This window comes from Taudactylus pleione, unplaced genomic scaffold (genome assembly GCF_031769625.1).
Source record: "Taudactylus pleione unplaced genomic scaffold, aTauple2 ptg000085l, whole genome shotgun sequence".
In the NCBI taxonomy this organism is placed as follows: Eukaryota; Metazoa; Chordata; class Amphibia; order Anura; family Myobatrachidae; genus Taudactylus; species Taudactylus pleione.
In genome coordinates, this window is record NW_028284487.1 from 17,186,825 (window position 1) to 17,258,602 (window position 71,778).

General features: G+C 45.2%; 1 long non-coding RNA gene and 12 other non-coding genes across 13 annotated transcripts; all 13 read left to right on the forward strand.

Moving 5' to 3' along the window:
* The first annotated feature begins 8,224 nt into the window (after window positions 1-8,224).
* On the forward strand, window positions 8,225-21,211 carry LOC148532094 (uncharacterized). Its single transcript, XR_015877780.1, has 17 exons — window positions 8,225-8,268; window positions 8,721-8,745; window positions 12,118-12,167; window positions 13,589-13,634; window positions 14,148-14,177; window positions 14,348-14,384; window positions 14,552-14,629; window positions 14,815-14,854; window positions 15,111-15,141; window positions 16,607-16,631; window positions 19,194-19,231; window positions 19,615-19,643; window positions 19,816-19,850; window positions 20,020-20,090; window positions 20,276-20,316; window positions 20,605-20,637; window positions 20,988-21,211. It is a non-coding gene; the product is annotated as an uncharacterized LOC148532094 (long non-coding RNA).
* LOC148532095 (small nucleolar RNA SNORD26) lies at window positions 9,651-9,722 on the forward strand. The gene has a single exon (XR_015877800.1). It is a non-coding gene; the product is annotated as a small nucleolar RNA SNORD26 (small nucleolar RNA).
* On the forward strand, window positions 12,206-12,275 carry LOC148532096 (small nucleolar RNA SNORD27). The gene has a single exon (XR_015877795.1). It is a non-coding gene; the product is annotated as a small nucleolar RNA SNORD27 (small nucleolar RNA).
* Window positions 13,844-13,971, forward strand: LOC148532097 (small nucleolar RNA SNORD22). The gene has a single exon (XR_015877797.1). It is a non-coding gene; the product is annotated as a small nucleolar RNA SNORD22 (small nucleolar RNA).
* LOC148532098 (small nucleolar RNA SNORD31) lies at window positions 14,214-14,281 on the forward strand. Its single transcript, XR_015877793.1, has one exon. It is a non-coding gene; the product is annotated as a small nucleolar RNA SNORD31 (small nucleolar RNA).
* LOC148532099 (small nucleolar RNA SNORD29) lies at window positions 14,424-14,489 on the forward strand. The gene has a single exon (XR_015877801.1). It is a non-coding gene; the product is annotated as a small nucleolar RNA SNORD29 (small nucleolar RNA).
* LOC148532100 (small nucleolar RNA SNORD30) lies at window positions 14,669-14,740 on the forward strand. The gene has a single exon (XR_015877798.1). It is a non-coding gene; the product is annotated as a small nucleolar RNA SNORD30 (small nucleolar RNA).
* Window positions 16,353-16,420, forward strand: LOC148532101 (small nucleolar RNA U25). Its single transcript, XR_015877804.1, has one exon. It is a non-coding gene; the product is annotated as a small nucleolar RNA U25 (small nucleolar RNA).
* Window positions 19,281-19,408, forward strand: LOC148532102 (small nucleolar RNA SNORD22). Its single transcript, XR_015877796.1, has one exon. It is a non-coding gene; the product is annotated as a small nucleolar RNA SNORD22 (small nucleolar RNA).
* On the forward strand, window positions 19,681-19,749 carry LOC148532103 (small nucleolar RNA SNORD31). Its single transcript, XR_015877794.1, has one exon. It is a non-coding gene; the product is annotated as a small nucleolar RNA SNORD31 (small nucleolar RNA).
* On the forward strand, window positions 19,892-19,957 carry LOC148532104 (small nucleolar RNA SNORD29). The gene has a single exon (XR_015877802.1). It is a non-coding gene; the product is annotated as a small nucleolar RNA SNORD29 (small nucleolar RNA).
* LOC148532105 (small nucleolar RNA SNORD30) lies at window positions 20,133-20,204 on the forward strand. The gene has a single exon (XR_015877799.1). It is a non-coding gene; the product is annotated as a small nucleolar RNA SNORD30 (small nucleolar RNA).
* Window positions 20,742-20,810, forward strand: LOC148532106 (small nucleolar RNA SNORD31). The gene has a single exon (XR_015877792.1). It is a non-coding gene; the product is annotated as a small nucleolar RNA SNORD31 (small nucleolar RNA).
* Window positions 21,212-71,778: the final 50,567 nt, after the last annotated feature.

A 71,778-nucleotide genomic window follows, 5' to 3' on the forward strand; every position in this document is an offset into this window, starting at 1 on the left:
CAACATCGACAGCTCGCCCCATCTGCTACCAGACCCCTAGTGACAAAGCACCCATCGTTAGCCGGGTCTCGCGCATGCGCACGACGGAGCCGGCTCCATCATGCGCATGTGCTGTGGGGCAACATCGAGTCAGTTGTGAGCGCTCAGCGCTCACGACCGACTCTGAATGAGCTCCTTAGTCTCTTCCTCAAAGCCCGATCGTGTCATACACACAGAGGAAACAGAGCAGGCTTTCCTTAATCTTAAGGATAGTCTGACAAGAGCACCTGCATTGGGAATACCTGATTATGAAAAACCTTTTGATTTGTACTGTACGGAAGCTAATGGTTGTGCAGCAGGTGTTCTCACACAAAAACATGGTGATGCCAGTAGGCCCATAGCATACTACAGTGCACAATTGGACACTGTGGCAAGATCACTCCCAACGTGTTTAAGAAGTGTAGCAGCAACTGCTCTATTGGTCAGTTAGAGTGAGGATGTAGTATTAGGCCATGATATGATTGTCTATACTCTCCATGCTGTATCTGCTTTGCAGAATTCTGCCCAAATCAGACATGTCTCCTCAGCTAGGTTCACGAAATGGGAACTAGCCCTAATAGCACCTGCAAACATCACCATCAAATGGTGCAGTACGTTAAATCCAGCAATGTATTTACCATATGTGCAACAGGATGCACAAAAGGTGGAGAGAGGTGAGTCACTGGCAGAAGGTGAGTTCTGCAGGTATATTGATGCACATGATTGAATGGAATATCTGAATCAGACCTTTACTGCAAGACCTGACATACGGGATACACCTTTAGAAAATGTAGATGTGACATTTTACATGGATGGGAGTTGTCATAGACAAACTGACACTGGAGAGTTATGTACAGGTTATGCTGTGGTAAATGACGAAGACATCATAGAGGCCGAACCTCTAGGTCCACCTCACTCGGCCCAAGTGGCGGAGCTGGTGGCACTAAAAAGAGCTTGTGAATTAGCAGAAGGTAAATCTGCTAATATCTACACTGACTCTAGGTACACCTTTGGGGTGGTACATGATTTCAGTGCTCTATGGCGCCTGAGAAATTTTATGACAGCAGCAGGCACACCAATCGCACATTCCAGACATATAAAAGGACTACTGACAGCGATCCAATTGTCTAAGGCAGTGGCGGTAATTAAGTGTAAAGTCCATACATGTGAGGATGATCCGGTGTCATTGGGCAACAACCGGGCAGACAAAGCTGCCTAATAGGCAGCAGGGTTAAAAGTAAATTTGCCAATTAACCAAATGGCGTTTGAAACGATTGACGTGCAGAAATTAATTGCGATGCAAAATTTGTGTTCCATTCAGGAAAAGGCTGGAGGTCTAAGGGATGTGGGCAGGAGTCCTCTGGACTCTGGAGAGATGGACAAGGTAAGCCAGTGGCCCCCAAGGCGTACTACCCAAGCCAGGCTGAGGCAGCGCACGGTCTGACTCACTTGGGAAAGCAAGGTATGTGCAAATTGGTGAGAGCCTACTGGTGTGCACCGGGTTTTTCTTCCCAAGCGGAAAAGAGAGCAATATCCTGTTTGACCTGCTTGAGGAAAAACATTGGGAAAACAGTCCCTACTGAACCATTCCACATTCCCCCGACCGATGGACCTTTTCAGGTAATACAAATTGATTCCACCCTGCAGGAATCTCAAAAATCTATTCGTGTGCACTGATGTGTTTTCTAATTGGGCTGAGACATACCCAGCTGTCACTAATACTGCTGCGTTTACTGCTAAGAAAATAGTGCAGAAGTTTGTATGCAGATACGGTATCCCTAGAATTATTGAAAGTGATAGGGGTACTCATTTCACAGGTGATGTCTTCCAAAACATGTGTAAGTTGATGGGTATTAATAGTAGACTTCATACCCCCTACCGACCGCAAGTCAGTGCCAAGGTGGAGAGGATGAACGGGACTATTAAAAACAAATTAAGTAAAATCATGGCGGAAACTGGACTGGGGCGGCCAGAAGCACTACCACTTGTCCTTCATAGTATCAGGACAACTCCTAGACCCCCTGTCTCCCTTTGAAATACTGTTTGGTAGACAACCTCATTTGATTATAAGCCCACAGGAAGATTTGAAAAGTAACAACGAGGTAACTGTAAGGTATCTTATAACAATGAGTAAACAGTTAAAACAGCAACAGCAGAAACTGAAATTATTGTCACATGATATGCCAGAAACAAACTGTCATGATGTTGAATCTGTAGAATTTGTTATGATCAGAAATTTCTTGCGTTCAGGTTGTTTGACAGATCGGTGGGAAGGTCCTTATCAGATGTTGCTGACGAGTACAACTTCATTAAAAGTGACGGAGAGAGATACCTGGCTCCATTCCACTCACTGTAAGAAGGTCAACCAACCAGTGGAGAGACAAGGTGGAGTCGAGGCAGATAACGTAGACCTGTCAATTGCGAGTCTGTTCCGGGAAGGTTAAAAGATTACAGTGAGACACCTGAGCTAAAGAAATTTGTAGAATCATTGTTTTCAGCAATGGATTGGTCTGCTGTGGTTATCTTTGTGCTTTCTCCCAGAGTTCTCATTATCTTGGGTTGTTTCGGGATCTCTGGTTTCTGTGACGGAGGACAGAGGAAGGAGAGGGGAGCTGATGGTGATATCAATGGAGTGGAGTTGGGAGAAGGAGTGCTAAACCAATCGGGGGAGTATCTGACCAAACCCAGTACAGTAATTGTTAAGAGATCTGCTATGTTGGAAACTGGGAGACAGTGTGAAGGTCTATCATCTGCGGATTATTGTATTTGTGAGTTTTGTGGTTCCTTAGTTGATGAGAATTGCATCCAGCAGTGCCAACCTAAGTATAACCAGTATTGGGGTGGGTATCCTTTAGAGGCTTATCATACTATGGTGGGCAAAGTTTTAAACCAGACTGACTGTTGGGTGTGTTCTCATGTGCCCCAAGGACAGCATAATGTAGGGTCAGTGCCATTTCCATTGAATGTCTCTGAAGTTTTAGAATTGCAACTAGGGAAGACGCTGGATGGAAAATTTCTAAACACCAAACCACCTCATTTTAAACTCCACCAGTACCAAGTAGATAAATCACTTTTATGTTTGAACATCATCAACTCCAATATACCAGGAAGTTGGGAGGTGACTGGGAATAACCAGACGATGACCTTCTCACTAAGAGCTGATTATGAGCCTATAAATTTTGAACTGTTATGCACAATTAGGCTAAATGGGAGACACTTCCGGTATCATTATACATTAAGTAACATCAAAGAAATGGTTGGAAGAGTACCAGAAGGGTACTGTGCCAGGGTTATACAACCAGAAACGTGTGTTAACCAGATGGGAGAACCTGACATAGGATCATTTGTTAGGGAAATGTGTTGGATGATCATGATGCACTCTATCCCTTATGTTCTCCCCGATGATTTATATTTTATATGTGGAAGGAAAGCGTATAAGTGGCTCTCCCTGAGTTCCGAAGGTTTGTGTTATCTGGGAAGAGTACTCCCAGAGGTTATGACCCTTACACATGGTGAAATGCTTGGTATTCATAAAAACACATCATCACCATACACAGTATGAACATAGAGACAAAAGAAATATGATACCTGGTGATGTACATAAAGCCACACAGTTAGTGAAACAACTGGCTTTCAAGTTTTGGTAGCATTGGATCCCACCAGGATCGCTCAGGGTACACTAAATTTTAGATATATCCAAGATCTTGCTAAATTAATAGATAATATCACTGAGCTGTATGATGATACATTTAGGTACACAGGTAAGGAGTTGCAGGCCTACAAGAAAGAACTTGTGCAACACAGATTAGTATTAAATTATTTAACAGCTGTCGCCGGAGGTATTGTGTAACTTTGGCCACCCAATTTGGTGTAAAGTGTTGCACATATATTACAAATAATACTAGTGACCCCAAGGAGGTGATAAACTGGAAGATGGATGAAATTCTGCAGCTGAAATGGGAATTTCGGAAGAACCATAATGCTTCATTGGCTGAAGTAAAGGAATGGGTTTCATTGTTGAACCCAGTGAAATGGTTCTCCGGTGTAGGAGAGTGGGTCCAGGAAATGGTTGCTAGTATAGGTAAACTCCTGATCCTCATATTGGTTGTCATCATAGTAATTGGCTTATGTGTCAGGTGTGTTCCTACTGTGTTGAAATATGGAAAATGTAAAGATAAGGTAAACCGAAAGAATGAAATTTTGATGGTGGTTAGAAGTAACAATATGAATACTGAGGTAAATGTAGGACTGCATTACAACCCTGAACTAGAATGTACCATCAGATGATGTATAAATTTAGCCATGCATGAAATATGTTATTAAAATGTTATTTTAAAACATCTTAAATAATGTAAGTCCCTATCCCCTTCAAGACTTCATTTATAGGTTAGGTGCATCCCCACATCTTTCCCATGATCTCCCAAGATCCGCAGTGTGCGTATAAGGGTAGTTTTATGTCCTTCCCAGAGACACATTATTGATGGTTTAAGAACCATCTTGTGCCATCCCATAATATAACATTAAATAATATGTCATAATGTAAGCCTAACTTAGATTAATTGTAAAATCAGAGTGTGATAGCATGTTGTTTGCTATCAAAGGGTGGACTGTCGAAGCTGGATAATTGGCTGAGACAGAATCTGTTGAAAATAAAATCTGCACGACTCCTTTTTGCGAATGGCCACAAGACGCCATTTTGAAATGGCCGCTCAGCGCCATTTTAGCGAATCTCACACATTATAAGTACATACGACGATGATATTATTTAGCGTCGTGCGATTCCCACGCAATAGAACAATGTTAAAAGTCCTCATTATATAAATACATACATTTACTAAAACATATAATGTGACCAACCCTGCAAAACACGTACCACGGTGTACTTCACAAACACGTAGTCGCACAACGCTAATTAGCGTCTTTTCTTTCCCAATACTTACACACTGCACACTTACATAAAAAGGTTCCCTAGCATTAAGGTTAATATTTAAGGTTTTATTCATTATCAGCAATGTTGTGGAATACATGTTATGTGATATCTGAGGTTTAGTACATGATAAGCAGACCGTGTTTGGTGTCATTCTAAACTACTGTGTATTGCAGATTTCCGGTTCCATCTGTGAGGAAATCTCAACATGTGTCTGCAAATTATGGATCATAGAGAGTTAGGCATTAAAATGCACTCTGTAATGCAGCCAGTTTAGATTTGTTATTCAGCGGGAAAATGGACACAAAGAGCTGTTGGAGGCTGGACTGTGATCATACGAACTGACCTATGAACTGTACTGTAACAGAAGAACCAGGAAGAAGAAACAATGGAATCATGCCAACCTGTTCTATTGTATTGCATATCTCTGTAAGGGTATATATGCAAGCTCTCTGAAACTAGATGCCAGTCATCTTTTCTTTGCTTTTGACGGAGGTTTCATCTTTGATGCCAGGATCTGGATCCAGAGCGCATGCGTATGTAACGACTGTACCTTGTGATTGTATAATTTGTTTGCGCTAATTGTATTTAGATCACAGCGTGTAACTATCTGCTTTTTGGTGAATAATATATTTTTGTGCTTTGGAAACACAATCAAAGTCTGAAGAGTAACTATTTCTTGTGCGACTTACAACGTTAAATAGCGTCATTTTAGTGTGTATAGATAGGAAGGAATCGATAAAACAGAAGCCAGCAGAGCCTTGTCAGTGTGCAGGCAGAGACGAGAGTTGTTCTCTCTTGCTTCAGCTACAGCTTCTTCCGACCCCCTGCCCCTCCCCCCAAATAAGCAATTAATGCTGTAGGTAGCAGTGTTTAGTGCTCGTGGTGTGGGGGAAGGGAGTGTCCTGTGATGGGAGCTGCGCTGCGGGCAGAGATAACCGGGAGGGGCAGAGATGGGGAGGAGGCAGGAGAGCAGTAGTGTGGTAATAACAGGAGTCCAGAGCCAGATTAAGGGGGGTGTAGGGGAGCACAGGGGATAAGTGCCCCGGACCCCCCTCTATCAGGACCCCTTGACTTTTACAGCTGTGTAGTGCAAAAGTGCACTGCGTGCTGTAGGAACTAGGGAGAAGTCCGTGCAGGGGTAGGGGGCGGAGCTACATGGATCCGTGTACAGCAGGATGCAATCAGCATGAGGGAGAGGAGAACTGCAGAGGTAGTAACAAGGAGGGGGGACACTGTATAATTATGACTATATGTATGTGACAGTACAGTACATATGTATGTGTATTTGTGTGCAACAGTATGTATGTGTGTGAATGTGTGTATAAGTGTGAGACTGTATTTATGTGCATATGTGTATGACTGTATATATCTATGTGTATAAGTGTGTGACAGTGTATATGTGTGCTATTGTATGTATGTATGTATATGACTGTGGGTGTGGGACTGTATGTATGTGTATATGTGTGGGACTGTATGTATGTGTATATGTTTGGGACTGTATGTATGTGTATATGTGTGGGACTGTATATATGTGTATATGTGTGGACTGTATGTGTGTGACTGCATCCCCTATTTTCCCTTCCCACCAAGCATTATCCTGCCCCTTCATACCCCTCTACCCTGCCCGTGCTGCTATTAGTACTACAGTTTTCACCTGCCACTGCAGGATACACCTTGAGTGAAAAGATATGCCCATAGATGGAGCTAGATACTCCTTTTTGGTGGAGCATGACACGCCCCCTCAATGGCGCAGCATATTCTACTATCAAATATAATCTCCCTGAAACTAGTTTTCAAAAGTTGGCAAGTATGCTCTAGTCCAGCGGTGGCCAACCTGTGGCTTTTGAGCCACACGCGGCTCTTCCATTGTCCTGATGCGGCTCCCCTAACTGACACTGACTGCTGGAGTGACACATGGGGAGGCTGCTGTTGTGACACATGAGGGGTTGCTGAGTGACACATGGAGGGGGTGGAGTGACACATGGGGGGTCTGGATTGCATATCTACCAACTTTTTCCCCCGGGGAGTCAGGACTTACGCGCGTCCAAAAAGATGGCATGGCCAGATCATGCGCACAGCATCTATTCTCGCTCTGCATACCCGCTGCTCTGCTGTGCAGAGCAGAGGTGTATGCTTCCCCCAACTTCCCCCCCAACCGCGGGACACTGTAGCCCGCAAATGGGACAGTCCCAACAAAACGGGACTGTCCCGCTGAATGCGGGACAGTTGGGAGGTATAGGATTGTATTATGTGTATCTGTTGTGGATGTGGCTTTTTCAGTGTATTTTATGTGGATCTGGCTTGTTTCAGTGTATTTTATGTGCATGTTTATTTCAATGTTTTATTATATTGTTCTGGCTTTCTCTTTCTCTTTAATAGTTGCCTTCACAGTGATCGTGCGCATGCGCTTTTACATGCTCCTACAAAAATCATACCAGGGGTGTGGCCTAGCTGGCACAAGGCCGCATCCCTTTTTGCATGTGCGCCTTCGGAGCGTGCATGATCTCGGCTCTTTGACATACATACAGATATTTTGGGGCTCTTTGACGCTGACTGGTTGGCCACCCCTGCTCTAGTCCCTCTCTCCAATGAATAGACGCAGCAAGCATGCACACTGCATTGATTTACTGCTTGCTCTGCTAAGTAGAGCAGCAAGTGAGAATGGGTCTCCCAACCATCCCACCCACAGACACTGTGGGAGGGATGTTTGCACAATGCTACATGGCCCCAAGAGCAGGACTGTCCCGCAAAAACGGGGTAGGCTGTGAGGTATACAAGCACCATACTAATTTGCAACATTATTTTTATTACAAGCAGTGCTCTCTACCAGTGGCGTAACTAGGGCAGGGTTGCTGGAGCAATTTCGTGCAGTGCCAAAGTAAGACCCTTTGCTCTGACCAAGTTCACTGTACACTTATTAAAAATAAATACCATTTCCAACAATAAAAGCTGCTAAATGCAGATAGCAATGAGTTATTCGGGAGCAGAGAAGTGTGAAGGCAGATCATGTGAGAGTATCAGAGTTTGTTTCCTCTTTTTCCATGTTAACAGCTAAAAGACTATTTGATGTACTATTTAGTAGTTAATTTGGCTTGACGAGTAGTTTAGCTTAACGAACAAAATATCAGTTCTAGTCTTTTTTTTACGGAGAGATTTGTAACAATAAAGCTTGTTCAGAAAAAAAAAAGTAAAGTATTGGCGCGAGAAGTCGGGAGCGCTTGCGCAGTTTAATTCCCAACATGCCTTGCGATATCATGCTCTATAAAAGCCTGTGGTAGGCTGAGAACCGGCCATTTTTCTGTTGTACGGTTACTGTAGAGGTGAGTGCGAATCCGCTGCCATCCTTGCACGGGTGTGTGCAGGCGCGCTGTAAGACATATGCTGTCTGTTTGCGACAGGCCTGCTACTGCACTGGTGTGGCTGGGTTCTGCTTGCTGCGGTGCCTGGTTTGCGTGTCCTGCATGCTCTCCCTCCCGGTAGCCACCCCCTGTATAGCCGCCTCGTGTCTATTGTATCCTGTCTTATTACCTGTGTCTGTACTCTGTACCACCGTACCGTCTATGATGAGACTAATCACAGACCTGTTCTGAGAAACGTGATGTCAGCTGATGTCTCTGAGCTGCTGCTCCCTGTAACCCCTCAATTACACGCGTGTGTGGTCTCTGTCCCTGGTCATACATTATACAGGTTTCCTAAATACTAGTGCATAGCGTGTCTTTTATAATACAATTGTATTGGTGTTATACTGATGTATTGTAATGCTTATTCCTAGGTGCAAATCATGTCTGGCCAAGCTGGTAAGTGTTTATTAAAACTATGACTCAAGGATTTTAAGTATTTTTGGAGTAGGCTAGCATCTTTTATTTACTCTGCGTAACTCATAATAAGCTTCTAATGGTGTGTACACATGGTTAGATTCTGGTTGACATAAACAATATTTATTGACTGGAATATTACCCCTTTCAATGATCAAATGATTGATACGTGGGCATGAATGTACGATATAGATATTGATCAGCACTTGTGTGCTGGATGTTAGATCCAGCACATGCAGGACAATCACAACTATTATCTGATCTGTCTGTTTACCCTCCACAAGTCAAGCTGTTTTGCATGATCCAGTTAATGACATGCTATCTGCAAGTTTTTAATATGCTGGCACCTTAGCCCCCCCCCCCCCCCAAACTTCATAGTGCTGCATGGGATTGCACATTGCACCTCCAGATCTTGCTGCATGTTCACTTGATCTGGGATTGTGATGTACGATCCCATACAGTGCTATGAGTTTGGGGAGAGGGGTGCCGGCATATCGGGCGGTCGGCCACACAATCTCTCCATGTGGGACTGCCTGATATGTTGGATAGCAGGTTGAGCCCAAGGTACATATTGCAGCTTAAGTGTGTAAACTTGTCACCTTTAATGCTAGCTCTATGCCAATTAAGTCAACACTAAGGAATTCAAGTCAGTGTGATGGATGCAGTTTGCCATTTGCAACAGCGTATTGCCTATCTATGGCACACATTTTGCCTCACCCCTTCGAGATGAGTAGAAAATCTTGCAATGCTGGTGCATCATACTAGGCTTGTACATGTGCAGCAGGGTGTTGTGATGCCTGGTGGCACACTGTACTGTGTTGAATTGCCCTTAAAGACTACCTGTCTACTGATGACCAGTTAAAACTGAGGTCTAAATTGTACATGTGCCACAAAGATGATACATTTGGAACTCTCTCTTCCTGATTTCTCAGTGGAGATGACCTCACTGGCTGAGTGGCAAGTGTACTTTAAAGTCTCTAACTTTAATATTGGCATTTAATCAAACCTTGTCTAGGTCTGCCATCTAGGAAACAAACCATGTCCTTTCAGTTGCTTTATACCATGGTCTGCACTGTGGTAGCATACCTGTAGCACAGGGTGGGCAATAAGCAACCCTCCAGCTGTTAACTACAAATCCCAGCATGCATCGCAACATTTTTAGCATGGCAAAATGGTGATGGCATGCTGGGATGTGTAGTTTTAAAACATCTGGAGGGGCTTCCTATTGGTCACCTGTACTCTATCAACGGCTAAATCTTGTGTTAATAGTGGCTGTAACCTGAAGCTGCAGCTTCAAGGGTTTTGGTAGTCTAGAGATGGCCATTGAATAGTACCTTGCAATGGTATGTAACCATTTGATGGTGTAACCATTGATGGTGCATGAGCAGTGGACCCAGTATGTTCAAACATGTGCAAAGCTCTGCTGCACTCCTAATGCTGGGCATACACTCTACAATTATCTGTCTGGTGGGAAGGAAAATCTGGTCTGTTTTCTAGTGTTTGGGAGCAAATTTATATGGTTTGCTCCCATACATTACCAGATTTTCATTCTAACCAGCCAGATTGCAATTATCTGTCCATAGTGTCTGCTGTAGCCATTGGAAAGAAGCATGCAATATTAAGCACATACCAGTAGATGGCTCTCTAGTACATTCTGTAGGTGACTTGTTCTAAGCTTGAGCATCTCTGCTGTGATAGGTCTTTAAGAAATGCAATGAGTTTTTTAATCGAGCATGATTGGCAGAACGTCTTCCTGCTTATTTTAACACATTTTGTAAACTAGCTTTGAAGCAGCTGATCATCTTCATAGAAGTCTTGAGTGGTTAAACACTGCTAAGCAGTGGACAGTGTTTAATATAATTTGAAAGAATAAAGTCGTTTTTCCGCACTAGTCACTCTCTTATTCTATTTATTTATAAGAGGTGTGTGGAGGATAATAGTCCTTATACAATATGGGTTATAGATTATTGTACCCTTTAATCAAATCCTACCAAATGTAGGAGTGCTACCAATACCCCTCCAATAATAGCTTTAATAAAAAAAAAGTAGAAAGGAGAGGGGATTATTACTCGGTGCACTTATCCTCCACTCACAAACAAGTGGTTACTGCAAAAAAAGAAGTCGCCAAAAGCCACTATAGGAATTATTTGCAGACCTCAGGGCAGACACATGAATAGTCAGATTGATTCTACATTATAGACTATTACCTACGAAGGCTGTGTTATACAATAAGTGGCCAAGATTAAGATTAGCATTGCCGTCTGCGCATAGCAGATAATAAGTTTACACGGCTGGAAGCCTTTTACTAGGTTTACAGCAGATTGATAACATCAAGTGCTGACCAAAAGACTACTAATATTCCTAATTTATACATAAGAGCAGATGACTGAACTTTATGTGGCATTGGAATAATGAAAATATGAAAATAATTATTAGTATGATTTCATATAATAATTGCTATACTATTCAACTAAACTTTCACAGTGAACTGGCTACCATATAAGGAATATGATAGTGTGTTGCATTAATGGCAATTAAGTAATGTTTATATACATATATCATCTGAGGTAATTTAAAACACTGTATTAATAGATACAAACACATTCACAAACAGATACAGTGTTGTATAAATGGCAATTCAGTAAAAGTTATATACATAAACCATCTGAGGTAATTCAAAACACTGTATTAAAAGATACAAACACATCCATAAAGAGGTATTAATAATCACTTTATTATACAATTAAGAATATTTATTCAATATATGAACAGCTTAATAATTATAATACCAATAACTTGCTGATTACGTGAGGGCACATTTTTTCCATTCTGGAAAAATTTTAATAACACTTACACTGTTTGTTTATTCAATTTTAATATTTTGCTAATTTTTTATAGATTTCTAATAAAAGTTATATTTTATTTTCTATTTAACATTTTTTGCAGTAACCACTTGTTTGTGAGTGGAGGATAAGTGCACTGAGTAATAATCCCCTCTCCTTTCTACTTTTTGTTTAAGTTTAATATAACACAACTACTTGCTGTATTAGAGACCTCCACTGAAACCTACAGATGAGTAGATATAAATAGGAATACTCTGCTTCAAAGTAGATGGCATAATGATAGAATCTAGTATGATCTGTTGCCACAAGTTTTGGTAACAGATGCTACCTTGTGACAGTTTCATCATTGTACCTCCCACAGAATCAGGGTATGCTGTTCAACCTCTTAAAAAATTGTAATCTTGTAAAGACAGACTAGGAAGCAAATTAGCCCAATCTGTATACAACTTAAATGTAAACTGATAGACTTCTGTGGTTTGTAGCAATCTTTAATTTTTAAATGTTGTTCTAGGATTTCTGTATGTGGGTTCCAAATATTATGGCCAAGTGCTTAACATGCAGGTGAGTAGTAAAACATGTATTCTCTAATCTTTGTATGCCATCAGTGATGATTAATTATAGACAAGCATATGTCTGACTTTATATTGATGTCTTTTATAATCTGAGATGGCAGGCTGCACTTTCTAAGACTGTTAGAGTTGTGATCCACATCTGGTGTCCTACTCTGAAAAGGGCCACAAGTTGCTCTTAATAACATAGTAAGTTGATGCATTTAGTTTATCAGCAGGCCTTTTTAAATCTTAAATATAACAAGAGCAGTAAAGAGTTAAGGGCTGCAAGTGAAGTCTTATTCTAGATACACACCTGAGCGATGGGCTGACAATCCACTGTGGCAAGTATTCTGCACAATTTGTGCATCTACTTGCCAATCCGCAGCTAGAAATGCCTGGCAACTGGTAATGGAGGTGACTTCATTGTCCACTGTTCCTGCAGCCAGCATATGGGTTGATCAGCATCCATCTGTATGTAGATGCACAAATATATCCATGGTATTGGCTGTACTGTAAACCCAACCTGAGGTCCAGTCCTATCGTTGTACACTACTTGTGTATAATTTATAGTTTGAACAGACAATATATCAAATGTGTATCCAATATTTGAGGGCAGCAGGCTGCATTTTGCCTGTCCTAGGGCAGTCCTGCAACCTCTGGTGCTTCAGCTGGTGTGACCCAGAAGTCCCAGCATACCCTCCCATTTTTTGTCTGGTAAAGCATACTGGGACTTGTAGTTTCAGCCTGTTCTAGTCTCTGCAATAAAGCATATTGGAAACCAGATCTGAGACTCTAAAGGTGCATACACACTGGGCGATTAAAGTGGACGACTGAACGATATCTTTATCGTTCAGTCGTCCACTTCATCCATTGTTAAAAATGGATGATAAACAATGACTACATGCGTTCCCATGGGTCGTTCGTCATCGTTCATCCGGTTAACATGCATGCCACTGCATGTTGGGAATGGGGGAGAGCCCGGCGCTGAACGATATAGTTAATATCATTCAGCAGGTGTGCTCAATGTCATGAACGACATTGAGCACACTCTGCCTGGGACGCACTATCGCTCAGGGAGCAAATAGTCTAGTGTGTACGCACCATAAATGGCAAAGCAATAGAAGGCTTTTTCTGGGTGTCCCCAGCTTGGGGCCACTGGTGTAGCATGGAGTTGGGAGCTCCTGGGTCTTCCCACTGTGCTCGGGCTGGGTTATGGCCAAATGCCTGCACCCAGTCCTTTGCTCCACTGTTTTCCTGTTGCTATTTGCTACAGAGAAGGGCTGTGCACAATTCTTAAATTACAAAATTAGCAGGGCACAGATTCCTGCCAAGTGCTTAGCAAGAATCTTTGAACATCCATAGCATGGTGGTCTGAGCTTAGAATATCCTATTCAGTATCTTCCAAAACTAATTGCAATGTCTGTCCTACAGGTGGAAGATGGTAAAGGCTGAGAAGGTATTCGGCTAATAGAGCATGGTAAGAAGGCATTATGACTAAATGTTGCTAACTGGTGTAGTCACTTCTGTGGTTATTCTTACTATGGAAAGTTAAATAGTTTGAATTCTATGGCATAAAGTCAAAGGCCTGTTGAGACTAACATTAACTTGTCACTGCTACTAATTTACACATGCTGTGACAACTGCCTTAGAGATGAGCTTTTCTATATTCACCTCTGTAGCTGCTTGCCCTTATGATGACTATCCCACATGTCTTACCTACTGTGTGGTGCCAGAGCCTGAAAAGGCTGAACCCACTGGTACCTTCAGTAGGATGAGAAAGAGGAAGTGTTCCAGCAGGAACAGTCTGACAGGGCATCTTGTAGTAGGTCTGCACTACTTGTCAACTCATTGCGCAATTTAGTATGGTGGAACAAGTTCACTTTTCGCAGTATATTTGCCTGTGCCAGTCATGAAAATTGGCTTATAACCTGACAATCACTCTGCAAACCTTTGCTAAATTGTCATTCATTTAATTGTCATTTATTCATAGGTACATGTGGAAATGTGGACCATATACCAGGTAAAGTGTTGTATTTAAAAGAATGTGTTGCTATATAGAGCCAATGATTATCTTTACCGCCCCAGTCTGATGGTTGGTGACTGACTGGTATCTTCTGAGGTTCTGCCAGTGCTGTCTAGAAGTAGCTTCAGAAGTGTCCTGCATAGTCCTAAATCTGTCTTCCTTTATAGGTGACTGAATGATATGCAACACCACTGCTTCATCCAGGTAGGTACCATAATTTGCTGGGCTCTACACTGCATTCCTCTGCAATGACGAATCAAACTAGCTCACTATGACATAATAATGAAAAGCTTTGAACTACTGAGCAGCATCTGTTTTTCAAGTCTATGGCTTGTTCTTTTCTCTCTTCTAACTACAGTATTTATTTGCAGCACATATATAATGGAAGCTGTGGTCTTTAAACAACCACTAAATTCAAGTGGCTTTATCTGAACTATACAGTGTAAAAGGTAGGTTGTCTGAAGCCTTCGTGTCTGTCTTCCCTAAACTAACATGATGATTTATCTCATGGAATCTCGTTCGTCTGAATTTTTTCTGATGAGAATTTATTACTGATGGTTTGGAGGGTGGAATATGGATGGTAATAAGGGAATTGCCTCAATAATGTCTGTAGTGATGTGTCTATTTCTTTTAGTGTTGAGTCCTGTTGCTAGAAGACCAGGATTGCAAAATAGGTATGATCTATTCAGACTTGCTGTTCTTTCTAAAACCAGCACTAGATTAAAATCCTAATATTGGTAGCCATTATCTGCATGAAAAGATAGTTTGGAAGATTTAAAGGGGTCTCTGTGATGAGTCATCCACTATACCCTGAGCTGGCACTTGTGTTGGCTGTGACAAGGATCGTCGCTATACTGATGAGACCCCGGCAGTGCAGTTCACAAGTTCTTTCAGTAGTGTACTACAGTTCTAAGTTTTTGTTTCTTACAGGTTTGATCCTTAACTCCACTGCTACATTCAGGTGGGTACCAAATATGGAGTATTCATGTAAACTAGTTGGTGTGACCTTGACAGCATCTGTTTTGTTAGAAATAAAATCAGGAAAGAGGGAAGGAAAATGGTGTCCATGGAAGTAAAGAATGAGCTAGTTTCTAACTTGAGACTCGAATCTGCTTGACTTGTATACAAAGTGTGGGATATTCCTAATAAAAGGCAGTAATGGATAATCCGTTTATGCTATGTAGTTTTGTAAAGCATTTCTAGTTGGTGGTGCCTAATTTCTCTATCAATTTAGACTGATTTGCCCAGCATCACTGTAAAATGATTGATTCTACAGACAATTGAAAAAGTTGCTTATTAGACCCTATAGTTGGTAATGAGCAATTATTTGGATCAACACCAAATATGTAGGAATGACCCCATGCCTCCACATTTCCTACAGCATAGACGGGTTGGAGACCTTTGAAAGGGACCAAATACACATACTTGTGGAGAGGCAGGTTAATTTAGGCAATTCATGTTCTTTCCTCTCTCCCTGAACAAAGAATAGTTATTTCTGAGAAACTTGGATTCAAGCTTGTATAAATTGCAGATTCCACACTGTAGAATAAAAGTGTAAATTTTTTAATTTTTTTGTCTGATGAATATTCCAGCTTTGAGGAGAATTTTTTTTTTTTCTTTTTTTCTGAAATTTATGCTGCCCATCCACTAGGCGATTGAATTGAGCAATATAACAATATCATCATCGCTCATTAAGTATTTGTAAATCATTCACTAAAAGTCTAAAGCGACTAGCGATGCGCACTCCCACTGGTTGTTAGACATTTATCTGGCAAACATTCTGGACAACCTGACAGGTTGAGCATGTTTGCATATCGTGCCTACACTGAACGACTGCTTGTTCAGTGTAGGCACATCAGACTGACAAACGACTGCATGATTACAATGTTGTAATCATGCAGTCTTTTGCCTGTCTTCTAGTGGATGGGCAACAATAGAATGCCTGGCAGTATCTTGGACTAGATGAGCATTAATTTGGTTTACAATTGTCTGATCATCCAACTTTGGCCTGGTGAGAAGTAAATGTTACATCCCAGGTCTCAACTCTCAATCCCTTTCTGGTGTGCTAAGAATAACTCATCTCTATAGTACAGTAATCCATGTGATATTGTGAGGATGTGCTCTGTGTAGCTTTGGAAGAGTCCTTGTGAAATCAATGTATACATTACATTGTGTCTATGATGAGACTTATCACAGACCTGTTCTGAAACATGTGAGGACAACTGATGTCTCTGAGCCACTTACCTATCCTCACACCCTGTAATGTCTGTACTCATCCCTTAACCCATATAGCACAGAACTGGTGTATCAGGAAGGTGTCTCCCCTATGAAGAGGCTTTAGCCCTGTTAGTGTGCATAAATATATTCACTAGTTTTCATATCTGCTTCATAAAATATCTATAAACTAATGAAATGTGTATCCCTAGGTGCAAGTTGTTCCTCACCAATCTGGTAAGTGTCTGCTTTAATTTGTTATACTATGGCTTCTAGCCGATTATTTCTCATACAGATTTGCATTAACCAGTTGAGCCATGTAGTGTGGAACAGATGTTACCACTGAAATCCAGTTGGGGGCAGCAGCTTCACCTAGCTGTCCTGTCTAAAGGTGCCTACACAATAGATGTACTTGTGATGCGATAGGCTGGCTACCCTGAAAAGACTTTCAGCGCTGCAGTCTCACATTGCTCACACTTTGTGCTACAAGTCACATTAGAGGATTGATGGATGTGGACATCTATACTTGTGGGGGTTTTTTTTGGTGGTGTAACCTTTATCACTAGATACATTGTATACAGTAAAATCTAGACATTATCAATGGTACCTTTAAACCTATGATCAGCCAGCTAAACACATGTTGAATTTGTCACAGGCAATTTGTACAAAATAACTGAAATATAGTGCTGATATCTGGTTTGCAGCAAACTTAACTCAATGTTCTTCTAGGATTTCAATATCTGGCTTTCAAAGACTACGGCTAACTATTAAAGATGCGGGTATTTGATATAGGATGGCTACACCAGCTTAATAGTGAGCCATCAATGATGACAAATAGACAAGCATATGTCTGACTTTGTAGTGATGCCTACTATAGTCTGAGGTGGCAGCTGCACTCTAGTTCTGTTTTTCATACCTCTGCAATAACCAGTTTCTCTCTACTTGGTGTCTTTCAACACCCACCAGAGTGTGTTGGACACTGATTTGGTTCTGTTTTGGCATCTGCAATGTCTGTAGGTACATAATCTTGGGCTGTAATTGATTATTTTAAAAGCATTCTAAAAGGTGAAGCTGTTGCAAAGCATATGCGAACTATAGAGTTGCAGTTACTGTTCCTGACTAATGATGCCCACACATGCAGACTTGTTCCCAATCAGCCAATGTACACTATTTCCCCTGAACTCTCCTCAGGCAGTCGTGGTCACGATTTGGAGTTAAAAATGTCCAATCTGACTAAAGATCTATCTTGCAGCCAATGCATTGTATCCCAGATTGGCTAATCTGCCCTACAGCACGGCATATCTGAAGATGCGAGGTACGAGTAGCAGGGACACACATCGGCATCGTGATCAAGAGTAGAAACTCACTATTTGGCAATTTTTTTACATGATCTGTCACAATTTGTCGAAATCGGCCAAATTGGATGAAAAGTCGGTGTGTGTGGGCACAATTGGCTTACTTTGGTCTAAAGGGGTTCCGGACTATAGACAATGTCTAGATAGACACCAGATATTGGACTAATAGTTAGACAAGGATAAAAGTTCGACACTGACAAGTCAGACACACTAACGTTAGACGTGTAAAGATCAACATGAAGACATTTTTTTTTTTTTTTTGTTAGGCACTTACTGGATGGTTAGACACCAGCAGGGAGGGTTAGGGTAAAGATTAGATCTAAAAAACAAAAATTGTTGAACTTTTCACCCTATCTAACTTTTTACATGTAACTTTTAATGTGTGAGTTTTGTGTCTAACTTTTTTCCCTGTCTAACTACTGACTGTCTAACATCTGGTGTCTAGACATTGTGTAACTAATTACTGACTTAAACTCCACCCGCTCTAAAGCTTTTTTTCCTGCCGTGGGCCATTTTGATATGATCATTTGTGGGCCTGGTGCAGGCCACTACCCTCCATGTGATATCACACGGGGGCAGGGCCACAATCACCAGTAACTACAGCAATGCCTGGAGCATTCTGAGGATGCTCTGAGCTGTAAGGGCCTGTGGGACCATCTGAAGCATCCTAAGGATAGATAGATTCTGGCTGCAGGGTGCTATTCTAGGCACCCTGCTAGCCAGATGAGGCTAGCGGGGGGAAAAAAAGCTGAGGGCCTGAGGTTCCCCATCCCTGGTCTAAAGCATTTATGTACAGTTAATACTGCATGTTAAATGGTCTTTGACCATGTTTTATTTCACATTAGTACTTGGAAGTGACACTTACACTTTGTTCCTTACTATATGAACTTCATGTAAACTGCATATTCTCCTGGTCTGTTACCACACACTAAACTCAATACATGTTAACACAAAGGACACCAGCTTTGTGGTGGCAGCAATGCTCCAATCTGATGGAGTCTACTATATAACCTATAGCTGTGACACTTTCCTGCAGGTGGCACATGGGAGAGACTGAGGGGTAAATTTACTAAAGTCAGTTATTAGAAGTGGAGATGTTGCCCATAGCAACCAGATTCTAGCCACTATCTTCTAGAAGGTGCTAGTTAAATGTTAACTAGAAACTGATTAGAAATGTTGCCCATAGCAACCAGTTTCTTAACATTTAACTAGCACCTTCTAGAAGATAATGGCTAGAATCTGGTTGCTATAGGCAACATCTTCTAAAAGCTCTAGTAAATGTACCCCTGTGGATGCAATTGGTTAATATACCATGATGGATGAATGAGCATTTCATACATGTTGCTTAGTTGGCATCTACCATGGTGTTGTGGGTGTCTTTAGTTTGCCGTGGAAGACCAGTCTCTTCCCTCTGCATTACTCGCTAACTCTAATCTTGTTACAGATGCTGATGTGAGATGTGGAATGACAACTGTTCCCCAGGTAAAGTTTTACCATGTAACACCTATCACTACTACTATTCACTTTGTAGCTCTTATGATGACTACCCCATATGTCTTAACTACTGCATGGTGCCAGAGCCTGTAAAGGTTGAACCCACTGGTACCTACAGTAGGAGAGGAAAGACTAAATGTTCCAGCAGGAACAGTCTGACAGGGCTTGTGTAATATAAATGTGTGGGTGTTTTGGACACATTGTTCCATCATATTAAACTATGCGAAGAGTGGATAAGTCACCTTATGAATGCAGTATATTTGCCTCTGTGCCAGTGATGGCTTATGTTTTAGATGTAAAGCCAATAAAGTTGTGACCTTTATACTGCAAACCTGGGCTAAGGTGTCTTGTTTTTCTTGCATCATTCACAGGTACAATGGAAATGTGGACCATATACCAGGTAAAGTGTTGTATTTAAAGAAAATGTGTTTCTATATAGAGCCAATGATTATCTTTTACCGCCCCAGTCTGATGGTTGGTGACTGACTGGTATCTTCTGAGGTTCTGCCAGTGCTGTCTAGAAGTAGCTTTAGAAGTATCCTGCATAGTCCTAAATCTGTCTTCCTTTATAGGTGACTGAATTATATATAACCACTGCTTCATCCAGGTAGGTACCATAATGTGCTGGTCTCTGTACACTGGATTAATCTGCAATGAGGAATCAAACTAGCTCACTTTGACATAATAATGAAAAGCTTTGAACTACTGAGCAGCATCTGTTTTCAGGTCTCTGGCTTGTTCTTCTTTCAAGTTCTAACTACAGTATTTATTTGCAGCACCTATATGGATGGAAGCACTGATCCTTAAAGCCACTTTAATTTAGTTTATCAGAACTACAGAGTAAAAGGTAGGTTGCCTGAAACATTAATCTCCTTAGTCTGCCCTAAACTAACATGATGATTTATCTCATGGAATCTCGTTCGTCTGAATTTGTTCTGATGAGAATTTATTACTGATGTGGAGGGTAGAAAGCAAGGTCTTGTCATTCACATTCTAGTCTATTGATGTCTGTATTGTCTTCATGTCTTTTAGGATCAAAACACGTGACTAACGAAGTGGATTGCAAATTAATGGTGGGTATGATATGTCCTTTAGAAAATTTTTTAAAGTGGTGATACTGAAGGCTTGAATTGTTACTGCATAGTTGCATGAAATCCTAATGTAATGGGCTTTGCCATCCTGAAATGGAAAGGTAGATTAAGGAATTGGGGCTCCAGTGATGAATCATCCACTATACCCTGAGCTGGCACTTGTTGGCTATGACAAGGATTGTCGCTATACTGATGAGATCCTCTTTAGGCAAAGTAATAAACATGCTGTATCTGGGACAACATTAATGGTTATTTTTCTTATTCCCCAAGCTTGCATGAAGGATCAAATTCCAAGATATACAGGTAAGACTTGACACATCTTAAATGGAACACTTTAACATTGACCAATACAGTATTAGAAGCTTGTGTACTGACTGACCACTAATTTGGTTGGTGGTAATGTCGTCCTGAGCCCTGATGAGGTTACTACCGCCCCAGTCTGAATTCTGTGACTGAGTGGTATCTTCTGAGCTTGTATAGCTTTTCAGCAAAAATGTCTATACTTAATCCTTAATATTTAGTTTCATAAGTCTCTAAAGCAAAGTGGAATGTATGCACTATGTATAACTGATCATAAGTCTTCGTAGGGCCCTTTAATACATGTATCTTAAATCTGTTAACTTTTTTTTTCAACGACTCTTGTTTCCCTTTAGATTCCATGAAGATATTTACTTGCAGCCTTGTCTTAATACTGAAGATGTGATTTAAATTTTATCCCTGCATATGGACCAGATCTGTACATATGACTGACAATTGGCACACCAGGGTCTCAAGTTAATTATCTGAATATTGCTAATTCTTTACATGTGAAATGAGCAATGTGGGAATCTGAATTGGAACATGTATATTAACCCAATAAAACTATTGTGCAGAATTATGGCCAACTTATTTTTGTACTGAACACCTAATACACCAATTGCTTGTTCCATGCCAAATCACAACCTTCTTCAGGGTCCATAGCGCTCCACAGGGAGACCTTTGTCTGTAGGTGGTGGATGAAGACACTGGGCACCACAGTGTTAAAGCTTTAGCTCCCAGGATGCACCAGTTTATACCCCGAGCCAGAGGCACCTCAGTTTTGTCTGTGCCCATCCAGTCTGGTCACCATTATGCAATGGGCTGCTTAGGCAGCCCAAATAGCTTCTTTTTAGGATTTGTTTATATATTTTTCCTCTGAGCGCACAGCAGCAGACTCTCCACAGGATGTCTGCACTGCTGCTCAATCACCCCTCCGGGCACCACCGCCAGTTTTGGTGGACAACACAGGGTCTTCGCTAGCTGGCACTGCAGACATAACCAGACTAAAGGTGACTGGGAAGGTGGGTCATCGCTAGCGGTGACCTGCCAATTGGCAGTCATACCTCTGGTCAAACCAGAGGAGCTGAGCATGGACACAGGCTCTGCACATGATCCACTAGACCACCAGGGTACATATGGAGCAGGAATCTGTGTATCCACCAGGATGCTAATCTGCATGGGGAGGTCAGCTTTCTCCATTAAAGCAGCCCCTCAGCAGAGGGTGCATTTCCTCAGGTCTCTTCACTGAGCTGCTCTCCAATGACTACGCCCCCTCTGAGGTCTCTGCAGCAATTTTCCACTTGCACAGCCACAGCTCTCTGGGATACACTGGGGGCCCCCTACATACCTCTCTGGAGTCAGCGTATGTAGCACTATAGCCTACCAGACACTGTAGTTGAGTTCCTGGTTGCATTGTACTTAAGCTAGCACTGCCTGTCTGTTTCTATCTACTGTTGGCATATATATTTTTTTACTTTGCCCTAACAAACAGGTGTTCAGGGTTTTTCCTGTGCCTCACATCTATAAAACAAAGTATGAGGTTTGTTGTACTGTGCCATATTTGGGCTGTGCTCCTGCAGCTTACCCAAGCATAAGACAGTATATTGCTTTCCTACCAGTATCCTACATATAGTGGTTGCATTATACACCATGCCATATTACTCTGCAGCTATTTATAAGGCACCACAAGTGTTCCACAGTGCCTTAGGTATGTCTGGCAAACGCTAGGGTAACAAGCAGGCATCTGCACCCATACAGCAATCATGCAAAATATGTGTCGCAGGCTTAAGTGAGGAGGGTTTGAGTTATGTATTAAGTGTTACACTCCACCAGGCCCATCAGATCACCCAGTGCCTGTACAAGAGCCCCCCCTGGGCTTTCTTTTCTCAGCTACTGACCACTTTGCAGACCGCCTAGCAGTTCCAGCTATAATGCCTCCTATGGAGTTATTGCAGCAGGCTGTAATTCCTCCTTGGGGTTGCCGCAACAGGTTCAGGCAATAAAAGTACTTCCTGTACCCCTATTATGGGTAGATTTACTCTCTTAGTTGGTGCAGACTATTTGGCTACATTTAATGCCTTTCAAACCATGTTGCAAGGTGAGAAGCACATACCCAGTAAGCCTTTTAAGTGTCCTATGTTATCACAGTCCACGTAATTCTCATTCTGAAGAGGCTGATCTCCCCTATGGAGGAGAATGAGTCGGTCAAAGATTAATTTCTACCTTAGGGGTTGCACAGGGTTGACCTTGGAGGTATAGCTGGTTATGGATCCACAGGCACCATACAGTTAAGCTTTTGCTGCTCCCAGGATGCACTGGGTCCATCCTTTATACCCCGCCCCTGAGCCACGGGCACCTCAGTTTTAGTTGGTGCCGGAGTCGGGTCACCCTCTGCAGCCCCTAAGCTTATTTTATTTAAAGGTTATCTTTTTAACTACTCTTCAGCTCGGCAGCATCACTGTTCATTGGACATCCAAGATGCTGCTCCTACACCCTGCTGGCGACGCCAGTACAGATCTGGGGATCGCAGCAGTACCCCTAAAGTGTCTACTAGCACGGGTTCTGGGTACTCCCATGACTGCTGCCGGGGATCAGTTAAGATGCGGGTATATGCAGTTGGCTGTCTCTGGGGACAGACCGGAGGTGCTAGCGGCAGCGGGCTCCCCCTCTGCAGAGGTTTACCCCATGCGACCACTAGACCACCAGGGAGTTGTGCCGGAAGCAGGAACTGGCGTCCCGGGGTTTAATTGTTAGCCAGGGGAGGCAGTCTTCCCTGTCCAGCAGCTCCTCAGCTCAGCACGCCTTTCCGCTCGGGTCTGGTGACGCTGAGCTGCTTCCTCCTGCGGCCACTCCTGAGGTCTCCGGTGGCTATCTCTCCAGTGGCAGCGCAGATCTCGCAGGCAACGTGCGGTCGGTACCACTGTACTTCTCCCCTGCTAGGACAGCACTATAGCCCTTCCAGACACTGCACCTTGTTACTACAATCAACTGCCCAGATTCAGTGAGTATTAACTTTCTGCATTGTATGTCACTTGGTAGTGCTGACTATGCTTTTTCTACTTCAGGGTCCATAGGGGGTCCACAGGGTTGACCTTGGGGGATATAGCTGGATCAGGATCCATGGGCACCACACAGTTAAACTTTTAGCTCCCAGGATGCACTTGGGTCCTCCTATACCCCGCCCCCGAGCCACAGGCACCTCAGTGTAAGTTGGTGCCCGGCCGGAGTCTCACCGCGCAGGGGGGCTGCAGGAGCAGCCCCCAGAAGCTTATTTTATTTTTATTACAGACGGCAGTGAAGGGCTGTCTATACAGACGCCCACGCTGCCGCTCTGATCCCCGACTGGCGCCGCGACGCCAGTACTGATCTGGGGATCGCGGCGGGAGGACAGAGTCCGTACTAGCCGGACTCTACCTCCCAGGACTGCTGCCGGGGATTCAGGTAAGCCGCGCGGCGCGCGGAATGCCTTAAGATGTAGTCTTTTAGTCTCCGGTCCTGGGGACAGACCGGAGGCTGCTGGCCCCCCATAACCCGTGGGACCACTAGACCACCAGGGATAACCGGGAAGCCAGCATCCCTGGGGTTATGGGCAGCCAGGGGAGGAAGCCTTCCCTGTTCAGCAGCTCCTCCCCTCAGCTCAGTGCGCCTTTCAGCACGCAGTCTGGCATCGCTGAACTGCAGACTCTTCGGCCACTCCTCTGAGGTCTCTGGGGGCCATTTTCTTTGTGGCAACGCAGATGCTCTCGGAGCACGCGGACCGGTCCCCCTGTGTACTTCTCCCCCGACAAGGACAGTGTATACCGCACTATAGCCCTCCCAGACACTGAATCTGGGCAGGTTGATTGTAGTGGAAAGGTGCAGTGAGTATATCTTCTCTGCATGGTACGTGACTTTTGCTAGTGCTGCCTGTCTGTTCTTATTTTCCGCTTACTGTCAGCTTATACCTGTCCCTTTACTTCTCCTAAAAGTCCTACAGGTGTGTGGGGGAGGGGAGTTTCTTCAGACCTCACCTATATAAATCTCGTATTTGTGAGGTTCGTCACATACAGTGGTGTGCGACACTGCCATATTGTGGGCTGTTGTTCAACACACCGGTGAGTGCGTTTACTTCTGCCCTGTTGCCAGATATATAATATATTCTGTCATGTCAGACGAGGAGGTTGAGCGCTCAGTGGCTCCGGTGTTGGCCTCCTGCGGACGCTGTTCTGCAGGAGTGGATAGGGAGGATTTGTCACAGGATGGCCTGTGTAGTCGGTGCCAGGTGGCTCCTGGCCCATCCAGACCTTCTCTGACGCAGGAATCACCGTGGGCGATGTTTTCTCAAGTGCTGGTGTCTATTGCGGACCGTCTGTCAGTCCCGACTGCTCTCCCTACTAGGGCGTTACCCCAGCCGACCATCCCCCATTCCCCGGGTGTCCCGCAGTTATTGCGGCGTCCTCCTGGGTCTCAGTCTGTGGGTCCATATGCGGGGTTGCCTATGTATATACAGGCTTCCTCTGTGCCGCAGCAGCCTGTGGTACCTTTTTAGGCCCCTATGGCGACTCCTCCACCCTGGGTGGATGTGCTCTCCAACTCCGTGCAAAATTTGGCGGCCGCATCCTCGGCTTTTCAGTCAATGTTGCAGACTGGCATGCCTTCTAGGGTTTCAAAACGCCCACTCATGGCGCGGGCGGCTCAGGTATCGGACGCCCAGTAAGAGATTCCTTCCTCAGAAGCGGTTGACTTCTAATTATCCCTTCCCTGAGGCACATTGTAAGAAATGGGAAACTCCACCGGCGGTGGATTCCCATGTCACCCGTTTAACTCGGGGCGCTACCTTACCATTACCGTCGATATCCTCGCTGAAGGATCCCACGGACAGGAAAGTTGAGACTTGCTTAAAGTCTATTTACTCCCTCTCCGGGGCGGTGGCCCCAACCGTGCAGAAACCCAATGGTTCTCATCGCCCTATCCTCAACTTGAAGTCTCTGAACAAATTCCTCAGGGTTCCCAAGTTCAGGATGGAAACGTTACGCTCCATCATTCTGGCGATGGAACCGGGGGATTACATGGTGTCCCTGGATATCCAGGACGCCTACCTTCATGTTCCGATAGCACCTTCGCACCAGCGGTATCTGAGGTTCGCTATCCTTCAACACCACTATCAGTTCCGAGCGCTACCCTTTGGTCTCTCCACTGCACCGAGGGTGTTCGCGAAGATTATGGCTGTCATGGCCGCACATCTTCGGAACCAGAATGTACGGCTGCTGCTGTATCTGGACAACCTCCTGTTGCGATCGCTTGCCTGCAAGCACACGGGTGGTTGATAAATTGGAAAAAGTCCTCCCTGATTCCATCACAGCGGATGGTTCATTTGGGAGCCCTGCTGGATTCGCGTCAGCAAAGGATTTTCCTGACTCCGGAGAAGGTCGCCTCCCTACAGCTGCGAATACGCAGTTGCCTGAGCAGTCGCCGCCTGTCGGTCCATTCGGCTATGTGAGTTCTGGGGTCCATGGTGTCGACATTCGACATGGTGGAATTTACCCAGTTCCATTCCCGGCACCTGCAGGGGCTGATTCTATCGGAATGGAATAGGTTACCTCACCGGGTCCAATCTCAGGTGCTGGTGTTGTCTCCGGAGGTTCGGCAATCTTTGGCTTGGTGGCTTCAGACTGCTCATCTGGTCGAGGGGAGCCCCTTTTGGATCCCGGACTGGGTCCTGCTCACGACTGATGCCAGTCTCGGGTTGAGGGGCAGTGACCGGCTCATTGTCTCTCCAGGGTCGTTGGTCTGCGGAAAAAGCACTTCTCCCCATCAACATCCTGGAACTGCGGGCAGTATACAGGTCCCTGCAGTCGTCCGGTCCCGCTCTTCACGGAAGGGCGGTACAGGTGCAGTCCGACAACGCCACCACGGTGGCGTATATCAACCACCAAGGAGGAACTCGCAGTCGGGCAGCAATGTCGGAGGTGTCTCGCATCCTGACTTGGGCGGAGTGTCACATTCCAGTGATCTCGGCGGTCTTCATCCCCGGAGTCCTCAATTGGGAAGCGGACTTCGTGCATCCCGGGGAATGGTCGCTTCACCCAGAGGTGTTTCAGCTACTCGTGGACAGGTGGGGACTGCCGGAGCTGGACTTGATGGCCTCCCGTCACAATCACAAGTTGCCCGTTTATGGGTCAAGGACAAGAGACGCAGGCGCAAGTCTGGTGGACGCGCTGTCGGTGAAATGGACGTTTCACCTGGCGTATCTGTTTCCTCCGATATCCCTACTTCCTCGGGTTCTGCGGAAATTCAAGCAGGACGGCGGCACGCTCGTGCTGGTGGCTCCGGCGTGGCCCAGACGGCCTTGGTACTCCGATCTCAGGAGCCTCTCCATCGACGCGCCGTATCTTCCTCAGCGTCTGGACCTGTTGTTTCAAGGGCCCTGCCTTTACCCGGATCTGGGTCGGCAGTCTTTGAGACAGCCGTCTTGAGGTCTCGGGGCTTCTCCAGTTCGATTATTGGTACCATGCTCAGGGCACGCAAGCCTTCTTCAGCACGGATTTATCACAGGGTGTGGCACACTTACTTTCAGTGGTGTGAGTCCAGAAATTATGATCCTCAGGTGTTCCGAGTTTCTAGGATCTTGGAATTTCTTCAATCAGGATTGGACCTCGGCTTACGCCTTGCATCTCTGAAGGTTCATGTGTCCGCCTTGTCCGTGTGGTTTCAACGGCGGATTGCAATACTGCCGGATGTTCACACCTTTTTCCAAGGTGTTCTCAGGATCCAGCCTCCCTTTGTGCCTCCTGTGGCTCCTTGGGACTTGGCGGTGGTTCTACGGGTCCTGCAGGGTCCTCCGTTTGAGCCTCTTGAGTCGGTGGAGCTCAAGTGGCTGACATTTAAGACTTTTTTTTTCCTGGCAATTGCTTCGGCCAGGAGGGTGTCTGAATTGGGGGCGCTTTCCTGTCGCCCTCCTTTTCTGATTTTTCACCAGGACAGAGCGGTGCTCCGCACTCGTCCTGAGTTTTTGCCCAAAGTGGTCTCGAAGTTCCACATTAATCAGGAACTTGTTGTGCCAGCTTTTCAGTACCCTGATCTTTCAGCTGGTGAGACTTCCTTAGATGTTGTCCGGGCGCTTAGAATCTATTTGGACCGGACGGTTAGGAAGTCTGATTCCTTGTTTATCCTCTTTAGTTTTCACAAGAGGGGTTGGCCTGCCAACAAACAAACGTTAGCCCGTTGGCTTCGTTCCGTTATTTGTGAGGCTTATGCACAGGAGGGTTTACCTGTGCCAACCTCTGTTAAGGCTCATTCCACTCGTTCTGTGGGTCCTTCTTGGGCTGCTAGACGTGGCGCTTCTGCTGTTCAGCTGTGTGAGGCGGCCACTTGGTCTTCTATTCAAACGTTTTTGAGGTTCTATGCATTTGACACCTTCACCTCTCAGGATGCATCCTTTGGGCGCCGGGTGCTCCTTTCAGCACAGGAGCGTCCCCGCCCTTAGTTGTACTGCTTTGGGACATCCCCAAGGTCAGCCCTGTGGACCCCCTATGGACCCTGAAGTAGAAAACAAGAGATATGGTAAGAACTTACCTTTGTTATCTGTTTCTACGAAGTCCATAGGGTCCACAGGGCGCCCGCCCTGACGCACATGGCTTCAAATGGGCTGTGTGGCTGGTCACCGGTTTTCCGTCTCCCATTTCTGTGAGTATGGTTTCTTGTGTGCCAGTCTTCCTTCTCTCTGTTCCATATTCTCCTCCCGCCTAGGCTGCTTACCAACTGAGGTGCCTGTGGCTCGGGGGTGGGGTATAGAGGAGGACCCAAGTGCATCCTGGGAGCTAAAAGCTTAACTGGTGCCCTTGGATCCTGATCCAGCTATATCCCTAAGGTCAACCCTGTGGACCCTATGGACTTCGTAGAAACAGATAACAATGGTAAGTTCTTACCATATCTCTTGTTATTTCTACTTACTGTCAGTCTATACCTACCCTTTACATCTCCTGTGACAGGAGATATATATTTAACCATGTCTGACGAGGAAATTAAGCGCTCCGCGGCTCCTGCTCTAACACCTACGACGCAGCGTCTGCAGGTGAACAACCAGGAGGATTTCTACATCAGGGTCCATAGGGTATCCACAGGATACCTTGGGGTATAGGTGATGACATCGGGCACCATAGAGTTAAGCTTTCAGCCTCACAGGATGCACTAGGGTCACCCTCCTATACCCCGCCCCCGAGCCAAGGCATCTGTTTCGTTTGGTGCCCGGCCGGAGTCGGATGCACCTGTTAGAGGGGGGCTAAGAATAGCCCCAGAAGTTTCTTCAATGCAGCTGTGGCTGCACATCTGGAAGTACAGCATGGACAGTCAGTGCTGAAGTCCATGCTGTCTTCCTTACACCCCCGCAGGTACCGATCCGGGAATGCTGGTAAGCATCTGTGGTCACAGCTAGCGGTGACCCCAGATGTTTGGGACCATGGCCGGATCCAAGGGGGCAGCAGGTAAGCAGCGGGGTCCCGCGGTGGGACCCTGCTGAAACATGGTCCAGAGTCCCCAGGCACGGGGCTCCCTGGGGACTGGCTGCAGCGTGGAGCCAGGTACCTAACCTGCGCTTCCACTACCCCCCTGGGACAGCGGACCGCGGTTGAGCGGTAGCGCTGCGGCGTCCCAGGGGTTAATTGCATGTCAGGGGAGTGCGCCTTCCCTGTACCACAGCCGGCACCTCCCCCGCTGCACACAGCCCTCTCTGCACTGTGCTGACTGGCCCTGTGGCAGCGCTCCTCCCCCAGGCCGGCCTCCTCTATGCTCCTCCGGTGGCCATCTTTACAAGCGCTTGGTGAACGCTGCTGGAAGCTTGTTAGCGGTGGCATCGCGGTCTTGGTCCCCCGGCATACCTCTCCTCCGTTTGGTTCAGGTCTGTGTATGCAGCGCTGTGTCCTACCAGGCTCTGTGTCTGCGTAGTTGATTATCAGCGCTGTTAGTGCAGGAATTGATTTTCTTTGCATTGTATGTGACTTCTGCTAGCGCTGCTGCCTGTACTTTAATTTTCTACTGTCAGCCTTTTCACTGTCCCTGATCTTTTTCTGCTAAAGCCCTTGCGGTGCGGTGATTGCAGGGTGGTCTCACACTATAATACGAGTATCAGTGAGAGGGGTCACATACTTACCATCATGTCTGAGTGACTTTCCTCTCCAGCTTTTGTGTACTACGTTCAAGGTACCTATAGTGGAGGGGGAAGGTAGCGCGGAGAGGCTATGTTGGCAGTGTTATTTATTGGCGCTGCCAATTACTGTCACGGCCCCGGTACAGGAGCCGCCCTGGGCTTGTTTCGCCAAAGCGCTTACAACCCTCGTGGGCCAGTTAGCTCCTCAGCCTGCGTTCTCACAGATGGGTTTGTCCCAGCAGTCGGTGGTGTCATCACACATGCAGCGTTTCCCGAGACAATTGATGGTACCACACAGTCTCCCTATTTCCCATCCCCAAGTCTCTCAGGAGCCTGCGCGGGTTAATTCTCTGACAAGTTCTGTACAGCACTTGTCGGACGTGTTACAAGGGGAGTCTGTGTTGAGGCCGCATAAGCGGTCGGTGGCGTCTCTCTGTCCGCTCCTTATGAGGATGATGACGTGACGTCTGATGATGGGGAGATTCTGGATCTTTCGGACCAGGAACCTCTCCGTACTAAAGAGTCGGACGCTAGGTCCAAGGTTTATATTCCTGGACATATTCGGGCAGTCCGCACAGCTTTAGTGATTGAGGATGAAAATCCGGTATCAAAATCTAAATATGCCTTTTGCAAGGATATTAAGGGTGACGCCACAGTGTTTCCTCTTTTGGGTCAGTTAGTGGACCATTTAGAGGAGGCGTGGAAACATCCGGGCAAACGGTATCAGCCTCAGAGGCGCTTGGTGGTGGCTTATCCGTTTGCGGATAATTATTTTTCAAAGTGGGAATCCCCTCCACAGGTGGATTCCCATGTGACACGCCTAGTCCGCAGTGCCACATTGCCCATGCCCTCCATGTATTCCTTGAAGGATGCTACGGACCGTAAGGTAGAGATTTGCCTAAAGTCCGTTTATTCCCTTGCGGGGGGGGCAGCTAGGCCGGCTATGGCCATTTGTTGGAGCGATGGGCTGATAATTTGGCGGCGTCTTTCGATTCAGACTGTTCGGCTGAACAGACCGAGTTGATATGTAATCTCCGGGACTCGGCCTCTTATATCAATGAGGCGGCCTTGGATATCAGTACCCTGGCGTCTCGGATTTCTTCGGCGGCTGTCGCTGCTCGTCGCACCTTATGGTTGCGATCTTGGAAGGCGGACGCTGATTCCAAGAAGGGCTTGGAAGCTTTGCCTTTCAATGGAGAAGTCCTCTTTGGTCCGGATCTGGACAAAATCGTAGCCACGCTGGCGGCAGCCAAATCAGCATGTCTTCCGTCTGCTGCGGTTCCTTCCGGTTCAGGTACGTTGTCCTTTCGGCCTTACAGGGCCCAGGGTAGGCCTAAGACGCAGTCTTTTCCCAGACAGGCTGGCCCCAAAAAATCGGCCAAGCCCCGGAAACAGACCTGAAGTACCAGACATCCGGCCCCTAAGCCCGATGACAAGCCTGCGGCCTGACGGTCCGGGCCTCCCTTTGGGGGATCCCAAAGTGGGAGGCCGCCTGCTGCAGTTCGCCTAGTGTTGGTCGGTTACCACGACAGACACTTGGATTCTCTAGGTGGTTTCTCACGGGTACGCCCTCTCCTTTCGGCACAGGCCCCCATCTCGATTCTTCACCACGGGTCTTCCATCAGACCGGAACAAAGCTGTGGAACTGTGGAAGGTTTTGCACACTATGCTTCAGGCTGGAGTTATAGTGCCTGTTCCATTCTCCCAGAGGGGCCAGGGTTTCTGTTCCAGTCTGTTTTTGGTGCAGAAACCCAATGGGTCGTATCGTCCGATCCTCAACCTCAAAGCACTCAACAAGTCTTTGCGGGTGCCGAGGTTTCGGATGGAGACCCTACGGTCCATCATTCTGGCGCTGGAACCTGGGGATTACATGGTGTCGTTGGACATACAGGACGCTTACCTGCATGTCCCTATTCTTTTACGCCATCAACAGTTCCTCAGGTTTGCAATCCGCAATGACCACTTTCAGTTCCGGGCGTTACCTTTTGGGCTGGTGACAGCACCACGTGTATTCACCAAGGTGATGGCGGTCATGGCGGCTTCCCTGCGGCTGCAGGGAGTCCGCATGTTACCGTACTTGGACGACCTTCTGTTGGTGGCAGGATCTCCAGAGCTCCTTCTACGCCACTTGGACCTGACCATTGCGGTACTGCAACGGCACGGCTGGTTGATAAACTGGCAGAAGCCCACCCTGATCCCGTCTCAGAGGATTCTGCACCTCGGAGCCTTATAGGACTCCGGACAGCAAAGGATCTTTGTGACGGGGGAAAAGATCTCTGCCTTGCAGTTGAGGGTGCGCAGTTGTCTGCAGAATCGCCGTGTCTCTCTGCACTCGGCGATGAGGTTACTGGGCTCCATGGTGTCGGTATTCGACATGGTGGAATATGCCCAGTTTCACTCAGGACCTCTGCAGCAATTGATCCTGTCAAAATGGAATGGACTGCCTCAGAGTCTAAAATCCCAGACGATGGTGCTCACTCCGGAGGTTCACCTGTCCCTAGCCTGGTGGTTGCAGATGACCCATCTCAACAGGGGTCGTCCGCTCTGGGTGGCGAATTGGGTTGACAACGGACGCCTGTCTGCGAGGCTGGGGAGCAGTCACGGGTCCACACTTGTTCCAAGGCAGGTGGACTCGGGTGGAAACAGAGCTTCCAATAAATATCTTGGAGCTCCGTGCGGTATTCAATGCTCTCCAGCAGGCACATTGGGTTCTCCAAGGTCACCCAGTGCAGGTCCAGTCGGACAAGGCTACCACCGTGGCCTACATAAATCAGCAAGGAGGAACCCGAAGTCAGACGGCTCTCGTAGAGGTGTCCCGAATTCTGGTTTGGGCGGAGCGCAATTTCCCGGCCATATCAGCAGTCTTCATCCCGAGAGTCCTAAACTGGGAGGCGGACTTTCTCAGTCGCCAGGACGTTCATCCAGGAAAATGGTCTCTGCACCAGGACGTCTTTCAACTTCTGGTGGACAGGTGGGGTCTTCCAGAGATTGACCTCATGGCGTCACGGCACAACAACAAGTTGCCGGTGTACGGGTCTCGCACAAGAGACGAAAAGGCGTCTCTGGTGGATGCCCTGTCGTCCGGTAGACGTTCCGGTTTGCTTATCTGTTTCCTCCGTTTTCCCTTCCACGGGTAATCCGGAAATTCAAACAGGAAGGAGGGACGCTCCTATTGATAGCTCCCGCGTGGCCCCGGAGGCACTGGTTCTCAGACCTCCAGGGACTGTCCGTGGACATTCCTCTGCGGTTGCCGTTACGTCCGGACCTCCTGTCACAGGGTCCTTGTCTTCGCCCGGACCTGACTCTGCTGTCTTTGACGGCGTGGCTGTTGAGACGGCCATGTTAAGGTCCAGGGGGTTTTCCAGCTCTGTAGTGCAAACAATGCTAAGGGCTCGGAAACCATCCTCTGCAAGGATATACCATCGTGTGTGGCATACGTTCTTCCAGTGGTGTCGGCCGAGAGGTTATGCTTCTCGGGAGTTCCGTCTGTCTAAAGTATTAGCTTTCCTACAGGCGGGACTGGACCATGGGCTTCGCCTTGCGTCTCTGAAGGTGCAGGTGTCTGTCCTGTCCGTCTGGTTCCATCGTAGGATTGCTGCAATCCCTGATGTGCGCACCTTTATGCAAGGTGTTCTCAGAATTCAGCCACCTTTTCTTCCACTGGTGGCGCCTTGGGATTTAGCTGTGGTCCTGAGGGCTCTCCAGGGACCGCCGTTTGAACCACTGGGCTCAGTGGACCTCAAATGGCTGACAGCTAAAACAATTTTCCTTCTGGCCATTGCTTCGGCCAGACGTGTTTCTGACTTAGGGGCTCTCTCCTGTAGACCCCCTTTTCTGATTTTTCATAGGAACAGGGCGGTGCTGCGCACTCGTCCTGGTTTCCTTCCTAAAGTTGTTTCCAGTTTTCACATCAACGAGAAAATCGTTGTGCCGGCTTTTAACTCACCTGATCTTTCAGTGGGTGAGGCCACTTTTGATGTTGTGCGGGCCTTAAGGATTTATGTTGACGGCACTTCTTCGTTTAGGAAGTTGGACGCCTTGTTTGTCCTCTATGGCTTCCGTAAAAAGGGTTGGCCTGCTTCAAAGCAGACTTTGGCAGGGTGGATTCGTATGGCCATTTCAGAAGCTTATCTTCATGAAGGCCTTCCGGTTCCTTCCTCTGTGAGGGCTCATTCCACTAGGTCTGTGGGTCCTTCGTGGGCTGCTCGACGTGGTGACTCTGCAGTCCAGATCTGCAAGGCTGCCACATGGTCCTCGGTCCATACCTTTGTGAGGTATTACGCGTTTGACACCTTTTGCCTCTCAGGATGCTTCCTTCAGATTCTCCTTTCAGCACAGGAGCGTCCCCACCCTTAAAGGATACTGCTTTGGAAATCCCCAAGGTATCCTGTGGATACCCTATGGACCCTGATGTAGAAAATAGGAGATATGGTAAGAACTTACCTTTGTTATCTCTATTTCTACGAAGTCCATAGGGTTCCACAGGACTCCCGCCCTGTCGCACCTGTGCTGCAGATGGGCTTTACTCTGGTCACTGTTTTTTCCGTCTCCCTGGTAATGTGATTCCTTGGCTCGGGGGCGGGGTATAGGAGGGGGACCCTAGTGCATCCTGGGAGGCTGAAAGCTTAACTCTATGGTGCCCGATGCCTGACGTCATCACCTATACCCCAAGGTATCCTGTGGAACCCTATGGACTTCGTAGAAATAGAGATAACAAAGGTAAGTTCTTACCATATCTCCTATTTTATCACAGGATGGGCTGTGTGCGGTGCCAGCAGTTACCTGGTCTCTCTAACCTCCCAATTTCGTTACAGGACCCTCTTTGGGTGGTATTTTCTCAGGTGCTGGCTTCCATCATGGACTGTCTGGCGGTCCCAACTGCCCTGCCCTGCCCCTAGGGGATTATCCCAACCAGCCATCCCCTTTCTTAGGGTATACCTCATCTGTTGCAGTCTCCCCCTGGGCCTCAAGCTGTTAGTCCTTATGCGAGGTTACCTATATACAGACCCCACCAGTGACACAGCAGGCCGTCATTCCCTTTCAGGGTCTACCTCAGGCTGGTCAACCACCATGGATGGATGTGTTGTCTAGTTCAGTCTAGAGTTTGGCTGCCTCATCTTCAGCCTTTCAAACTATGCTACGAACTGACAGACCTCAGAAGGCGTCTAAACGCCCTCATGTCATCCCTGTCTGCGCAAGTATCAGACTCGAAGGCGTCCTTGGATGATGGGGAGTTACCTGAGGACTATCAGTCTGATTAATGTGCTGGCATTGATAAGGGCGGTGCGGTCTATTCTTGATATAGCTGATGATGCACCGGCCCCTAAATCCAAGTATCCAAATTTCAAACAGACAAGAGTGACTTCGGCTGTTTTTCCCCTATCTGACCAGCTAACTGATCATATGGCGGAGGCCTGGCAGTCGCCTAGTAAGAGGTTCCAGCCGCAGAAACGTTTAGCGTCTAGTTAAGTTTCCTGCGGGTCATTGCAAAAAGTGGGAAACCCCCGCCTGCGGTGTAGTCTCATGTTACTCGCTTAATCAAGAGCGCTACCTTGCGTTTGCCGTCCATTTCATCCCTAAAGGATCCCACAGAAAGGAAAGTGGAGACTAGTTTAAAATCGATATATTCTCTCTCAGGGGCGGTGGCCTGTCCGTCCATGGCCATCTCTTGTTTGGCTAAAGCCATTGAGAGCTGGGCCAATGTACTGGAAGATACTTTTCCTGAGGATGCTCCGTAAATGCAGAGAGCTTTAGTGGGACAGATGAGGATGCTGCTTCCTATATTGGAGAAGCGTCTTTGGATGCCAGTCTTCTGACTTCCAGAGTATTGGTTGCAGCAGTGTCTGCTCGTCAGTCTTTGTGGCTGCGTTCTTGGAGAGCAGATGCAGATTCCAAGAAAGGCCTGGCGGCCTTACCCTTTAATGGGGAGATATTATTTGGCCCAGACCTGGACAAAATTGTGGATACCATAAGTCTGTCAGCTTTTCTACCTTTGGCAGCTGCTCCTTCTAAGGCTAGGACATCTGCATTTCGGTCCTTTCGTACTTAGGGAAAGTCCGAGGCCAAGGCCGCCCCTAAGCCTAAGAAACAAGCGTTAAGTGCTAGACGCCCTTCTTCCAAGCCAGAGGATAAACCTTCTGTCTGATGGGATGGGCCTCCCTCTGGGGATCCCAGAGTGGGAGACCGACTTCTTCAATTTGCCCAGTGCTGGTACAACACCACCACAGATGCCTGGGTTCGAGAAGTGGTCTCTCAGGGGTACACCCTCTCCTTTTGTCTCTGACGTCTTTATCAGGACAAACCAAGGCCTTGCAGATTCAGAAAGCAATAGAGTCCTTCCTGAAAGCAGGGGTCATTGTTCCTGTTCCGCCTTCTCAACGTGGGACGGGTTACTATTCTACTCTTTCTGGTGCAGAAACCCAATGGGTCTCATCGGCCTATCCTCAATTTAAAGTTGCTGAACAAGTTCCCCAGTGTACCCAAATTCAGGATGGAAACTTTGCGTTCAATTTATGGCTATGGAATCTGGTTTCTGAGGTTTGCTATATGACAACTCCACTACCAGTTTCAGGCTCTGCCCTTTGGCCTCTCCATGGCTCCAAGGGTATTCACCAAAATGATGGGGGTCGTGGCGGCCCATCTTCGGAGCCATTTTTCTGGATGACCTCCTATTGCTGGCAAGGTCTCCGGAGGTAGTTCTACAACAACTACACCTAACGATCGCTTATTTGCAAGCGCATGGGTGGCTGATAATTGGAAAAAGTCCTCCCTGATTCCTTCACAACGGATGGTTCATTTGGGAGCCCTTCTGGATTTTCATCAGCAAAGAATCTTTCTGACTCCAGAGAAGATTTCCTTCTTACAACTGCGGTTGCCTAAACTGTTGCCGAGTGTCTGTTCACTCGGCAATGAGGGTTCTGCTGTCCATCGTGTCGGCATTCCAGGCCCCTACAGAGGCTGATTCTATCCAAATGGAGCGGGTTACCACACAGGATCAGGACTCAGATGCTGGTGTTGTCTCTGCAAGTGCGCCTGTCGCTTGCTTGGTGGCTTCAGATTAAGCAGCAATGTTAGAGGTGTCACGCATGCTGTTTCTACGAAGTCCACAGGGCGCCCGCCCTGACGCACCTGGCTTCATATGGGCTATGTGGCTGGTCACCGGTTTTCCGTCTCCCTTTCTGTCAGTATGGTTCTTGTGTGTTCCAGTCTTCCTTCTCTCTGTTTTTCCTTCGGCCTTGGCTACTTACCAACTGAGGTGCCTGTGGCTCGGAGGCGTGGTATAGAGGAGGATGGACCCAGTGCATCCTGGGAGCAGCAAAAGCTTTAACTGCATGGTGCCCGTGGATCCAGATCCAGCTATACCCCCAAAGTCAACCCTGTGGACCTTATGGACTTCGTAGAAACAGAGATAACAAAGGTAAGTTCTTACCATATCTCTTGTTATTCCTGCCTTGGTGAGAGCAGTCAGATTCTTCTTAATGACGAGTCAGCTCCTAAATCCAAGCACCCTTTGTTTAAACAACAGAGAATTCTGCTGAAGCCACTCTATCGATTCAACTAGCTGAACACATGGCTGCAGTCTGTCAATCGCCTGGTAAGAGATTTCAACCACAAACATTTGACCTCATGTTACCCTTTTCGTGTGGCTCATTGTGCAAAATGGGAAACACCCTCTGTGGTGGATTCACATGTTACGTGTTTAAAGGAAGTAGCTGTAGGAATAGGCAACACAGCGATTTTAAAGTATCCTAGGGATAGTAAGGTGGAAGCTTGCCTGAAATAGATTAACTCTTTCAGGGGCTGTTGCCCCTCCAACTATGGCTATTGCATAGGTGGCTAAAGCTATAGAGAGCTGAGCTGATGCACTTGAATACTCTTCCCTCAGAGGCTCCTAGGGATCAGATGTCCATTGTTACTTACATTGGAGATGCAGCTTCCTATATTGGAAAAGCAACATTGGATGCCAGTCTCCTAACCTCCAGAGCAGCCTCTTATCTGTCTGCCGTACCCTGTGGCTGCGCTCATGGAAGGCAGATGCGGATTCCAAGAAAGGCCTTGAAGGATTACCCTACAATGGGGAGATCTTGTTTGGCCCAGACCTTGACAAGATTGTAACCACATTGACTGCATTTCTTTTAAGTCCTTTTGTCCTCAGGGAAAGCCTAATGCCAGTTCTTTCCTAGGCAGTCGGCCTCCACGACGGCTGCCAAACCCAGGACAAAGCAGACCTTGAACACCAGATGCCCTGCTTCAAAACCCGAGGATAAACCCTCAGCCTGACGGGACAGGACTCCCTCTGGGGGATCCCTGAGTGGGAGGCAGACTTCTTCAGTTCGCCCAGTGCTGGTGTCAAACCACCACGGATGCTCGGGTAAGAGAAGTGGTGTCTCACGGGTACGCCCTCATTTCTCAGACTGCCTCCCCACCAGTTTTCTACACAGGCCCTCCTTCAGATCCTAACAAAGCCTTACAAATTCAGAATGCCATACAGTCCTTGCTGCAAGCAGGGCTAATTGTGCTAGTCCCACTATTTCAGTGAGGAACTGGTGGTTCTACTTTCTGGTTCACAAGCCAAATGGGTCTCATCGGCCTATCCTCAAATTTCTCAGGGTGCCAAGGTTCAGGATAGAAACCGTACGCTCTATCATCCTAGCTATGGAGCCTAGGGACTTTATGGTATCTCTGGATATTCAGGATGCGTACCTATTGCACCCCCTCATCAGCAATATCTCCGGTTTGCTATATTACAGCAACACTTCCAATTTCGGGCTCTGCCCTTTGAACTGTCCACAGCTCCACGGGTGTTTACCAAAATTATGGCGATCATGGCGACCCACCTGTGTGGTCAGGGTGTCCGACTGCTACCAAATCTGGATGACCTCCTGCTCTTAGCAGGTTCCCCAGAGGTGCTTCACCACCATCTGCAACTAACCATTGCTTTCCTGCACAAACACGGATGGTCAATCAACTGGAAAAAGTCCTCCCTGAATCCCTCACATTGAATGATTCATCTGGGAGCCCTTCTCTGGATCAGAAAATCTTTCAGATATCAGACAAGATCTCCACACTTCAAATACGAGTGTGCAGATGTCTCCACAGTCACCAAGTGTTGATCCACTCAGCAATGCAGGTTCTGTGATCTATGGTGTCCACCTTCACCATGGTGAAGTACACTCCGTTCCATTCCAGGCCTTTGCAAAGGCTGATCCTCTCCAGGTGGAACCCCATCGGATCAAAGCACGATGGTGCTCTCTCCGGAGGTGTGTCTGTCTCCATCTTGGTGGCTACAGACATCTCTAACTAAGGGTCGCCCTTTTTGGATCCCGGACTGGGTAATCCTAACAACTGACGCCAGTCTCCGAGGCTGTGGCGCAGTGACCGGTCCGCACGCCTTTCAGGACCGCTGGACATCGGTCCAATCAACCCTGCCAATCAACCTATTTGAACATCGAGCTGTCTACAGGGCCCTTAATTCTCCCAGCACATACTTAACGGAAAACCGGTACAGGTTCAGTCTGACAACGCCACAACAGTGGCTTACGTCAACCATCAAGGAGGCACTCTAAAGGTGCGTACACACTTTTCGATATTACTGAGCGTTTGCACGATTATGTAATCGTGCAATTGCTCAGTAATCGTGCACTATAATGACAGAAACTACCAGCGATGCGTGCTCCCTTCTGCTCGTTTCCATAATTATCGACCTGAACATGCAGGCCAATCTGCCGATAACGACAGATTGGCCATGTTCAGGGATTATGGAGGGTGCCTACACTGAACAACACATCGTTCAGTGTAGGCACTACAGGGGATCTGAAACAACTACGATTATGATGTCTTTATCGTACTGTCTCTCCTAATCGCCCAGTGTGTACACACCTTTTAGTCGGGCAACAATGACAGAAGTGTCACGCATTCTGATATGGGCCAAGGGTCACCTCCCAGCCATCTCTGCAGTGTTTATTCCGGGAGTTCTCAATTGGGAAGCAGACTTCCTCAGCCGTCACGATGTGCATCCCGGGGAATAGTCGCTTCACCGAGAGGTGTTTCAACTCCTAGTGAACAGATGGGCATCCCAGGGGTGGACCTCAAGGCCTCCTAACACAATCACAAACTGCCAGTATACGGTTCCAGAACAAGAGATGCCGAGGCAACCTTTGTAGATGCATTATCAGTGAAGTGGACCTTCCAGTTTGTGTACCTATTCCCTCCAGTCTCCCTTCTTCCTCAAGTTCTGCAGAAGTTCAAACAAAACGGAGGCACTGTCCTGCTGGTGGCTCCTGTTTGGCCCAGACGTCATTGGTACTCAGATCTTCATAGTCCTCTCCATCGACACTCTGTACCTGCTGCCTCAACTACCAGACCTGTTGTCTCAAGGTCCTTGCCTGGGTCTTCTGTCTTTGACGGCGTGGCTCTTGAGACATCCCTCCTGAGGTCCAAAAGTTTCTCTAGTGCTTTAGTCAAAACTATGCTCAGAGCATGTAAGCCAGCCTCTGCTCATATCTACCACAGGGTGTGGCATACATATTTCCAATGGTGTTGACCCCCAGATGTTTAGGATTTCCAGAGTCCTGACCTTCCTTCAAGCTGGATTGGACCTAGGACTCTGCCTGGCCTCACTGAAAGTGCATTGCTCCACTACCGGTCCCAAGGTGTCCTCCAGATTCAACCTCCCTTTGTCCCTCCAGTGGCTCCTTGGGATTTGTCAGTAGCTCTTTGTACTCTCCAGGGTCCTCCATTTGAACCCCTGGATTCTGTGGAACTCAAGTGGTTAACAGCAAAGACTTTTTCTTCTGGCTATACTGTCAGCCAGAAGAGGAGCTGATTTAGGGGCATCCTCCTGTTGCTCCCTATTTTTAAGTTTCCATCAGGATAGGGCATTACTTCGGACTCGTCCTGGGTTCCTTCCAAAAGTTACTAGTTTCCACATTAATGAGGAAATTGTCCTGGCCTTTCAATTACCAGACCTCTCGGCAGGTGAGGCCTCCTTGGATGTGGTCCATGCCCTCAAGATATATGTGGATCGTACCTGTTCCTTTCGGAAATCAGACTCCTTATTTGTGCTCTCTGGATTTCACAAGAAGGGATGGCCAGCCAACAAGCAAACATTGGCTGGATGGCTTCGCTGACTTTAACTCTTTCTTTGAAGTCCATAGGGTCCACAGGGCATGCGCCCTGATGCAGCTGCTTCATATGGGCTCTGTTTTTGGTCACCGAGTACCCGTCTCAGTGAGAGTGTGATTATTGTGTGTACCACTCTTCCTGCTCTCTTCTCCAGCCTCTTTGGCTTGTCACGAACTGAGGTGCCTCGGGGGCGGGGTATAGGGGGGATGGACCGGTGTATCCTGGGAGCTAAAGCTTTAACTGCGTGATGTCCGGTGTCCTCATCCACCACCTACACCCCAAGATATCCCTGTGGACTCTATGGACTTCAAAGAAAGAGAGTTAACAAAGGTAAATTTTACCATAACTCAAATTTTTCAGCCCAACCATCTCAGATTTTCATGAAATTTGGTAGGATGTTGGATAACTTTCATATATAAAATTTTATCCCTCAGTGATTGTGTTCATGCAACAGGGTTTCAAACATGGCAAAAAGTGTAAAATTTATGCTTGCAAGGTCAACTAAAACAAATCATAACTTTGCTTCTGATTGTGGTAGAACTTTTATGTTCTTGTTTTGATGGAACCATAGTTTTCATTAAAAAAAATTTTAAATATGGACTTCTACATTTCAAGGTCACATGACTTGACCTTGAATATCTAAGTGTTTAATTTTTGTACATAAAGTGTGTTGTACCAAAGACTTTAACTAAAGGTGCCCACACATATACCGATGTGCTCACGATCAGCCGATGTGTACGATTTCTGTACGATTTCCCTTGAAACTCTCCCCGGCAGCTCTGCACACGATATGCACACGATTTGGTGTCCAATCTTCAAACGATCTCTCCTGCAGTCAGACTTTTTACAGTGCATTGTGTCCTAGATTGTCAGATCTGCCCTACTGCATGGCAGATCTGAAGATGCGATGTGCGACCAGCGGGGACGCGCATCGCATCGTGATCGTGAGTGGGGACTCACGATTTCCTCACGATTTGGCCATATTTTACACGATCTGTCGTTCCAATGTGTCGGAATCAGCCAGATCGTGTAAAATGTCGCTATATGTGTGGGCACCTTAAGTTTCATTTTGTGAAGCATTTAGGAACAGGAGTGAAGGGTTTATGGCAGTTAAACCCTTCTTGCACTAACCATGCAACTGGCAAGTTCATACTTAACTTTTCTGTGTTCTCTTCAGTCTGGCTGCAGCTTCTGCATTGAGAACTAATGATACAAGGGACTAAGGGGCATATTTATCAAATATTTGCGGTTTATTCCATAAAAACATGCTTTCATGGGGTAACAGCAAATTTTTAGTATCACCCCCATGTATGACGAGGGACCGCAGCAGATATCTCAAAAACCTGCTGCAATCTCTCAATTTCCACAAGCATCTGCATCCCCCATAGGTTTACTGCGCATGCGCTGTAGCCTCGACAGCCCCTGTCCCTGCATTTGCTGGATGATACATCCCTGCACTGTGCATTTGCAAATGCAATCTGGGTATGATATTACAGCCCATGATTGCATTGCAAGATGCGATCAAAAATGGGCCCCTAAGACAGTTATCTAATACAGTTTATCAGTAAATGGTGGTGGTTTGATCAACAGCATATCACTGTCCTCATCAATTGATAAGCTTGTTCCTTCCTCAGCAGTAAAAGAATCCCTTAGTTTGTTTCCTACAGTTATCACAAATCATTTGATCACTATTAACATATTACCGTATTTCAATCATCCATGGTAGCACCTTAAGTGTGTTCTACTGCTGTGTATAATAGCTCAAGAATCAGGAAATGGATACAAGTAACAAACGTTCACTGTATGTTTAAAACAATTGCATTTTAACTATATAGTAATAAATACATGTTTCTTTTAGTAAAATCAATCACTGACAATCAAAATGTTTATATGCCTCTAGATTAGGGGTGGGCAATAAGTGGCCCTCCAGGTGTTGTAGAACTACACATGCCAGCATGCCATGCCACATTTTTGCTATTTAGCCATGCTAAAACTGTTCCAAGGCATGCTGGGATTTGTAGTTCAACACCTGGAGGGTTGTTTATTGCCCACTCCTGCTCTAAATGATGGTGTACAGATGTGTCCTCATACATCTAGCCTCCTTGTGCGTTAAACAGCCCTTCTAATCGCGCCATGGCATGACTCGGTAGTGCCAAGTGTCTTTCGTGTGACTTTTTCCCTTCAAATGCATCTTATTAACACAGTGATGCAAAGAGATAGCACAAGCAGCTTCTGCTGATTAAAATATGCAGCATGCCTATGTTCTGTGCATCTGCGGCTGTATCTGCATGCAAAACGCTACGTTAGTGTTACAGCCGCTGACACTAACGTAGCGTTTTGCATGCAGATACACCCGCAGACGCACAGAGAACATATGCAGCATGCCTATCATTTTAATCAGCAGAAGCTGCTTGTGCTAGTTATTCACATGACTGTGAATAAGACGAATTTGAATCGGTTTATATTCCATTCATAGGATTGTACTGCAGAGACCTGCCTTTATACAGAAGTGACTCTTTGCCAATAATCATCATTTAGAGGCTGAACTTGTTGATTGTATGTTTTTTTTTTAAAGGTTTTTATTGAAGCAATTAACACCGTACATCAAAATAATAAAAAATAATAAATAAAGTTTTCCAGATCAAATTCAAGAAAATAGTATACATGGCGTTTTAACAGCTACAAATATTCCAGGACATTTTCATATGTTTGCATATATAACTGTGTCCATTTTGTCCAATATTTAATCTAATAGAAATTACATCTGAGACACCAATAATAGACAATAAACAGATAATAATTGACTAAATAAAAAGGAAAAAAGTGTCTGGCACTCACCCACCAGGCAACGCAATAGGAGGATCACCCAAGAGGACTCTAGTTTCATACCATGGGGGTCAGACACATACTATGATAAATTTGGGTTTGTGTTAAAGTTGGCAGAATCGTAATAAAACTTTCCCAGGTATTGAAAAAAAAAAAAGCGAGCCTTCTCTCCTTTTCAAGCACCGACTCAATCCAATCCATATGGAAAATAAAATTTTATTTTTCTTTATATAATTGAAAGTTGATGGGAGTTGGGTGAATCCAATCCTGCAAGATGGTCTTTTTTGCTGCGGCACTTATTGCAAGTAATAATTTTCTACTTCCCGCGGTGAGCTTTTGTCCCCTTGGAAAGTACCCAGGATGGCCCATTCTGGAGTAAATGGTACAAAATTGACTAGGTGGTTTTCCGCCTCTTGTCGTACTTGTCTCCAGAAACCTTGGACTACCGGACATTCCCATAAACAATGATAAAGATCGGCCTCTTCCCCAGTACATCTAGGGCAATTATGAGAGTTGGATAGACCCATTCTGTATAATCTGTGAGGGGACAAATAAGTCCTATGATATACATTTAAAAAGAGTTCATTATATGAACTAGCGGTTAATAATGTGCGAGACTTCAGTAGTCCTTTTACCAAATCCTCAGTAGTCAATGTTGGAAATTGCGTCAACCACTGGTGCATCCCCTGGCTGACCAAATCATGATTTAGATTCTCACTCAAAAATCTATAGTATATAGAAATAGCTTTGCGTGATGGTATTGGTCCTGAAAGCCGTTGATCTAATGGATTACACCAGTCATCACTCGAAAGTGGCCGTATTACCGAGGCTATATAAAGTTGTGCCTGAAAATATGCCAGGGGATAAGCCCCTAGAGTCTCAAATCTCGCAGTTGCCTCATGGAATGTCAGGGGCTTATGAGTGTCTACATCAAGCAAGTAACTTATAGTATGAATTCCCTTCTCTTTCCATATCGTAAAGGGATATAATGCCTCTCCATTTTGAAAATCTAAGTTACCCAAAAATGGAAGGTAAATGGATTTGTGAGCGTTGAGACAAGATTTATGACGCAGGATATGCCAAAGGTGTCTAGTTGTCATTAATAAAGGATTGTCAAGAACCTCTGGCGGAACTCTTGATCGTGGATATGAAGGAAATATTTCAGGGCCATGGTAGGTAAAAATTGTGATTCAAGGGACATATTAGCATATATCTCTTTATCTTGTAGCCAGTCTATCAAAATTCTCATTAAAGAGGCATGGTTATAATCTAGAACATTAGGGAAGTTTATCCCTCCATTAAATTTAGGTTGATATAGCGTCCTAAGACTGATGCAAGCCCTACCACCCTGCCATAAAAATGAACAAAATAGTTTATTAATTAATTGAACATCTTTTTTAGTGAGAAGCATTGGTAATGCCTGCAACATATAAAGAAGACGAGGAAAGGTCATCATTTTAATAAGGGCGGCTCTTCCAAGGTATGAGAGCGTCAAATGTTTCCAACTCCGGAGCTCCTCAGTAATAAGTCGAGTCATCCGTGACACATTCATGCTATACAATTGAGTAGGATTTTTAGGTAAAATAATACCCAAGTATTTCAAATGTGAGGAGGCCCAGTAGAAAGAAAAAAGCGAGGCCCAAGGGGGAGTAACAATAGTGGGGTGAAGAAACATTGCTCTTGATTTATCTGCATTGATTTGAAGGCCAGAGATGCTGCCAAATTGACCGAACCTTTGCATAATAAATGTAAGGTATGCTGACGGTCCTGAATGTATAAAAGAATATCATCTGCGTATACTGTGAGCTTGACATTTTGAGTGCCCACACGGACTCCCTGAAAACTAGACCATTGTTGCAAAATTCGAAGGAGAGGATCAATAGCAAGATTAAAAAGGAGAGGAGAGAGGGGACATCCTTGTCGAGTGCCTCGTCCCATTTCCATGGGAGTACCACGTATTCCATTAATCAATAATGACGTTGAGGGGGAATGATAAAAAAACTGAAGTAGTTTAATAAAGTTTGGAGCAAATCCTCTACGAATCAAAACCTCAAATAAATGAGGCCAGAGAACTGTATCGAATGCCTTATGTGTATCAAGGCTCAGGAGCATGTTTTGAGCGTGAGGGTTTTGATTGGAGGCAACTATGGCGGCTATAGCGGTACGGATACCTTTGACCGAATGCCTTCTTGCCACAAATCCTAACTGGTGCTCAGTCAAAAGAGTGGGTAATATTTGCTGCAGACAAGTGGCCATTACTTTCGCAAGTAATTTAAAGTCTACATTTAATAATGTAATGGGACGATATGAACCAAGAAGAAGGGGGTCCCTATCTGGCTTGGGTAATAGAATTGTGTGGGAAGTATTAAAGGACCTAAGGGAGGGAGCATCCTGGAGGATTTTATAGTACTCTCCTGAATAACCATCTGGACCAGGGGCTTTATGGGCAGGCAGGGCCTTAATCACATCACAAAGTTCTTGTTCAGTGATTTCCGAATCAAAAATGTCACATTGATCTTGATTAAGTTTAGGTAGACAAGCCTCGTCTAATATGAGTCTCTGTTGTTCAGGATCAACTGGTTGTGGGGAAATGTAGTGTTGAATAGAGACAAATGGTCTGTGAATCAGTAGTAGGAGAACAAGTAGAGGGATTAAGAACTGCAGAGATGTGATTTCTAGGCTTTCGTGATTTGGCTATAGTGGCCAAAAAACTTCCAGCCTTGTTGCCCCAGCGATAATATTTATGTTTAGAAAATTCTAGACTCTGTTTCGCTTGTGAAAGGAGAAAGTCCTCCAATAGCTGACGAGCTTGCTTATAAAGTCACAGATGTTCAGGGGATGGGTTCAAAGTATATGTGGCAAAAGTTTGGGTGACAGATGCACGTAGTGTAGTACAAGTAATAGTTGTTTCACGTTTTCGCTTAGCCATGTACCCAATGATGTGGCCCCTTAACATGAGGTTTCCCACATGAGCCCAGGGTTGTCCCAGTGTTCAATATTATCATCTATAAAGTTGGACCATTTTGATTTAAGATAAGAACGGAAATCTGCGGAAGATGCTAGGTATGCAGGAAACCGCCATATGTTATCGCGGTATGGATTTGAGGGAAATGTGAGAGTGACAGTGATGGGAGCGTGATCAGAGATCAATATGTCATGCAAACGTGTTTCATGGAGGTGAGACATCAGGACATCAGCTAATAATAAATAGTCGATTCGTGATAATGAACCATGTGCTGCTGAGAGGTGTGTATATGACCGGCCGGTGGGGTTTAGGAGGCGCCAGGGATTGGATAGTTGTAGTGAGTTTAGTAAAGAAGGGAGTATTTTCCATGACGATGGGGCCAATCTAAGTGGTGGAGGGGCCTTATCAATCTGTGGGTCAAGGACTGTATTAAAGTCTCCTCCCATGATAAGAGGGTAATTATTTCTTTGCTGCAACAGTCTAGTGATGTGGTTGAAGAAGGTCGGAGAGTCCATGTTTGGTGCATAAACATTCACTAACGTGAAACACGAATGTAGAATTTCAACATCAATAATAAGAAATCTACCATGTTTATCTATCAGCTGGTCTAATATAGTGAATGGCAAACTCTTTCGGAACAAAATGGCAACACCCCTGGACCTAGTGCGAAATGGAGCTGCAATACATGACTATCCAGGGGGGACGTAGAGTAGCAAGATCTCCCGTGCGCCAATGTGTCTCCTGTATAAACATTAAATCAGAGCGTAATTTCTTAAGATGAGTAAGTACCCTCTTGCGCTCTTGCTATGTTCCCCTGCGTTAATTTTCACACTCCCCATACATTAGTATGAGGATGTGGAAATTATGGTATTCATCAAATTCCGAAAATTATAAATTTTCGGAATTTGATGCAGTTACTATTCACCACTGTGAGGTGGCGAATAGCAGAATCCACTTACCTGTATCCACGTGTGCAGGTCCCCCGACGAGTCCCTCCGGCACTCTGCTCCGTCCTCAGGCTCCGGAGGCTGGTCTGTCATGTGTGCTCCCCAGCAGAGCACAAGAAAGTTTAGAAAAAGAAAAAAAATATATTTTTTTTTCTAATCTGTCATGTGGTCTGCTGGGAAACCACATGACAGACCAGCAGGACGGAGCCGGAGGCTGCTGCGCGGACAGGTAAGTCGGGGGGGGGGGTCGGGGGGGGGGGTACGAAACTTAATGCATCTGTAGGCAGTGCTGCGCATGCGCTGGTTTTACAGATGTAACAGCGCATGCGCAGCACTGTTTCCAGATGCGATACGGTAGTGTAGGCAGGGAAAAGTATCTATTTCCCGAAAAGCTGTCATCGCAAAAATGACAGCTTTTCGGAATAGATACTTATGGAGAGGTGGAATGATGAATTCCACCTATAATTAGCTAGAACTCCATGAGAGTTCTAAAGCTAATTATCTCCATTGAATTTTTACGTTTAATGAATAGGCCCCTTAGTCCCAAATGCAAAAAGGGACAGACTTCTCAGGGGTGCTGAGTGTTGTGGCCACTAGGTTGTCAGTGTGCATCCACAACTATTACATAAAATAGTTAAGTGAAAGAGATGTATAGGGTAGGCTGGGCATGTGGGATGGATAGAGGGTTGTGGGGGTGGGGGCAGGGAAAATATATTATGGAGGCAAGGAATCAAGTATAGGAAAAGGAAAATATCTAGTTAATAAGAGGAGGATAACAACCGATATTAATACCGGGGCTCCAAGAGGAATATTGGATGATCACCACCAGAGTCCCATGGGGTCATGAAGGTGAAGTCCACTCCAGGTTTGTCAGTCTCCAGTGATGAGTGTCCCAGCAGGGGATCCAGATGGCTATCAGAGACGTTAGATCTCGTGAGCTCCCAGTCGGCAGTAGAGCTCCTCAACAAGCCAGGATCAGTTGGTTCGAGGGAGAAGAATATGCAAACAGTCGCCCTCGGCACAGCGAGTAGCCACAGGAGGGATGCCAGCAGCGGCATCAGTTGTAAAGGAGCCCGGCGGTTCAGAGGATCTCCCGGCCGCCAGTAGCCCCGCGGCAGCAGGACCTGGACAGGTGAAGGGGCCAGCCAGCCAGAGAGAAGACCAGGATGTCAGCAGCTGTGTCCGTTGTGGAGGAGCCCAGCAGTTCACAGGATCCCCCGGCCGTCAGCAGCCCTGCAGCAGCAGGACCTGGGCAGATGAAGGAGCCGGCCAGCTAGAGAAAGGAGGACTAGGGCCTCAGCAGTGAAGGGCTCCAGTGGTTCTCAGGATCACCTGGCCGCCGGCAGCCCCTGCAGCAACAAGATCTGGGCAAGTATGGAGCCGGTCCGTCCGGAACACACGAGGCCACCCGCAGCAGGAGCAGGAGAGAAGACTGGGGTGCCAGCAGCGGAGGAGCCCAGTGGCACACCGGATCTCCCGGCCATCAGCAGCCCCCGCAGCAACAAGGTCTAGACAGGTAAGGGAGCCAAACACAAGGTGGGTAGATTAGGCAGGGAGTCAGCAGCAGTATACTCAGATTTGCTACTGGGAAAGCAGCCTAAGCAGCCATGATGGCGTCCACGACGGAATTCGCGCCAAGTATTTGGCGTGCTCAGTGTTCTGTGCTATTCGTAGCAGAAGTCCGGTGGGATTAAGTTAGTAGTGGCAATATTGGTATCAAAAGAATCCAGTTTCTGGGCTAGACGGTGGGGTAGTCAAAAAGCCCTAAATAGAGCATTTGATGGTGGATTAAGCAGGATTTCTTCCGCCACTACTATGGAGACAACTAAAATGTGGCTATTCCAGATGCCCCGCCCACCGGAAGTCCTGTTGATTGTATGTTTAAAAAAATTTCATTTTAATTATTTATGGTAATTTTCTGCTAGTAAAATAAGTGAAAGTTTGTATCCATTCCCTGATTCTTGAGCTGCTATACAGTTTCTTTCTTATTTGAGACTGACTACTACCCCATACATATCCACTGAATAAGGGTGTGCTTTAACTCTTAAGCGCCTGGGCTTCTATTGTCTTGTCTTCTACTGCTGTTGTGTCCTTTTAACATCAAATGGGTTGCAGCACTGATGTTTCTCAATTTGTCACGTTCTTGATCAAACTACCACAATTCACTGAAACTGTATTAGATAAACTGTCTTAGGGCCTGATTCAGAGTTGGGAATAGAGTAAAGGCTCATACACACATAACGATATTGCTCATGGAGCATATCGTTAAGTGTTATCACGGGCTCAAGGTTGAGAACAACATTGAGTATACATACTGAACAATATCGTTCAATGACGTCACCTGCCACATACCCGAACTTGCAGTGCCTGACGATATCATCAGGTTGTCCTGCAAGTTCGGGCGATGAAAGAAATCATTAACTATCTGCGGGTGCACATATCATTAAATATCGTTCAATGTGTATGAACGATATAGTTAACTATGACTAATTCGTTATCCATATCGTTCAGTTTATCGTCTAGTGCAGGGATGGGGAACCTCAGGCCCAGGGGTCGTATAAGACCCGCGGAATCATTTGGTCTAGCCCTCTGAGCTTTTTTTCTCCTAGCCTCATCTGCCAGAATCTATGCAGCAGTGCTGCCTAGAGTGTCCTTAGGATGCTTCAGACAGTCATACCGCTGCCCTTACATGCTTCCCGGAGCATCCTCAGAATGCTCTGTGCGTTGCTATATATATCAAAATGTCCCTCGGCAGAAAAAAGGTTCTCCACCCCTGGTCTAGTGTATGAGCCGTAAGAGCAAGCAACCATCTTGGTAAAACCATGCTGCACTGCAGATGGGCAGATGTAAAATGTGCAGATTTGGATGAGGTGTGTTCAAACTGAAATCTAAATTGCAATGTAAGAATAATGGTGCGTATACACGGTACGATCAGTCAGCGATAACTATATCGCTAGCTGATCGCTCTGCACCTTCCCGGTGTGTTGGATGATCGTTTGCGTTCATCCAGCACACCACCAATGATGGGCCAGCGATGCAGGTCCCGATGTAACCTGGTCAATATCAACCTGGTTGGCCGGCATGCCGATGGATGTTATCGTCCATACATGCCCACGCATCACTGGTCGTTTGTGGGTTGGAAGACACCAAAAAATGAACTCTATCGTTATTGTTCATATCATGCATTTTTATCGTACCTTGTGTACTCACCATTAAGCTGTCAAGCGTTTGTGGGCTACAGGCAAAAGTAGAGAATATTTACCCCACATACAAAAATGTATATTTGCACCCCTTGCATTATAACATGGCTTGTCCAGGTGCAGAGTTACTTACGGTATCTTACTTTATTCCCAAGCATGAATCAGGCCCTTAGGCCCTCATTCAGAGCCGTTCGCTATTTGCGGTCGTTCGTTTAAAAACAAGGGGTGGCTATTCAAATGATCCGTACGCACATTGCAGTCTGTTCACACCTCTAAGTCTGAACGAACGAGCAAAACATACGCTCGTTTATTTGTTAAAAACGCCCCCTGGCCCATCGCATCCTACGTCATGTCAGCTATTTATTAGATTAATCGAGTACATCGACCAGCGTATGAACTGCTCGCTATTCTTGTGGTTGGTGTTTGCTACCACAAATTTGCGAGCAGTTCTGGCTCTAAAATAACCCAGTGACGTGGTCAATGACGCTGCTGTTTTAAATATACACACCCATAAAACGCCCGTTTTGACCTTTAAGCACGCCTGCGTTCGGATCTCCACTCCCCGTTTTCAAGCACCTTCCCCTGTTACCACCCACATACGCCTCATTCTGTCACTCAAAATAGCAGGCCCTCGCTATATTGCGTACCAACGATTTTCGTCCGCACTGACTGGTTCGCGCATGCGTACTAAAAAGCGTACGCATGCGCAGATGTGCAAACATCGCTCGGAACGAGCGTACTGCCGCTAACGAGCGGCTCTGAATGAGGGCCTTAGTCCCTTGTCTCACTAGTTCTCAATGCAGAAGCTGCAGCCAGACTGAAGAACAGACACTACGGGCCAAATGTAATAGGGTGAGAGTTTAGAAAAGTGAGAGTTTCTAACACTTTTTAAACTTTGCCAATGTAATAGAGTCCAAAAACAAAGTAACAGAGCGAACTTGCATGTTTTTTTATACTTAAAAAACTCTCACGATTTAAAATCTCATTCAGATGTTTTCCCATTTTGAAGATAAAACTCAACCGATTTGAGAGGTTACTGCTAAACTCTCACATTTTCTAAACTCTCACCCTGTTACATTTGGCCCTACAAGTCTGAACTTGCCAGTTGCATGGTTAGTGCAAGAAGGTTTCCACTAGAACCTCAGTATTGTTTTTAGTGCTGTGCAGTAAAGGCACTAAAAGCTAGAACCTAGCTAGTTAGGTTTAATTTCTTTATTACTTCAGGGCATACTTGCCTATCCTCCCGATTCGGTCGGGAGCATCCTGAAAATCGTGTGTCGCTCCCGGCCCCCCGGAAAGGCAGGCAAGCCTCTCGGCGACCCCTCCCCCCCCTTACAGTGTAAATCCCCGGCAGCTGGGGGCAGGTGATGCGATTCGTGCTGAATCGTGGCCCTGCCTTCTTCACAATGTCATTAATATTGCACTGTGAAGAGGGGGTAGGGCCACGATGATGTGTTCGTGCTGTCACACTCCAAGCTCCGCCCCCAAATTTGTGCCATCTACTGGCCACGACCCTTTTACCGCGACCCGCCCCCCTGCCGAGAACACCCAACAGCTCCCTTGGAAGGAGGGAGCGAGATGTCGGCTAGTATGCTTCAGGGTCCATAGGGGATACCATGGGATGTGTGTGGTTGGAGTGATCCGGGCACTCCAACCACACACACAGCTTTTGCTCCCTGGATGCCCCTGTCCTCCTACACATATACCCTGCCACAGGCAGACAGTTTTTTGTTTGGTGCTGGACAGGATCAAACGCACCTTTTTGTAACAGATTCTAAAGCAGTCCCAAGCTTTTAATTTTATTTTTTTGTTTATCTGAGCAAGCAGCAAGGTGTTCTAATGGGTGCCTGTGCCGCTGCTCCTACTACCGGCACTGCATCACCAGTAAGTGGTCTAGTGATTTTGGCAGGTGCCAGTGGGGCTTGGCTAGCCGCTCTGCTGGGGACACAGACGATTTTTCGCTAACGTGTTATGCAGTCCTTTCGGGGTTGGAGACTCGCCGGAAGATGCTGTAGTGGGGCGACTGGTTGTTCTGCCCCCCAGTAGACTACTGGGGAGGCTAAAACTCGGCATTGGGTGCCTTGTAGAAGCCAACAGCACATGGCGGTTGATACAGCAGTGGGGAGGTAGCCCCTCCCGTGATAGCCCCTCCCTCGGCCAAGAGTGAGATCCCTCACAAGTTTTCCCGCTTCTGGGCTGTTCTACTCACCCTCCTATATGAGATGCTCAGTAGCCATTAATCAATGATTTTCTGAAGCTACAGGTCTCAGGAGTGTCTGGTCCATTCTCCCTGTATACCTCTCCTTGGGGCTAGGTTATACAGTGCACGAATCCTACCAGCCCTTGGAGGCTTGAGTAGTTAGTGTCTTGTACCGTAGGGGAGAAGCCAGGGGGTAGGGGGGGTAGGGTGGCTAGGGAATAAGCAGGGGAGTGACAGCTAGGTCAAGTTTGGCTAGACCTGCCCAGAGGCGCGGAGTCTTACCCACTTGGTGGTATTCACCGGTGACCCCTCCAGTTGGGATTTGGCTTTCGCTGCACCAAGTGTGCAGGTCATGGCCCTCTGGACAGGTACCTGGGAGTGGCAGAAAGACTGGAACTATATTAAATGAATAGTATAACAACTAATTTATTGAACACCAGAGATGAACGGAAAAATGGGAATACTGGAGATGAACTGAAAACGGGAATACTGGAGATGAACTGAATACTTGAATACTGGAGATGAACTAAATACTTGAACACTGGAGATGTACGGAATACTTGAACACTGGTGATGAACTGAATACTTGAATACTGTAGATGAACTACTTGAACACTAGAGATGTATGGAATACTTGAACACTGGTGATGAACTGAATCCTATAGATGAACTAAATACTTGAACACTGGAGATGCATGGAATACTTGAACACTGGTGGTGAACTGAATACTTTGAACACAGGAGATGAACTTGAGAATGTTGGAGATCCTAGTTGCAGGCTTGCTAGAGAACACAGGAAAATGTACTGGGAATGCTAGAGATTCAGGTGCTGATTTGCACAGAGAAACACAGAGAGATGTCCAGCTGAGAGCTAACTAGTAATCAGCAGGAAACCTGACATCTCAGCAACACAGGGAAGCTGCAATAGAGCAGAGCAGCACACTACAAGCCACACAGGAAAAATAACATAAGACACTGCCTCCTACCATGGGGTACCCACAGCTATTACAGCCTACTATTTTTGTACCCCCTATGCATACTTCTTGGATGGATGTTTATGCCCACTCAGTTCAGAATATGGCTCAAATGACTGCCGCCTGTCAGCAGAGGTTACAGGTGGACTGTATCATCCTCCCAGTCTATCCAGCTTTTGGATTCTGGCGCATCATCTGAGGAGGCAGATGATGCACAAGGGTCACACTCATGTGAGGAGCACCGTCATTCATCAGTGGATGTTCCAGCTTCAGTGAGGGAGGTTAAATCAATCCTGAATATAGAGGATGATGAACCAGCCCCTAAACCTAAAACCCCGATGTTTAAACATCAGAAGGTGGTTAAGGCTGAATTCCCTCAATCAAAATAGCTCACTGAGCTCATGGGAGAAGCCTAGGGTACTCCTGGCAAGCGGTTCCAGGTTCCAAAAAGACTAGTGTCTTATTACTCTCTCCCTACTAAGAAGTGTATTAAGTGGGAAGTCCCTCCCACTGTTGATTCACATGTGGCACGCTTAGCCAGAAGCTCTATGCTGCCTTTACCGTCTACATCCTCCCTTAAGGATGCCACAGATAGAAAGCTAGAAACTTGTATCAAGTCAGTCTACTTGCTTTCTGGTGCTATCACTATGCCAGCTATGGCTGTAGCCAGAGTGGCTAAGGCTATCAAAGGGTGGGCAGAGGCACTAGAAGAGAGCCTGCCATCAGACGCTACCAGGGAACATCTGACCTACATCTCCCAATTTCAGGAAGTGGCCTCTTATTTAGGAGAAGCTGCGTTGGATACTGGACTCCTTGCCTATAAAGAATCTGTGACCTCAGTAGTTGCCTGCCGGGTCCTTTGGCTAAGGTCCTGGAAGGTGGACACAGGATCCAAGAAGGCACTCGAATCCTTATTCTTCTCTGGAGACAGGCTGTTCGGTGCAGAGTTGGACAAGATTGTGGCTACTGTGACAGCCTCAAAATCTGCCTTTCTGCCATCAGCAGCTGCCCCTAAGCCTAGACTGTCTTCTCAGTCCTTTCTCCCCCAGGATAAGGCAAGAGGACAGTCCTTTCCTAGGCAGCATAGTTCGCACAAGATCACAAAGCCATGGGTCTAGCAGTCTTGGTCGGCCAGATGTCCGTCTTCCAAGTCAGATGACAAACCTTCCGCCTAATGGGGCGAGCCTCCTCTTGCGGGATCCCTGGGTGGGGGGGGTGACTTCTTCGATTTGCTGACTCTTGGCATCAAACAACAACAGACGCCTGGGTCCGAGAAGTGGTTTCTTGGGGGTACGCTCTCATCTTCCTGATGCGTCCTGCCTAGCAAGTTTTTTGTACAAATCCCCCATCAGACCCTATCAAGGCCTTGGCCTTCCAGGAGGCCATTCACTCCCTGCTGCGTTCAGGTGTGATAATACCGGATCCTTCAGCCCAGAAAGGAACTGGTTATTATTCCACTCTCTTTTTGATTCAGAAGCCAAATGGGTCTCATCAGCCTATTCTGAATCTTAAGCCCCTCGACAAATTCATCAGAGTGCCCAAGTTCCACATGGAAACTCTACGATCTGTTGTCCTGGCATTGGAGCCTGGGGATTTCATGGTTTCTCTGGACATTCAGGATGCATACCTGCATGTACCTATTACTCCAATCCACCAGCGGTTCCTACAGTTTGCTGTTCTACAGCAACATTACCAGTTTTCGGGCATTGCCTTTTGGTCTGTCAACAGCTTCTCGGGTCTTTACCAAGATAATGGTGGTGATGGCGGCAAACCTAGGATGCCAGAGAGTCAGAATCATGCCATATCTAGATGTCCTCCTAATCTGGCACACGCAGGTTGTGTTACAACGCCATCTCCAGCTGACCGTGGACTGTCTGCAAACACACGGCTGGATCATCAACTGGAAAAAGTCCTCCCTATCTCCGACACAGCGGATGATACATCTGGGGGCACTCCTAGATTCTCGAATACAGAATATCTTTCTGCCAGCAGACAAGGTTTTGACACTACAACGGTGGGATATGCCTAGTTCCACTCCAGGCCCCTCCAACAACTGATTCTCTTCCGGTGGAATGGACAGTATCATCTGATCCAGTCCCAGACGATCCTCTCTCCAGAGGTTCGGCTTTCCCTCTCGTGACTACAGACGTTCCATCTGGATAAGGGTTGCCCCTTCTGGATTCCAGATTAGGAACTTCTCTTGACAGATGCCAGCCTTTGTGGATGGGCAGCGGTAATCGGTCATCATACCTTTCAGGGACGGTGGATAACTCAGGAAAGTCACTTAAAAACAGAGGTGTATTGGAAATCAACCTATCTGCGCACTGCTGCCCAGACGTGTCTCTAATCCAGTTTGGATATTGCGACATTCAATAAAAACACTTAGCATATACAGAAATGGAAAAGGGGATACACAAATAGGGCGCTTTTACAAATCTCATACAATGATTAAATATACATTCCTTAGAAGATGTTTGGTCTTCAACTTCAATTTTCCTATGTGATTTCTTTGTTGTTATGATCTCTCCTCCATAAGATATTAATAGTACATAAAAGAAAGATATCCATATATTAATATAATGTACAATCACATCCACAAAGAGAGAAATTGGCATGCAGTCCCGTAATCCCGTGTGTAAGAAAGGCGTACCCTACTCACAGAAGGGACAGAGCGTGTGTTCATCAAAAGGTTTCTTTAAAGGCATTTTTTACCCCAAATGTGTGCACTCTGTGATTAATTTAAGGTGCTGCATACCATCACTCACTTGAGAGTGAATAGAAAAACACTCATAAAGGTTTCTTTGTATGTACAGACCAAGAGTACCAAAACTCACTCTTAATTCAAGGTGATCTCTCACATCACGGTTTCTTTACTTCTATTTATTCTGGCACATAAGAGTGGAATAATTCCTGAAATCCAAGAGTATTATAACATCCATCAAACAGTTTTTTTTTAAATAATCCAATTTATTCTTATATAATCCAAAAAAAGGAATATTGCACAAGTCCAGAAGAAATACACTGTGTCATATATATAACATATCAAAAATTTTAAAAAATGCTATATTTAAAAAACATGAAAAATTGTCCCATGAAGTAGAAAAAAAGTTCATCAATATGCAGATGTACAAAGCAGCATATATTCAAAACATCACACCTCATGAAAAAATTGGAAATTCACACCTCCTTGTCAACACGCATTTCGGCTCACTCTGGAGCCTTTTTAAGACATATGGAATGATGTGAATACCACAATATTTAAACCGACCTCCACCAATGGCATTGGTGTGGCCAGAATAAATCTCTCCCAATGGGCTAACCAATACAATGTGCTCTATTAAAATTCAAAAATCTTTCTCCAATTACGAGAGTTGTAAGAACTAACCTATTTAGACATATTGTACCGTTCCTTCCATCGCCGGAAATGACGTATGCATGTCAATAACCGGAAGATGGAATGCACGTCCCCGTCACATTCCTACATAGTGCCAATGTGGCGTTTCTGCTCCTCAGCAATACCCTATTGACACTACAATACAACTGACTAGGCTAAATCTCCTAATGTGCCGTTCTCCTTGCAGTGGCCCATCACTGGAAATGACGCTTGCGTGTCAGTCCCCGGAAGTGTGCGGTGCAGGAAGAAACCTCATCCCTGTCTAAAGCTGTCATAACTAGCCACGGTGAAATGTTAGAAAAACACTATCATCACCATGGTTTCAGGTCTGACGGTTACATTGCTATACATGAAAAAAATGAGCTAATCATATCAAATAGCTAACCATATACAAAAATATAAGATAAACAGAAGTCTATATAGATGGATCTTCCATTTAGAATCTTCAAAGTGCTGTTTGTAGATTTGTTGTTTCTTCTTAGCCCAGAGTCCAAGGTAAGTCCCAAAACACTTAAGGGGGTTCCAGAATTCTGCCAATTGGTCACAACAGATAACTACAATAAAACAAAACACATACATATATTACACATAAATCAGATATGGTTTTTAGACCATAGAAGCCCCGCTATGTCATTGGTGGAACATCCATGCACATTTTTAAAGTGTGATGAAAGCGAATGGGTTTCTAGACCCTTCCTGATGTTGTGTAAATGTTCCCCCAACCTGACCTTTAGCGGTCTAGATGTACGTCCAATGTAAAATTTGTTATATTTACATTTAATAGTATATATAAAGTTTTTACTATTGCAGGTAATAAAATCTTTTATGCAAACATCCTTTCCATTAATATTGACATTGTTAATTTTGTTACAGCCATCTCCCTTAATAAGTTTGCAGCCCTGACATCCCCCGCAACTATAGAAGCCTTTAGAGATAATGGTTGAGGGCACTTTTGATTGTTGTAATGTGCTTTTCACCAATTTGGATTTTAAGTTTGGGGCTTTTCTATAGATATTAACGGGATTGGCAGGTATATATACTCCTATTATTGGGTCCTTAAGGAGACCCCAATGTTTTTTTTAAAAGCTTCTCTATGCCCTTATATTGGTCTGTATATTCCGTAATAAAAGCCCATTGAAATTTGTCCTCTTTTGGACATTGTTCTCTTTTGTTTACGCTTAAAAGATTTTTCCTTTCCAACTTCCTCAGTTTCTCTAAGGATTGATTAATATTTTCTTCCCTATATCCACATGCTTTAAACCTCTCCTTCATTTAATTCGCCTGAGCTAGGAAAATCTGAGGTGCTGAACAATTACGTTTCAACTTTTGAAATTGGCCCGTTGGTATAGAGTTTAACCAATTGTTATGATGACAACTAGCTACATTAATATATGTGCCAAAATCAGTTGGTTTTCCAAATTTTTTTATTTAAATAATCCCATCCTTTACATATATTGTGACATCTAAAAAGTTGAGACTTGTGTCACTAAACTCAGACTTGTCCAAACTATCTCTTCCTCCTCTCCAAATGAAAAAAATGTCATCTATATACCTGCAATAAGACACCAAGCCCGCCCTGAGCTCGCCACACCCCCATACGGCCTCCACCTCCTACTTGCCCTTGAAGAAGTTGGCATAGCTCGGGGCGAACTTGGTGCCCATCGCAGTCCCCATTGTTTGTAAAAAATACTCCTCTTTAAACAAGAAAACATTTGACAATATAAAGGATATGCCTTCAAGTAGGAAGTTTTGTAAATCCCCCTGGATCTCCAAATTTTCCAAAAAAGTAATTAGTGGCTTCTAAGTGGCTTCTATTCCCACCTCATGGTTGATGATTGTATACAATGAGTTTACGTCTGATGTGACCATGAGAAAACCTTCTTCCCACTTAAAATCCTCTAGTGATGTTAGAAATTTCTTGGTGTCTTTCAAATGTGTACGATTCATGGATATAAATGTTTAGAGAAAATAGCCAATGGCACTGATTGGAGTAAAGATACAAATAAAAATATATAATAATACAAAATAAAGTAAAATGACCCTCATGCAGCTGTCAAAATCAGGTGGCAAACCAATGACAAACTACTATAGGGAAAACATAGACAGCGCTGAAGAAGGGAACATGTAACTTAAATGAGAATAGATGAGCCCATATATATAATAAAGTGCAATAGCATTTAATAGATAATAAATTACTAATCTGACAATTATATTGCTAAAACATTAAATACAATTTGCATAAAAAAGGAATCACAACCTTTTATATAATTCTACATATGTTCAATATAGTACATCAAAATAAATTTGATTGTATGAGTGAAGGAAAAAATTAATGAGATAACCACAACAGTATTCCTAAAAAAAGGATTTATAACATCAAGGGAAATCCCTGCCAGCTCCAATGATCAAAATTGATTGAAATAATCAGTCCCACAGTATGAAATAAGCAATTGAATGTTCCATATAATCCAGTGGGTATATAATCACATCATCCAGTGGGTAAGAACTTTCATATTATGAACATTATCACATGAAGATTGCAACTGGACGTTCACCAATAACAAACTTCCCATTAATACGGCACTCTTTTTGGATCATACACCTACAGAGCAACAACATCCCTTGTGCTTGTTTGCTCATTTATTTTACATAAGTCAACATTGCATCTTTTATGTATATTATATTTGTATTCCTATATGTTTGGTTTTAATTTATGCATTATACTTATTTTATTACCACAATTAAATATTTTTTCAGAATCATTTACTCATTAGTTTTAGTAGCGCTCCCTATTTTTCCTTTCTTGTTATACATCAAGGGTTAGCCTATCATTTAGGTGAGCAACTTTTGAACACCAATTTATCTGGAGCACCCCAATGTACTAAATTTTTTTCTTGTTCATCTATTGTCTTTTAAGTTACAAGTTCCCTTCTTCAGCACATTCGGAGATTCTTCCAAACACATAATGAAATTTGTTCCAGATTTCATGAATATAATCCAAGATATAACCACGAGAGATACAGATTTAAAAATAGAGATCAGAGACAGATTACATTAGAAAATCATTTCTCTCCATTAGATAGAGAAGATCCTTAGCTTTTGGAGGAAAGCCCCCCTTACATCATCACGATGACCTTAAAGCGGAGGTCAAGAGGTATAAGGGGTGGGAAACCCAAGAAGAGGGAGAAACTGAAATAAAAAAATTAAAATAGGAATCATAAGAAAAAATCTAAACCAAAATTGGTCCCTTACATAAATAGGGAGGAGACTGCAGAAGAGGCATCCAAACTTTCCAAAATATAAAAATTTCAATTTAAATACCCACAATCTTCTGAAAGATGAAATATCCCTCTTAGAAAAGGGTCTGAAATATTCCCCAAGTAATGAGATTAACCCTTTTTTTTGTGGACATTCAAAAATTTGTTCGTAAACTAACAATAAAGAAATTTTTACAGAAGGATCAGGATGATAGGGTGGATATGGTAGAGACATCGGTCACCCCATTCCGCCCCAAATCTATATTCTATCTACAACATGTTAAGGGACCCTTTATAGAGACATTTAGCTCATTACTTTTGGAGTACATTGAGAAATTACATTCCAATAAAATTAACGTACGTAAGAACAATAAAAAGAGTCTGAATCTAACTATCGGAGAAAGAAAAGCTTTAAAAAATCTGAGAGACAATAAAGAACTTGTTGTGAAACCTACAGATAAGGGAGCGAGTGTAGTACTTTTAAAAACCATAGATTATGAAACAGTAACAACTGAATGATATTAAGACCTATAAAAAATTGAGGGGTGACCCGATGACAGCGACAGTTGTCAAATTAAAAAGTTTGGTAGATAAATACTCGAAAAAGGGTACTATAACACCTAAGGAAGCTGCATTCCTTATCAACGAACATCCAACCAGCCCGGTGATATATGTCCTACCTAAGATACACAAGAGTCTCATTAAACCACCTGGGAGACCTATTATCTCCAGGGTGGATTCTATCACCTCAAATCTATCGGAGTTCATTGACTTAAACTTACAACCCCTGGTATCCATCATGGTGTTCACATTTGAAAGACACCAAGGAATTTCTAACATCACTAGAGGATATTAAGTGGGAAGAAGGTTTTCACATGGTCACATCAGACGTAAACTCATTCTATACAATCATCAACCATGAGTTGGGAATAGAAGCCACTAAGTACTTTTTGGAAAATTTGGAGATCCAGGGGGATTTACAAAACTTCCTACTTGAAGGCATATCTTTTATATTGTCAAATAATGTTTTCTTGTTTAAAGAAGAGTATTTATTACAAAAAACGGGGACTGCGATGGGCACCAAGTTTGCCCCGAGCTATGCCAACCTCTTCAAGGGCAAGTTGGATGTGGAGGCCGTATGGGGGTGTGGCAAGCTCGAGGCAGGCTTGGTGTCTTATCGCAGGTATATAGATTACATTTTTTTCATCTGGAGAGGAGGAAGAGATAGTTTGGACAAGTTTTGTCAACATCTTAATAACAATAATAAAAATATCCTCCTAACTTTTGAGATTTGGGGTGAAAAATTCCTTTAAAGAAACTTTTGATTAACACACGCTTTGTCCCTTCTGTGAGTAGGGTACGCCTTTCTTACACATGGGATTACGGGACTGTGTAATAGCAGCCTAAGGGGTGAGCGTTGATGATCAGTGTATGTGTCGTGCCTACTTCCTTCTGTATTTGTAATTGGTCCCAACCTTCCGTCAGCTTTTGGACCACACTCCACTCCTGGAATCCCTTTGTCGGTGTGCAGAGAGACAAGGAACACCCCAGAGAACACCCCAGCAAAGTCACTACTCGTTTTGGACAGTGACTATGAATTTTATTTAACTGGAACATGGTGTCATGGTACTTTGGTGAATAAAAGATCAGTTGTGCAAATCAATATACAGTATTGGAATTACTGTTGGCTATAACTGCATTTCAGAGTAAAACAGAATTCACAAATGCAACTAAAATCTCAGGATCACATTACATACATTACATATTCAGAAAGCCCTTCAAGACAGTACTCTTAGCTAAATGTGAAACAGATATAGCAGTCCTCCCTGCTAGTATTGGTAGAAGACAACACAGTTCTCAAAGTATGTGGTAGCAGTTATTGCTGTTTTCCTTGTAGCACTAGAATAGCAAGTTATGCAAATCTCCTTGTAGAATTAGGATAGCAGTTATGGCAATCTCCCTGTAGAATTAGTGCAGCAGGTTATACAGATCTCCCTGTAGATTAGGGTAGTGAGTATGAGTTCAGTTTTCACTTCCTTACAGTGGGTAGGCTGAATACTGCAGCTAGCTTATACTGGCTGCCTAGTTACTGAAAGTCATTTCCTTGGGTGCAGGGTTGGCTGGATCACTCCTCAGTGAGGAACAAACTAGTGGGCTAACATTTGGGGATGAGCACTGAGGGCTCTTGACCTGTCCATTTGCGCAATCTCTGTTTTATCTGGCCACCCACTTCAGCTGGTCTCCCCTGTAGCTTACTCGGAGGATCAGCTGTCTCGGATGTCTGCGGCTCCTGGTTAAAACTGGTGTCCTGGCCCCTGCCTTCAGTCCCAGGCCTGTGGCAGTATCACAGGCGCAGCTCCTGCCCATCGTATATTTGCTCGCTGTCCGCTCTCCTTATCTGAGCGACTGACACCTGCAGCGTGGCTCTCACTCAGCAGCCTCTGCAGCCTCTGCTCTTCGCTGATTCTTGCAGCTCACACTGGATCCTAACAAGCTCCGTGCCTGCTCTTGTCAGCCCAGCTCTCCTCACAGCTCTGTTTTCCCTGCTAACAGGCTCCGCCTCCTCAGTTCACAGGTCAGGCTGCTCTTTCCTCTCAGGGCTCTTCCTGCTCCTCACTCACTCTGTTTGAGTCCCCTGGGTCCTAAAGCACTCCTGCTACCCACTGATGTCACAATGTGAGGGGAATGATTAACCCCCTCAATGCCAGTGTTCTTTCACATAAACAAGACCTTCCATTAGGGCCAGACAGTCTGTGTTGGGGCATCACATACTCCCCCGCTAGAACTTTGCGTGTCCTCACGCAATCTCATTAGTAACACAAAAAGTCCTTATCAACACTTCTTCACACTCAAGGTAGATAATAATTTGTCATTTAACTTTACAACAAAAAGTAAGTATAGACATATATATATATATATATATATATATATATATATATGTCCTCTGACCACTTATAATCGGTATCTCAAAGGTCGAACCCCTTTCGTGCCACGCTCTGACCTCCTGACCTCTGTGGCAGGCCTATTATTCTCAACCTGGACAGTGGCAGGAAAGGGGTCAGCTTCACTTTCTATGGGTTGAGTACCTTCCGTACTATGCTCCGACCTCCTGACCTCTGTGGCAGGTCTATCATTCTCAACCTGGTCAATGACAGGAAAGGAATCAGTTTCACTTTCTATGGGCTGAATTGCCAATGGCTCTGGGGTTACACCCCCTACGGTATTTAGCAAAACCGGGCCACACATAAACATTAGCAATTCTATGGGATCTTTGAAAAGAGGGCCCTCAGGAGATCCCCGTCTCTCTGCCCTGAACACATCCTCTGGTGGTAATGCTAGAACTTCCGCAGTGCACAACTTCAGCTGCTCTCTATACACTGTGCTGACTTGTCCATCTCTCTCCCTTCTTATCTGGTAGGCATATAGGTCGTCACCTGGAATGCCAGCCACTGTGTAGGGGACACTTTCCCACATGGCATCCAACTTGCTGGAACAGTGATTTTTCTTCTTCCAGACTTTGGGCCTGATTCAGAGCCAGACGCTCTGACCAGAGTGCTCGCTCTGAATCAGGGCCCTCCTACCTAAAAATGGAGCAGACTCCTGGCCGCTCCCATAGCTGTGGGTGACCACCCACAGCTTATGCGAGCGGCCAAAAAGATGGTCGCAATGGTCAAGACCATCGCGACCATCGGGCTTGTGACGAGACCCTGCGGTAGGGTCTCGCTGCCGCAATCCCTGGAGTGCTTTTGGCTCTATCAGAGCCAAAAGCACTCCCACTAACATCACTAGTGATGTCAGTGGGGCCGGACCCAGACGGTAAGCATTCCCATGGGAACGCCTCCGTCTGGGCAGCCACGCCCCTGGCACACCCACCAAAGGGGGCGTGCTGTCACTCACCATCGACAGCACGCCCCCTTTGGTGCGAGACCCATAGCAACAGCTTGACTGTCGCTATGGGGGTCTCGCCCATGCGCATGACAGAGCTCCCTCCGTCGTGCACATGCGCATTAGGGCACCATCAACCCGCTTGCGAGCGCTCAGCGCTCGCGAGCGGGTCTGAATTAGGCCCTCTATCCCCTATTTGTAAGGGCGTAGCTCTGGCATCAGAATTATAATTTCTCTCTTGATGGTGTTGCACAGTCCCCATTTTCTTCGTCACAATTTCTCTGGCTGTCTCTATCCGGTGCTTGTGTTCGCGAACCCACTCATTTTTGGTAGCCACAGGTTCAGCCACTTCAGGAGTCAGCTCTAAGTCCATGGGCAGTTTGCCCTGCCTTCCGAACATCAGGTAGAAAGGTGTGAAACCTGTGGAGCAGTGTTCAGTGTTATTATACAAGTATGCAAGCTCTGGCAAGAGGATAGGCCACTGGGATCGTTTTTCCGCTGAGAGACTTCTTAACATTCCAATGATAGTCTGGTTGGCCCTTTCACACAGACCATTACACTGAGGATGATAGGCAGTTGTCCGCACCTTCTTACATCCATACAAGTTACAGAGCTCTTGAAACAACTGTGATTCAAATTCCGGGCCTTGGTCTGTCAGGATCTGATCGCGGTACCCATATGGCCGGGCAAAGTGCTTGAGGAAGAGTTCGGCGGTAGTCTTTGCGGTCAGATCACGTACTGGGGCAACTACCAGGAACTTGCTGTAGTGGTCGGTGATGGTCAATGCATATTGAAACCCGCTTGGACTGGGCTCAAGTTTAACGTGGTCGAGGGCGATGATTTCCATTGGACGCTGGCTCTTTATCGGATGTAGTGGGTCTTTCTGACTAGCCACAGGGGTCCTCTTGAGGCAACAGGCTACACAGCTTCAACACCACTTTTCAACGTCATCTCTCATTCCTACCCAAAAGAATCTCTTTCTTAGCACAGCTTCTGTCTTCTGGGTTCCAAAATGTCCAGATTGGTCATGATAAGCCTTGAGCAGGAACTCTGCCTGCTGTCTGGGCACAACTATTTGAACAATGTTTTGATGTGTTCCGGGGTCAAGGCTGGCTCGAATGATTAGCCCCTGTTTGGGCTTGATGCGATCTCTGGCCCTTATTCAGACCCGGACGCAAGTGGCCATTCGTACGTTCGGCGTACGTACACACATATGTTAATTCAAGCACTCGCTCGTATTTTCGAACGCATCTAAACATCCTCCCCAAACTCTACCGACCCCTCCTCTAACTAACGAGCGTGCCAAATAGCGAGCGTACATCCCCAATGTGGCTTGAAGGGAACGCACGCACAAGTACAAACCGGAAGTGGGCCTGTCAGATTCCGATTACCTGCTCCTTTATTCTGCCTACCTCCCTCAATCGTATCATGCCAATCAATATATCAATTATCTTAATTGCTCTTTTTTTTTTTTTTGGACAATGCAATAAACTTTACTCTTGTCCGTGTTTGTGTTTCCCCGCAGAATACGTACGGCTTAAACATTCGCTTTTCTTTGTCAAAATACATGTTTGAGCCAATTAAACATTTGTTTTATTTGTTTTTAACCACGCATATTTTCCTGGGTTCATTTCTTTATTTAAATTTGCTTACGCATGTCACTGCATCAAGCCTATCATAACTCTCAATAGATTTGGGGCCCTGTCGAACAAATGACTCATACACTAACCAATAGAATTGGTCCTGTTAATTCCCCAAATACATTAGCCAATCAAATTTATTTTCGGGTCTTTATTAAAAATGATTTTTAGAAAATACACCATTGCCATCATGAGAGCCTCGGCATTCACCAGGCACGAGCTGATGGTGTTAACCGAGGTCATGGACAGGCGGATCACCAGCCAGCCTCCCCCCATCACCAATAGAGAAAAGCGTTCCGCATATGCGGAGGTACGCGGCCGCCTGCGTTCCTTGGGCTCACGCCGCCAGATCGGCCAGCTGGAGCGCAGGTGGTCCGACCTGCAACGGCGGACGCCCCGCTTGCTGGCATGCTTTTGCATGCAGATCGCGGAAAGTAAGTTTTTGTGACTGTGTTTTTCATGTTTATCTTTACTCATATGTGCATGGCCATGTTTTCATGTATGTCCTCTTTATTCATTGTACTCATATGTGCATGGCCATGTTTTCATGTATGTCCTCTTTATTCTTTGTATTCATATCTGCATGGCCATGTTTTCATGTATGTCCTCTCTTTGTATTCATATCTGCATGGCCATGTTTTCATGTATGTCCTCTTTATTCATTGTACTCATATGTGCATGGCCATGTTTTCATGTATGTCCTCTTTATTCTTTGTATTCATATCTGCATGGCCATGTTTTCATGTATGTCCTCTTTATTCTTTGTATTCATATCTGCATGGCCATGTTTTCATGTATGTCCTCTTTATTCATTGTACTCATATGTGCATGGCCATGTTTTCATGTATGTCCTCTTTATTCTTTGTATTCATATCTGCATGGCCATGTTTTCATGTATGTCCTCTTTATTCTTTGTATTCATATCTGCATGGCCATGTTTACATATTTGTGTGGTCAAAAATTAGTGTTTAACTAGGTCTGGGTTGAAAATAACCACAATTTGTTTCCCATCTTTTAGGGGCAGAGCGAAGACTACGGCGTCATCGGCGTCAAAGATGGCGCTCTCGGCCCCTCTCCCCAACCCCAAGCCAAACCTCCACACCCCAAAATTCCCGTATTTCCCCCTCCTCCCCAGCCTGCACAGACCCTGGTGATGATGTTTCGGGGCTCCTTCCCCCCCATCCCAATTCCCCCTCTCCTCCAACCACCCCTCTCGTAACTACCCCCTCCCCTGAATCCCAAATCACCCCGCCAACCTCATTGGGGAATGTTGGCACCTCCGAGGAGGACGAGGGAGTGGCTTCTGTAGCGGGCGTTATTTTGAACAGTATGTTTTTTTAATTTTTTAGTTTTTAGAAAAAACTGTTTGTATGTAATCCTGTGTCTGTGCCTTTTTTTGTGTGGTTTGTGAGAATTTGCTGTAGATTTCTGTTTGTCTTTACCTGTTACTGCTGATTTCCCCATACACATATCACACCTGTCAGAATCTGATGTTTTTTCTCGCAATTTTTGGGGTGTCCATTTTTGGGGCCTTGGTTTTTTTGGGGTAATTCTGCTTTTGGTCACAATATTGTCATTTTTGGTTAGCTTTGTTTGGCTTGTTTTTTAATGTGGTTTAATTATTTATGTATTAAGCCCCACACTTTTCTAACCCACAGAGGAACAGAGGCGTATGGCGGACTTAGCCGGATGTGTAGAACGGATGCGGGCCTACGTCATTGGGCTGCTGGTGGTCCTTGACCATATGTCTGTCATCCTGCGTCCCTAAATTTTTTATTTTCATAAAAAATAGTTGTCTACAATAAAATTTTAATCTTAACGTTCTGTCTCATTCCTTGTCTCCAAATCTGAGATTGTTTACACTGACATAAGTAGACTCTTCCAGCAAGTATTTGCAATTATTGTCACTAAGATTGTGTGTTGTATTTTGTAGGAAAACAGGCACAAGAAACACCTAACAGTAACAATCTGATTGGCCTTTTTTTGTGTTTGACAATTTATATATTACTACATTTTACAGGTTCCAATTTGGGGGGCAACCTGCTTAGGCCGAGATTACAAATCCAACTGATTGTACAGGATTCCTTTTGGTGTTGGTTTTGACCCAGAAAACATCTTTAAATTTAGCTCAACTTGCGTCATTACAGGATTACCCCTTATTAAATTTTAACGTGGGTGAACCTGGTTACACTTGCTTGTAATGGGCAATAAAATGACCGAAATTACACTCTCAAAACATTTATTCACAACATAACTAAAATAACAAAGTGTTCACTCACAAACAATACACACAGTGATAAATAAAAATACAACCCATAAAACAACATCTGAAAAAAGAAATGAAAAATCAAGAACTGGTTGACGAAGGACCATGCCAACATGATTCCACAAATGTTGCGTTGCAATATGGGTTCCAGAATATATATCCAATGTGTCCCCATGAAGGATTTTTTAGGGTAGCAGGAAGTAGTCATCGTTGGAGTCCCAAAGATTATGAAATCAAACAGAAGATGTGGAAAAAAAAAGAAAATAATTAGATGTTCTCCAAAAATCCTTACCACATTGTGTCTAAACACTGTTGTGTTGCCAATAATTACCTAAAATATCTGGCCACCACATCATCGCGTATGGCCCCCCACATACTGACCTCCGACCAACCTCGGGGGGCCATCCTCAGGTAAGGCATCCTCTGGCTGCATTGGGACACCACTCCTTATGGCAATGTTGTGAAATATCCCACACAGGACCACAATTTTCGAAACCATATCCGGCAAATACATGAGCTCGCCACCAGAGCGGTGGAGGCATCTGAATCGGCCTTTTAAAAGGCCGATACAGCGCTCCACCACTTGCCTGGTGGCTGTAAGTGCGGCATTAAAATTACTTTGTGGCCCTGGTGTGGGAGCCAAATAAGGAGTGAGCAGCCAGGGCGTGCAAGGGTAGCCACTGTCTCCTGTGAAAAAGAAGTGACAACATCAGGATCACTGTGTATCAAGCTTAACATTGTTATGTACTAAAGGTCTCCACTTACCCAGAAGCCACGCATCACCAGCTTGTAGGTTGTTTAATTTGTGCCATATCCCTGATTGCCGGATGACGAATGAGTCATGTGCACTTCCGGGTAATTTTGCATTCAGGGACAGGATCTGGAGGGAGACATCACATACCACCATTACATTCAGGGAGTGATAGTGTTTCCAGTTGCGAAATATGGCCTCCAGCCATGCTGGAGGCTGAAGTGGTATGTGAGTACCATCCACAACCCCTATGATGTGTGGGAAGCCAGCTATTTGGTAAAAATTGGCCTTGGCCACACTAAGGGCACCCATATCCAAAGGCATTTGAATAAAATGATGGAGGTGCTTGAAAAGGGCTTCCATCACTGCCCTCAGGATCCGGGAAAAGGAGGATTGGGAGATTCCTGCAACTATTCCCACCGTTGTTTGAAAGGATCCTGAGGCACAGAAATGTAACACCGCCATAAATTGCGTAAGTGGTGGTATTGCTGTAGGACTGTCAATTTGCCGCTCAAGATCACTCTCTATTAATGAGAGAGTGTCTATGATGATTTTGGGCGGAAGACGGTAGCGTCTTAACACCTCATCATCTGGCATTCCAAAAAGGGTGACACGTGTTCGATATATCTGGGGCCTTGCACGCCTACGATGCCTACGCCTGGGACGAGATTGAGGTTGGTCAGCTTCCGGGAGCATGGCCAGAACAATCCGACCAAGATCAACCTGAAATGGCAAGATTGGAATGTAAGGCTTTTTTCCCCCAAAAAATTAGAAATTTTACTTAGCTTGATGATACAATCCAATGATGCTTACATGCCGGGGTATTGTCATGATTGGCCAAACCTATAAATAATCACAAATAAAAAATGCAACAATTTAGGGTGGGCATTTAGTAATCTAAATTAGGTGCAAGACAAAACATAAAAGGGGAGAAACACACATTTGGCCAAAGAGCAAAACGACAGTACACAGACTACCTCAATTTGGGACCAAATTTATTAAACAAATGCTAAAGGGAAAACACAACTAATTTCACGGGTCTCATTAAACATTTAAAAATGCGCTAATTAGTTTGCAAATACAAGTCACAAAAGAAACAGATAAAAATGCGCTAATTAGTTCGCAAATACAAGTCACAATAGAAACAAATAAAAAAGCGCTAATTAGTTCGCAAATACAAGTCACAATAGAAACAGATAAAAATGCGCTAATTGGTTCGCAAATACAAGTAAAAAAATACGCAGATATAAAAACACAAATTATTTCATACATTTCTGACTAACCAAACCAAAGGTTAAAAGTGTAAGGTCAAACAAAGTTGCGTAAAAAAAAACATGAACATTTAATAAACAAGTGAAAAAATAAACTTACCAATAGAGAATATATAAGTCTCCGGATCAAAAGGTCGTTGGGGCAGAGCCAAAAGAAACCTAACAAAGGCGAAAATTGGAAACATTAACGAGCCAAAATTCACGAAAAGAAGGAGACACAAATTGAACAAAAGTTAGACGGCCAAAAACTTACCAAATAAATACACGCCCAAAAAAAAACCACCAGAAAAAAAGCGAACGGAAAAAAATGAAAGAAAAAGACAAACCAAAAACAACTCCCAACAACGCCAAATCCCAAACCCGCCAACAATCCACTCCGACCAACGTAACCTCCAACAACCAACAACCGCCACCTCGACTCGAGACGCCCCAAGCCATAAATAGTGTTTAGTTTCCCGCACAAATTAAGGAGGGATCATAGGAACGCACAATCAATGATGCGGCCGAAAAATAAGGACGCATGTATAAATACGTCACGAGCAAAACAAAACGTTCTGGTGTATTTCTTGTTTGGAGATAAGACATGGCTACAGACCAGGGAAACAATGCCCAACAGTCTGCCGGTAAGTATTTCAGGCATTTCAAAACAATGATTAATTTGAAACATAATATAGTGCAAGTTGTGAAGCTTAAATTTCTCAACATTTAAACAAATAGGTGAGGAGGATGACATGGAAGAGGCTGCTGGGCCCAGTATTCTGGCCAAAGCTGGCAAAAAGAAAAGGCAGCCACAATTCACAAGAAAGGAGATGGAGGTTTTGGTTCAGAAGTGTGTGGACATCCTGCCACAGGCAGACAGGAATATGAGTGCAAGCCAGAAGTGGAGAATGTGGGAGGAGGTAGCCAGTGCTGTCAATAGGGTGGGTGATTATGTCCGTCTAGCCCGGGATGTCAAACGGCGGTAAGTAAAAACTTGACCCCCCTAAAACCAAAACCCATTAAAAAAAAACGATAATGGTTCCATTTTCACCCACAGATGGGCCGACTTCAAATATCGCCTGAAGCAAAAACTGGCGGACAGGGCTAGGCATGCAAGGGGTACAGGTGGGGGACCCACCCCTGTGTCATTGGAGTTGAATGATTTAGAAGAGCTGGCACAGGGGTGTGTGCAGGCTGTGGAGGTGTTTGGCGTGTCCAACATGGATACGGACATGCCAGACTTTGCGGCTCCTCATGTTGTCCAAGGTAAATATTGTGATGTCACCAATTCTGAAATGTTATTGTGCCAATATGTAGATTCTAATGTGACTCTTTTCTCATTTT